The 63,180-nt window shown below is 49.7% G+C and overlaps 1 protein-coding gene across 2 annotated transcripts; it reads right to left on the bottom strand.

The window, feature by feature from the left end:
* Window positions 1-6,184: 6,184 nt before the first annotated feature.
* CGN (cingulin) lies at window positions 6,185-59,395 on the bottom strand. Of its 2 annotated transcripts, none has more exons than XM_033174530.1 (21): window positions 59,304-59,395; window positions 39,245-40,471; window positions 35,486-35,586; window positions 34,916-34,985; window positions 32,418-32,516; window positions 31,434-31,585; window positions 29,726-29,867; window positions 27,865-28,077; window positions 26,635-26,783; window positions 24,668-24,809; window positions 22,553-22,765; window positions 20,403-20,609; window positions 18,772-19,029; window positions 15,795-15,965; window positions 14,954-15,115; window positions 13,317-13,406; window positions 12,531-12,614; window positions 9,701-9,819; window positions 8,496-8,604; window positions 6,883-7,046; window positions 6,185-6,498 (listed from the first exon to the last, which is right to left on the bottom strand). In XM_033174530.1, exons 2-21 carry the CDS (start codon window positions 40,439-40,441, stop codon window positions 6,357-6,359), a joined length of 3,984 nt encoding a protein of 1,327 aa, XP_033030421.1. In that variant the 5' UTR covers window positions 40,442-40,471; window positions 59,304-59,395; the 3' UTR covers window positions 6,185-6,356. The 2 variants fall into 2 exon arrangements, with proteins under 2 accessions (XP_033030421.1, XP_033030422.1); XM_033174531.1 differs by lacking the exon at window positions 59,304-59,395 and adding an exon at window positions 43,554-43,600.
* Window positions 59,396-63,180: the final 3,785 nt, after the last annotated feature.

The raw sequence follows: 63,180 nt of genomic DNA, 5'->3' as shown, positions 1-63,180 counted from the left end.
AGCCTAGTTCTCCAGCAAACTCCCTTCACTCTTTTGAGTTACGCAACAAATCTCTGGGCCATTTCCCCAGCAAAATGCGATATGACCGATCTGCGGCAGGTTGCAGAACCGCTCTGCGTGGGCCTGGGGTCAAGTGACATGTCGCAAATATTGGGACTTCCTGGTGGCCCACCCAGGTGAGTTATAGCGCCTATGACAAGGGTGCAGAAGTTTGCCTCCCGAGGTGGGCGGGGCCAGAGACAAAAGTGGGAGGGGCAATGGATGAGAGGCTTAACTTTGTACAACTGCTAGGCAAAAGCTAGAGGTTTTAACACACACATGCACCAGGGTGAGTCTGGGGGCCGATGCAAAGAACCAGAGGACCACATATGGAGAAATCCAGTCGCTTCAGAGCTAAGGGACAGCGCCAGGCCTGGAGAACCATGCTCTTGGGGATTTATGCTGGGCACCAGTGCGGTTATTGTCATTTTAGGTGCCCAGCAATGGAGAACATTCTTCCCCTCTGGGTTTTGGGGCGAGGTACAACTCAGTGTCAATAACTCCCTCCCTTCTGTTTTCAGTGCTGTCGCTGAATTGAATTGAACTCCTTGAAGTAAAGGTGGGATCACAGAGTCATTGCAGAGTTGGGAGAGATGCCTGTCTGCAAAGACAAGGAATAGTTATAACATTGGACTCCGGTTCCTATATTCCGTAGGCACCATGGCCAATAGTTAGGGAGGACAGCAGCTCATGTCCAACCTCTGCAAGCAGCACAGCTTCTCCGCTCACAACCCTATGTTTTAAATCAGGGGTCAGCAAACTTTTTCAGCAGGGGGCAAGTCCACTGTCCCTCAGACCTCGGGGGGGGGGGCCTGGACTATATTTTTTGGGGAAAAGAACGAATTCTTATGCCCCACAAATAACCCAGAGATGCATTTTAAATAAAAGGACACATTCTACTCATGCAAAAACACACCGATTCCCGGACCGTCCGTGGGCTGGATTTAGAAGGCGATTGGGCCAGATCCGGCCCCCGGGCATTAGTTTGCCTACCCATGTTTTAAATGATCCTGGTACCAGTTTTATCTGTGAGATCACCTTGCCCCATGCATGCCCACTCAACCTCTCTGATCTTTGGAACTCCCTGCCTGTTGACGTTTGGCCTTTCCCGTATTCTTTTCAGCATGGACTGAAGGCAGTTTTGGTTTAAGCAAACCTATCCAGACAAGTAGATGTTGATATTTTAAAATCTTTTTTTAAAAAAACTTATCTTTAAATGTTTTAATTTAAACCATTATAATCAAGCATTTTAATGATTAAAGGATAGATCCACCCAAGGCCTTTACCAATTCGGGGGTGGGAGAGGGGTGGTGGTCAGAAAGTCCAATTCGTATAGGACTTTAGCGGGGGGGGGGGGGGGTTGGAAAAAAATCAATGTACAAGGTTGTGGTGTGGGGTTTTTTTGTTCTTTATTAAAGGAAAATAAATCTGGAGGGAAATCAAAAATTACAAATAATAAAAACCAACCCAGATCATATATTATAGCAGCCATTTAAAACTGTACAAATCCACTGTGCTGGGGACGAGGGAACCCTCGTTACGAAACAATCCTCTTGTGATCAGGTTTTTCTCCCTCCCCCAAATATGCACGCTTCTAAATTATTGCATTACTGTTTAAAAAAGAACGAGAGAGAGAGAGAGAGAGAGAGAAAGAATTACAGCTCCAAAGGTCTAGGTATAAAAACCTCACCCTCAAGTTTTGCCCCAGGGAAACTGAAGGGGGCAGGCTGGGGGGGGGGCATCCAAAACAAGGTAGCGTTTTCAAGACACCCAGTTTTGAGAACCAGGTTCCGACAAAATGCCGTCCGTCTTGCCCCGACGGCCGCAGCAGTGCCTGCTGCCAAAAGCTTCATTTCTAAACGAACGAGACGGATTGTGTTTTCATGTACCCAGAAGGGCGCAGAAGAACCGGGAGGTTTATATTGTTCTTGCGGCTTGAGGCCTGAAGATGCAACGGCCTTCCGAGACCCCTGCTCCTTTTTGGCTCTCCGTAAATCTGAGCTGGGTGGTCAGCGGCCTGCGGGCCCCTTCACAAGAGGTCTGAATCACTTCATGCAATCTTCAAGAGAGAGGGAGAGGTAAAGCGGGAAACCCATCTGAGCCCTGAAGCTGGATAAAAGGAATTAAAACAATGCAAAGGAGTCCCCCCCCCCCACAATCTCGGCCAAATGACACTTCAATGATCTGCCACAACTTTGGCCCACCAGATGTTCCTGAACTCCTGAACACCAGATGTTCCTGAATTGTACTTCAGCAAACATGTGGAGGGGCAAACCGTCTCCACACCCGATCTGCAATGTAATGGCTAAATCTGACAACACGGGAGGCCGGTTTCAAGGCTGTGCATTGCTCCAACTTGCCAGCAGACATTGCAGATCAACTCATTCCGCCAAATTCCCGGCGACCTCCGCATCCTGAAGCCATGTTGAGGGTTGTGGAGAACAAGCAAGACGTTATCCTCACCCCGATTTGTCGTGACTGTAGCTCAAAGACACGGACGGTGGCGTCAACAAAATATAAACGGGAGCTCTCCTGAGAGAAAGATTTGCAGAAACATTGGTTCGAAGACATTTGCATGAGAACACTTCCAAAACAAAAAAAACCCCACCAGCTGGGAGTGGAATCTGTAGCTCGGAAACGTGTCATAAGTCAAACACGATGTGGAAAGCATGGGCACAACGGCTCCGTGGCCTCTTCCTCCAAGACCCATCAGCTGCACCGACTGCCATGAATACCGCCGGATCAGGCCGAGCTTGTCAAACCCGTCAATGTTCTGGCAAAGTTGATGTCTTGCTGCATTTGAGGGCAGGTGGAGGGAGGAGTGAACAGGGGAAAAAATACAGGGAAGCCAGCAGCCGAGGTATTGGTTGAACAGTAGAGGGGGAAAGGGGAAGCATCTTCCACAGATAAGATGGTCGCTCTGCTTTTGATGCTCGCTGCAATGCAGCTGAGTTCCTTGAGGACTAGATGCCTTGTGTGTTTTCGGCAACACACCCAAGTAAAACCTCTTGGACGTTTCTGCAACCACTGAAGCAAAGAAGCTAAGATCTCCCCCCTCTGACCCACGGTGTATTTGGAAGACTTGCGCTGGCAGAAAGGATGAGCCTCCAGAGACTGCCAAAATAGTTGTGGACAAGGCGTTGCCAGCCAGGGGGGGTGGAAACGATCTTGCCTCGTTTTTTTCTTTCTGCCGAAGGTGTAATTTCCCTTCCCCACCAAATGCACAGCCATTTCAGTGCAAAACAGTTGTAGCCAGCCAGGAACCAACACTTTAAAGTCGCGTTGAAATTCCCGTTTTAGCGCCATTGTGACAATGACCGCGCGGCGCCTGCTTTTGAGAGGGGGGAGCCACACGGCAAGCGAAGATGGGACCTCGAGGCCGGCACATGTGTATGCAGAAGTATAAAAGGCAGAGGTGCGCATCATGCCTTTGATGGTGCGATGCCAAGCACGGCACACCCAGTCGGTTCCCGCGTGAAACAAGTACATTAAGAGTGTTCCCTTCTCCTGGGACACATCCATGATAAGGCACTTGGTGCAAGGCCTGGAGAGGTTAAATTGGGGCACCTGGCGTAGGGAATCCTTTTGGCCCAGCAGACCAGCTCCGACACGGGGGCGGGGCAATGCTCCTGTCAATTCACCTGATGTCATGGCTTTGACAGGTGGGCAGTCACACCCACCCATCAAAGCTCCTTGTGCAGTGCTTCCCAGGCGCCTGACCGAGTTCGGGGAGCGCAAAGCCCTTTGTGATATCTAAACTTGGCCTTTCTCGAGCGCAGGTCTGGCAAAAGCGCTTTCTGCAGGAAGCGGCTGCGCAGTCCCATCCCCCCCCCCCGCCACACCTGATGTCACAGGTGGTTGTGGTTTGGGGGCGGAAACAGCCTCGGAGGCTAAACTGAGATCCACGCCAGGCCACATCTACATCAGGCCTGCGGGTCGGAGGTTCCCCACCCCCTGTGTTAAAGGGACAGGGTGGAAAAAGCAGCCCTTACTAAGGTTTGATAATGCAGCCATATTCTGCTGAGCGACACAGTTGCATCCTCCGACGCCCAGTCTTGTGCGAAGCAGAGGTTTCCCAAGGAGAAGTCCACAAAACCTCAGATTGTCATGGAGGAGTTCTTCCATGGAGCCCGGTGCTCATGTTCCTCCTTCGACACGCCCCAACTGAAGACATGGCACAGCAATTGGCCCGGGAAGAAACGGGCAGAGGGGTGTGCGTTTTGCGAAAAACGCCAACAGTCGTACGCGAAGGATCGTGTGCGGTGCCTCCGACAGAGCCAGTGATTGCAGCGGGGGAAATATCAGATCCTCGGCTGTTTGGTAGTGTCTTAGGCAAGCGAGGGCCAAAAACGGCAATCAGAAAAAAAGAGCTATTGCTGTTTTTCCGTCTCCCAACAGAGGAAATTGTCAGCAAGGATCCAAGAAGAGTATCTTCAGAACTGGCCGTCCCGATAGGGTCGTGAGACCAGAGTCTGGCTTTGCTGTTGCTTTAGGAATCAGGAGCGAGAAACCCCACAGCCACGATGGGACACGGTTTATATACAAATAGGGAACGGGAATTCATGGTTTCTCCAGATCTTGCTGGACTCTTGACTTCCGTCATTTGGGGCAGATTGGAAGGTCCAGGAACATCTGGCTCCCCACCCCTCATTCAGAAGACCATGGAGATTTTTCCCTCTTTAAAATTTCCATGCTGGAGACGGCAGATTTCATGCACTCATCAGCAGCCAAGAAGGTCGCCTGACACGGCCACCATCCAGCAGGAAATTCTGGCAGGGTCAGTCCTGGCCGATGGCAGCTGGAGTCCAACAACGTCATTCAGAGGTTCACCATCCCTGGAAGGTGGCGGGTTCCTCACGCTTAGTCTTGGCCTCGTTCCCAACGCAGAACCCAAAACTCCTTGAAGAGGAAGCCAAGGAATGGTGCCTCGCTGATGGAAACTGGGAATGCGGTTCCCTCCAGATGTTATTGGCCTACAACTCCCATCAGCCCCAGCTGGGATGGCCAAGGGTCAGAGGTGACAAAGAGCTGCCTGAAGGATGCCAAGTTGGCTACCATCGCTTGATGGCCCCAGCCACATCCTTTGACATTTTGGGAACGGTTCAGAGCAGAGTCTCAGTTCTGCGAAATGGACTGCTCTGGTGGCAGCTGGTTACCCGGGATGGTGGTAACACAAGCTGGTTCTAATTTATGCTGCTCCAGTCAGCAACAAGTCCTACTGACCTCGTGCTGAGGTCTCTTTTCAGGCTGGGGAGTTTCCACTCAGCGTCTCACCATCCTCGTTCCAATGGCTGCTTGCCCAATGGCTGCGTCAAGGCCGTCGCTCGTGTTGCCGTCCCTGGGCCATCCCAGGCAAATCCAAAACGCCCCGGTCCGGAGAACGACGCTTCCCATTGCCGAAAGATTCATCTTCACTTCCTGGGCGAGAGGGGCCGTTTCAGGTGACGCATTTAGGAGAGGGTTGTCCGAGGACGTAGACGGGAAATTCCGGAAAGGGGAGGAGGGCAGGTGTCCAAAGACGAAGCGGGGATCGGCTTCAAGGGTCTCGGTGTCGAGAAAAATCTATGAGCCGAGACAGCTGCCCAGCGGGAAAAGTCACAAATCATGTCTTCGCATCCCAAGCGCCCGTTCTTGAAAACTCACCGGGAAGGACAAGGGCACAGGGATCAGTATCAGTAGTTAAGGCCACCTGAGGATCTATTTGCTGCAGACCCATATACATGTACCGGAAAGGGGGGCGGCCGCTCCAGGTCCCCCCCCCCAAGACACATTCCACTATCTCCCCAGATCCCTCCATGAAACATTATTGCACATACAGATTTGGAACACATGCAAAATTGACATACATACACAGGCCCTATATATATATGTGTGTGTGTGTGTGTGTCTATATATATATATCTATGTACACATACATATGCACAAAATTAAAATTTTGGTTTAGAAAAAAACAAACAAAAAACTGGAAGATTCTATTTCTTAATCATTCACCAGTTGCCCTGAGAACCAGATCAAGGGGGATTTTAAAAAGAGAGAGAAAGAGAAAGTTCTAACTGTCTTCATTTCCGTTTTATGACCGGCCTCTCGCTGCCCCATAAGCAAGCAAAAAGAAAAAGGGAAAAAAGAATAAACATAAAAATATATCCTTCACTTCGATGAAGAGGTCTGTTTCCATCTTCAGGCACGCAACATTTCAGGGAGGAGAGAGAGGGGAGTCTTCCGGTTGCTTCGCCAGAGACCGGCAAACGCGAGGACGGCACTTCGGACGGGTTTCCAGGCGTTCCGACGGGATCCGCAAACGGGTCGGCCGGAAGATGCTAGCAGGAGCTTGTCTGGAGGTTCCCTTCCGTCAGAAGCGAGGCGATGGAGGACGGGCCGTAGGCACTGTCAAACTCCTCATCGGAGCTCAGGTGGTCGTCCTTCAGGGACGACTCGGCTGTGGACCGGGCTGCCTTGCGCCTAGTTGAGAAGGGAGAGAAAAGTCAGGGGGGCAGATTTCCATTCTCTTAGGGACAGCAAGGTGCGTAGGGTATTATTATTATTATTTAAATGAGAACATCAGAAGAGCCACGCAGCTTGGTGGGGCCAAAGGGGACGCCTCAGGGCCCAACAGCCTGTTTTCATAGTGGCCATGTGCCCCTAATAACCTGGGAATTGAGATAGACTGCCTCTGGGGCTGGAGGTTCCATAAATACATCAGAAGAGCCATGGAGCTGGGTCAGGCCAAAGGGGGTCTATCTAGTCCACCATCCTGTTCTCTCAGCAGCCAACTGGACGCCCCAAAGAGAAGCCCCCGAGCAAGACCCATTTCTTCGGGACCCACAAAGGGTCCGCCCTCCTTACCAGAGGTCCTTCTCCAGGGACTTGACGCGGCTCTGGAGCTGCTCATTGGTCTCATGTTGCTCCTCCAGCTCCCGCAGGGCCTTCTTGCGTGCAGCTTCCAGCCGCTCGATCTCCTCTTCTGCCTCGTCCACTTGCCTCTTCAACGCCTTCACCCGCAGGCTTAGCTATGGGAGGGAGGAAGGAAGGAAGGAAGGCCTGCTCAGTTTGACTCAGGAGTTTCAGTAGGGAGATCTGGGATGCCCCGGCAACTGAAGGGCCCAGCGAAGACCTCACAAATACATGCTGGCTTCTAAACCCCCCGTAAGGGGTGGAATCATTATACAGCAGGGTCTTTCCCCTTTAAACTTTCCAGTGCAGCAGAACCTGCCCTTTGGAACTCCCTGCCAATGGACACCAGGGAGGCAGCCTTTGCTGAACTCTTTTTTAAAAAAGTATTATTATTACCGGTATTATTATTATTATTTCCGCTGAACTCTTTTCAGCATCCCCTTGGAACATTTTTGTTTAAGTTTTGAAACTTAGTTTGTGATTATATTATCAGTAGTGAATATGTTTAAAAATTTGTTGTAAAACCTAATAAAAACAATTTTTTAAAAAGGGCAAGCCTATCTAGACATGGAGAAGCTGCGTGTGTTTTATCTCTTCCTTAGCTAGAGTTGATTTCAGTAATATTTTTAACACCTGCTTTTAATAGCATTTCAAATCAACGATTCTGGCGTTTCGTATTAGGCTGTTGTAAATACAACCCGGAAGGAAAAAGATAGTTGCAGGAGATGCCAGGAAATGAAGCTGGGACTATCTGTGTGCAAAGCTCTATACCCCACAAGCCTGGGCCCCCCTGTAAATGTAAAAGTAAGGGTCTAGTCCTCAAGGTTCTGGTTTTAAACAGAGGAAGATGCCCCAAACAGAGCCAGGCTCTCAGGTCCACCTGCCTCCATACTGTCAACAGAGGCTGGTTGTGGCGGTCAAAGATCTCAGAGAGGGACATCTTTTTACAGTCCTGCCTGCAGGTGCCATTGGGGGTCTTCTGAGCCCTCCTAGAATCATAGAATCCTAGAGTTGGAAGAGACCCCAAGGGCCATCCAGTCCAACCCCCTGCCAAGCAGGAAACACCATCAAAGCATTCCTGACAGATGGCTGTCAAGCCTCCGCTTAAAGACCTCCAAAGAAGGAGACTCCACCACACTCCTTGGCAGCAAATTCCACTGTCCAACAGCTCTTACTGTCAGGAAGTTCTTCCTAATGTTTAGGTGGAATCTTCTTTCTTTCTTGTAGTTTGAATCCATTGCCCCGTGTCCGCTTCTCTGGAGCAGCAGAAAACAACCTTTCTCCCTCCGCTATATGACATCCTTTGATAGATTTGAACATGGCTATCATATCACCCCTTAACCTTCTCTTCTCCAGGCTAAACATACCCAGCTCCCTAAGCCGTTCCTCATAAGGCATCGTTTCCAGGCCTTTGACCATTTTGGTTGCCCTCCTCTGGACACCTTCCAGCTTGTCAGTATCCTTCTTGAACTGGGGTGCCCAGAACTGGACACAGTATTCCAGGTGAGGTCTGACCAGATTAGCGGAATACAGTGGTACTCCTGCCCACCCCACCCCCAGCTCACCTGGTCCTTCTGGTCGTTGACATGCTGCCTCTCGTCATCAATCTGGATGGTCAGCTCCTTGACTTTCCGCTCCAGCTTGCGGTTCGAGGACACCAAGACGCTCTTCTCCCTGCGGCGACAGGGAGGAAACAGGGGGGAGCTGACTTCTGCAGAGTCAGATCACTGAGCTTGGCATCACCTGCGCTGACCGGCAGGGGACATTTCCAGCAAAACATGGGGGTTCGGGTGATCGAACTGGGGGTCTTCCGCAAGCAAGGTAGGTGCTGTGTCGCTTGTCCGAGGCACAGGTGGGGGGGACACCTTTGGTGCTCGGGGTATCGCTGAACTACAACTCCCATCAGTCTGCCTTTGACAGATACTTGCCAGGCCAGTTTTGGAGAGGGGTAGCCAAGACGTTTTATCTATTCGTAAGATCTGAAGGATTTGCAAGTGGAAAGAACTATTGGGAATGAGACAATATGGCTTGGGGTTCTCTCTCTGTACTTAAAGGAAGTGTATTCTGTGAACTGCCCTCTTTTCATGATTACATAATAAACTAATAATAATACATAAACAAATTTTAACTATCATCATCATCATCTCAGGGAATATTTCCTAATTTTTGGTGAAGAATTGGGTTTCCTGTGAATTGTGTGTGCACCTTAAAATGTGAATTGTGTGTGCACCTTAAATTTTTTAGAACAACCCCCAGCAAGCGCAGTCAATTTAGCGCCACCAGGCCCATGCTGGGGAACGCTCTTCCAGCAGAGATGCGACAGGCACCCTCTTGCTTTTGGCTTCCAGGCATTTCTTCAAGAATCTTTCATGTCGATGCTTCGGATTTCCTTGAGTAGCCAGCCACGTGGTTTCGTTCTGTATTGCTTTTAAAGGTTTTACACATTGATGTACACCGCGCCCATATGTTTTGTGAGAGGGTGGAACAAAAATACTTCCCTAAATAAATTTCAAAGACCCCACCGTATATGTTTACTGCGCTTCGATCCCACCGTTTTCTCCAAGGAGTTCGAGGCGGCATTCACCATTCTTCCTACAATCTCCGCATTTAATCTCCACAACAACAACCCTGTGAGGTAGGTCGGGACGAGAGGGACAGCGACTGGTCCAAGGCCACACCCGGAGAGCTTCATCGCCGAGTAGGGTATTTGAACCCCCGTTTCCCCCATGGCACTCTGACCGCTATCCCACACTGCCTCTCCACGACTTACCTCTCTTCAGCCTGGAGTTTGTCCTGAAGCTCTTGAATGCGCGATTCCAGCTGGGAGACGTTGGCGCTGGGCTTCTGGAGGACTTCGCTGCTCGCGAGGCGGCTCTTCAAGTCTTTGTTCTGGAAAGAGAGATTTGTTGTTGTTTTTTTATTAAGAATTTATAAGATTTTCCAATTAAAAAAACCAATTAAAACCAATACAATACAATACATGGTTAAACACTCCAGACTCCCCCCTCTCCCACCGAGGGGAGCAACAAATACAAAAGCCCCCTCTCACAGAGGTAGCAAAAATCATTTTACATTTAACCACATATTTTCCAAATCATAGCGTGGGACTGACCCTCTTCCTAAGCCAGTTAATTAAATTCCAATCATTACTTCTTACAATGACTTCCTCATCCCCCTCCTTACTGATTTCCAAATTATCACATAATTCCAGATTTTTTTTATCTTTAACTCTAATTTAAAATCCATCTCATCATTTTTTCTATTTAACATTTCTCTACCTCCGCCTCCAAATACTTCTATATTCTCTGATTATCTTAAACAAAATTTTCATATTACTCATACTCTTCCCTCCCTTATGGTCCCAGAATTTATCTTTCAAAGCATTGTCCATAATCGCAGTATCCATATCCAATTGTCATAACCATAATAAGATACAATTTCATTTTAAATTCAAATATTTTACCCTATACCCTCCCTTTGTTCTGGAAAGAGAGATTCGGAAGCGGGGAGATTTAGAGAGGAAATGACCAGCGGCCCGGGACAAGTTCCTGGAAGGGGCTTCTGCGGCTAGGATTCCCACCTTTGCACTGACAAAATACTCTTAGTCTACAATATCCTTTCTGAGATGAGGGGACCAGCCTTTCAGAAGGTCTTTATGTACATGGGGAATGTAGAGAGAGAGAGAGAGGTAGAAAAGGAACGGAGAGCACAGTGCTCTGATCTGCATTGGATCAACAGTTTCATTCAAAGCCTCTTGCAGGTGGCTTCTGGCTGAGTCAGCAATTTGGGGTTATGAGCAACAAGATGGAGAGCAAAAAAACACACACAAACACACACACACACACACACAAACCGGCCGCACAGGGTTATGTAACGTCCCGGGCCAGGCAGGCTGAACAAAATTCCCCTCCCCGCTTCAGAAAGCAGGAATGTTGATTAGCAGAGTTACATAACAGTAATAATTGTTTTTCCCCTCGCTTTGCAGCGCAGCCAAGCTGGGTGATGGTGGGAGGCCCCGTTTAGCTTCTTTTCTTTATTGAAGAGAGAGAGAGAGCGTGCAAAGCCTCAGGAGGAATGCAAAAAAAAAGCTCCCGCTCTCTCTCATCCGTGTTCAAACATGTTTTGCGCCACAGATCCCAAACAGTAGCACAGGCAGGGAAGGGCAGCCCGGAGAGACCTCTGCGAAGTCTCCAGGTCCAAACCCGCTTCCAAACTACTTCGAACAGAGCCTGACCCCCCCTTCCACCGTCCGAATGCCAGTTGGGGGGGGGCAATCTGAAACCACTCTGGGAATTTCAGCTCTGTGGGGGGGAATAGGGAGAGAGGGTTCTCCTAGCAGCTCTCAGCACCCCTAGCAAACCGCAGCTGCCAATTTTATTTCATTTCTGAATTCCAATCTTTAAGTATTAAATCCCTCCAGCACGAAAGAACAAAAAACAAAATATATCACCTCGCATACGAAGAATTTTTTTACATAGAAAATAAAATTCCTCCATAAATTGTGACTTCCCCCACCCTCAGTATGGGCCCATCATTACCTTGTTGACTGCATATTTGCATATTTTATCGTTAATTGTTCATATTCGTGGTAGAATATATCACTGCAGAAGTTACTCAAAACATGTCAAAGGTTTTATCTGAGAACCATGTTCTTTTAAATATAATTTGAACAAATCCCGTTCTTTATTAAACTCTCGGTTTGTTTGATTCCTAATTTCCCCCGTCATCTTTGCCAGTTCTACATACTCACAACAACTTTGCCTTGCCATTGCAATTTAGTTAGAATTTTATCTCCCTTCCACCATCTGGCGCTGCCAAAATTATTTGAAATGGGGGGCAAAGTGCTCTATTTCTGGCGTGAACCTGGGACTCGGAAGGATTAGAAACAGACACAACAATAGCCGGAATATCGTCTTAGGGTGAGACATGGGCTGGAGAAAAAGACGCCGGACTTTAAAATCAAAATCAATCAATAAACTAGCCCCAAATCACCACCATTATAAGTTTCTGGGGGTCTTAATAGTAATAGACAGAAGTCTAGAGTCCAGATCAAGGGAAGTCATAGTCCCACTCTATTCTGCCTGGGTCAGACCACACCTGGAGTACAGCGTCCAGTTCTGGGCGCCACAATTTAAGAAGGATGTCGACAAGCTGGAAGATGATCAAGGGTCTGGAAACCAAGCCTGATGAGGAACGGTTGAAGGAGCTGGGTATGTTTAAGCTTGGAAAAGAGGAGACTGAGAGGAGAGCCACCTTCAGATATCTCAAGGGCTGTCCCATGGAGGAGGGAACGAGCTCGTTTTCTCCTGCTCCGGAGGGGAGGACTCGAACCCATAGCTTCAAGTTACAAGAAGGGAGATTCCATCTAAAGACCAGGAAGAGCCGTTTGGCAGTGGAAGGGACCCCTTCAGAAAGTTGTGGACTCTCCATCCTTTGGGTGGTGGGGGACCAGAATCAGCCAGTTATTATCCGTGTAACTTTAAAATCACATGCGGTGGCAGGAGGGAGGGAGGAAAGCAGGAGGAGCCCAGCAGCCTCAGATCGCTGAGTCGGCAAAGAGGAGATCCAGACCTGACCGAACACGCCGGCCGCAGCCTCACCTGCCTTTCCAGCGAGATCTTATCGCACTCCAGGTCCTGCCGCACGGAGCGCTCTTGAAGGAGTTCGGCGCGAAGCTGGTCAATCTGGAGGGAGACAGAGAAAGGAGACCCGGGGGGGGGGTCAGCTCTGGCTGCGTCAGACTATCCCAATCCAGTACTCTGATGCAGCCTGCAACCAGCTGTGCCCATCTCAGTCCAGCCACCAGGTGAACTAGATGCCATGAGGAGAAGGGCAGCCCTCTCCTCTGGGACACCATGGGCAGGTCGTAAGGATATCAGGCCTCCCGAGTCCAGCATCCTGTTCTCACAGTGACCATAAATGTTCCAAAGAATCTAGTAATGTAGATAGACTGCCTCCAGCCCTGGAGGTTCCATGATGTAGTCAAAAGAGCCCTGCTGCTGGATCAGGCCAAGGTGTGTGTTTGTGGGGGGGGGGGGTTCCCATCTAGCCCAGAACCCTGTTCTCCCAAATGCCCCAACGGGAAACTCCCCGCAAGCAGAGCTGAAGTGCAGCAAGATTCTCCCTGCTAGCGATTCCCAAAGAATTCTGGGAGTTGTAGTCTGTGCTGCCGAGAGTTGCTGAGAGACCCTGAATTCCCTCGCAGGGTTACAGTTCCCAGAGCCCTCATCTCAGGGAACTCTGGGAAGTGTAGTTCCATGAGGGTATGCTCTAACAACTCTCGGCACCCTTGGCAAACTACACTTCCCAGAATTCCTTGGGGTTTAAAGTGGCGCAGCCTGCGTTTTGCAAGCAGCCAAGATGTCGACAGTCGCCGGCTCCCCCACCTGGTCTCTCGTGCGGTTGATCCTCTCCGTCAAGAGTTCCACCGTGTTCCTCTCCTCGTCCAGCTCCACTTCGAGACGTTTCGATTTGTCCTGAAAAGCCATTTTACGCGTTTAATCAAACGTTATCTCCTATCCCGCCCGTGAGTGCAGGTGTCATTCAGGCAATAACACAAAGGCCGCGCATTGAGCTGTTCTCCCCCTCCCCATTTCATCCTCACAACAACCCTGTGAGGAAGGGCTCAGGGATGGCGACTGGCCCATCGAGCTTCCTGGCTGCGGACAGGGATTCGAACCCTGGTCTCCCAGGTCACAGTTTTACAACCCTAACCACCTCTAGCCAGTGGGGTGCAGTGGCAAGAGTGTGGGGCTACAAACTGGGAGACCAGGGTTCGAATCCTCACTCGGCCACAAAGCTCTCGCCGGGTGACCTTGGGCCAAGCTGCAGCCGCTCAGCCTGGCCTACCTCGCAGGGCTGCTGGGAAGAGAACATCAGCAGAGCAGAGGGAAGAACTCTACAAGCCACCTTGAGCTCCCTGGAAGGGAAACGCAGGCCAAACACACAAATAATAAAATTTTGGGGAGGAGGAAAAAAACCAAAACCATCAGACCACTTGGTTTAATTTCTGCACGTTTAAACTTGGGAAATAGGTTTTTGCTGTGGTTGTTTTACAAAAAAAAACAAAAAAAAACTTCTGTTTCAGTGTATCTGAAGAAGTGTGCATGCATACGAAAGCTCATACCAAGAACAAACACAGTTGGTCTCTAAGGTGCTACTGGAAAGAATTTTCTATTTTGTTTCAAAAAAAAAAAAAAGAGAAGAAAGCTTCATGTGGAAAAATGCAATGTTTGTGAACGTGTTGCAGCAGGAGGAGCCGGGAAACACACCTGAGCTGCGTTGCTATTTTTAAGCACATGCAAAAATTATCAGCTTTTACAAAAATTGCTCTGTACTGGGGGCGGGGTGCTTGTAGCAGAGACAGACGAACCCAAAACCGCTGTATTGTGGGTGGGGGACGGGGATGGAGACTTTTTGAAAAGCAGCGCTGCTGCCTCCTGCTGTTGGCTAGGAGGTGTTGCATGCATGAGGGGAACCCTCCCTCAGTTTGCGGATCAGTTTGTCCCACCTAAAAGGTAAAGGTAAAGGGACCCCTGACCATCGTGTCCGACTCTGGGGTTGCGGCGCTCATCTCGCTCTATAGGCCGAGGGAGCCGGCGTTTGTCCACAGACAGCTTCCGGGTCATGTGGCCAGCATGACAAAACCGCTTCTGGTGAACCAGAGCAGCGCACGGAAACGTCGTTTACCTTCCCGCTGGAGCGGTACCTATTTATCTACTTGCACTTTGACGTGCTTTCGAACTGCTAGGTGGGCAGGAGCTGTGACCGAGCAACGGGAGCTCACCCCGTGGCAGGTATTCGAACTGCCGACCTTCTGATCGGCAAGCCCTAGGCTCTGTGGTTTAACCCACAGCACCCTTGCCAAACTACAGCTCCCAGAATACTTTGGGGGAAGCCAAAGGCTGTTTACGAAGAGGCATTGAACCGCTTTAAATGTGTGCTGGAGCCCCGGGTCCGGAGGTCTGCTGGGATTCTCAATTCAGGAAAGAGGAAGACCAGGGAGTGGGGTGGAAACGCGAACCTCCAGGGCCTTGACTTGCCGGGATCGATCGTCTTGCGACCTCCGCTTGGACTCCATCTCCTGCTCCAAGTTGTGGAGGCGCTGGGCCAGCAGTTCCTTGTCCAGGACGGCGTTCTCACGCTCGGCCTGGGCGTCCTGTAGGGCCTGCTTGAGACGCATCACCTGGAAGGGAGGGAAACGGAAGAGGGTTTGCAAGGGAGTAGACCAGTGATTCGAACCCAGGCTCTGCCTCCAACCTGGGACTTTTCTCCTTTTAGGAAACCCCCGTGACCCTCGGTTGTTGCTGGACTACATCTCCCATCATCCTCGGCTGCTGGCTGGGGCTGCTGGGAGCTGAAGTCCACACTTGCCCTACGGCCACACCCACTCTCCCGCCGGAGGCAGCCTCGGCGGAAGCCCACAAGGAGGGAACGACAGAGGCAGCCCTCCTCTTTTGGTGCGCTCCCCTAGCGTCAGAGATAGACTGCCCCTGCACAGGGAGGTTCTGTCCCCGTCTATCGGGAGTGGAGAAGCATGCTGGATCAGGGCAAGAGGCCCATCCAGCGCCCATTGGGAAAGGTGGGGCGGAAGGCGCGGGGACCAAAGAGTAGGCGGAGCCAGTGGCAACGAAAGGCGGAGCCAGCTCACTCTAGTTCCTCCCCATGCTTTTCCTTCCTGCTGAGTCCCATGGAGACCAAAGAGGAGGAATCAGGCAGCCAGGGACAGCTCACCTGGCCGAGATGACTGGCCCCACTCACCCCAGTGTCCACTGCTACCCCTGGGGTCTCGCAGCCCCCTGCTCATTCCATAGCCCCTTCCTTGCATAGCTTCCTCGCTTCTGATTTATGCCTCCCCGCCATACCTCGTCCTGCAACCGCCCCAGGTTGTACTGCATCTTCTCCACCTCGGTGTTCCTCTCTTTGGCCTGCTTCTGGGAGTCCGTGATCTCCTTGCGGGACTTCTCCTTGTATTCCTCCAGCTGAGTCTGCAGCTTGGACAGGGCGCTGTGGGATTCTTGAGCCATATGATCCAGCTGGAGGAGAGGAGAGGGACGCCAGGTTAAACCTGTTTTCATCGAGACCAGTGAAGTCACCCTCCTGGCTCCCAGGACCAGGAAGATGGTTAACTCCCTTCCCAATTTCCCCCCGTCTCCAAGAAGTGGGAGGATGGCTGGCTCCCTCAATTGTCTCCTATTTCATAAGACCAGAGCAGGGATGGGAAACCTCGGTATTTTGCATTTTTAATATATGTATATATACAGCTGTGGAAGAGCCATAGCTCAGTGTTAGAGCGTCCAAGGTCCTCTCTAACACACACACGAAATACAGGGTCCCTGGGCATCTCTGCACAGCCTGCCCAAGATGTTGTGTCTCACTCTCAGGACCAGCGAAGGCCAAGGAATCATCCGCTGGCTGCTCCTGTGTCGGGATAACCAGCTTCTGGTATAACCAGTAATCCTGGAGAGCCTGCTCCTACTGGTTATGATGGGTCCGCTGGTTATGAAGTTTTCCTGAAGGTTGTTGCAAAGGTTTTAAGAGGATAGGATAGGCAGCAAGAAGTATAGCAGAAGGTGTGGCCGAAGGCAGGAAAGAGGTCAGATAAAAAATAAGAGACTAGACTGCAGTCTACTGCTGAGTTGCGCTCTCCCAACTACTCTCTGTGTGTGTTCTCTCTGGACTTGTCTTGCGTTCTTTCTCTTTCGTTTTCTCTCGCACGCTCTCACCGCTAACAGAGAGCAGGGGCCATTTATTAACAAACTGAACAGCATCATCACATTAACATTAACCAATCAGAGCATTGCAATAGTCAGTGCTTCCGGGCGGGAAACATGTCTTTGACCGTTACTAGGAGGCTTCCTGGCGCTCTTTCTAGCAGGCGCGGAGGGATCCAGGCAGCAGTCACCAGCCGGATCCTTTTTCCTCCGTGCAGCAGCGCGGAAGGTTTTGTGAAGCGGCAAAAGCGCGGGAAATCCCAAAACGTATTCCCACACTCCTGTCATCGCCTCGCCTCCCTCCACCCTTGCGGACCCTGCCACAATCCTGCTGCTCTGTTAAAAGCCCCGCCAGATCACCCGTGTCAGCTCCTTAAACCTCAGCAGAAAATGGGAACTGGCGGCAAGGGCCTAATGATCTGGCTGCCATCTCATGGCCGGCGGGGAGCAAACGCCATCTCCCTCCGCAGTGCTGCAGAGGTGCGGTGGCCGAATTTGCAGCAGAGAGCAGCCCCCTCTCTGCAGGACCCATAGACGGAGCTGAATTCAGTCCACATAGAGCCCTAATGGGAGGCAAGGCAAGGAAGAGGCACCCCGATGAATTGGTTTTGCAGGCCTGAGGCCTAGGTGAGGGTGTTGATAGAGGAGTCCCAAGTATTCCATGTATAAAATTATAAAAGCAATCAAATCAAGGACACCAGGAGGGCAGGCATCTTTAACCCCACTGGGGGGACAACCCACTTAGAAGTAATCTGAGCACAGAGCCTTCTCAAAATAGGACAGGAGCCAAATCAAGAGCACAGTCGTTGGTTGGTGAGGTCACGGCTGCTAGCCAGTTGGGGCCTTCCAGGTTGGTGCTGCCATTTGCTTCAATGGGGCCTTCAAAGGAGAATTTCAAAGAGAATGGGGTTTACTCTTTAAACCAGTGTTTTCCGCATATGACCATGAGGACTGGTACCTTATCTTCCTCTTAGGGAAGGGACCCTAACTCAACCCTGGAGATCTGCTGCCAGACAGTGCTGAAAATATTTAACCGGGTGGGCTAATGGTTTTGAGAATGAGAATTAAGGCAGCTTTCAGCAGGTCCTCTACAAAAGCAAAGAAGGGCAGCAGAACTTAAGAAGAGCCGATGTCCCATCGGGTCCAGCCTCCTGTCCTCACAGTAGCCAACCAGGTGCCCCCAAGGGAAACCCACAAGAGGGATTTGAGCACGGGGGCAACACTCGCCTCCTGCGGATTCCAGCAACTGGGATTCACAAGCATTGCTGCTTCCATCCGTGGAGGCAGAGCAAAGCCATCGTGGCCAAGAGCCATGGGTCGCCCTCTCCCGCTCCGTGGATGTCTCTCATCCTCTTTTAAAGCTGCCTACAGGTGAAATTCGAAAAATTAGAATATCGTGGAAAGGTTCATTTCTTTCAGTAATTCAACTTAAAAGGTGAAACTAATATATGAGATAGACTCGTGACATGCAAAGCGAGATGTGTCAAGCCTTCATTTCTTATAATTGTGATGATTACGGCGTACAGCTGATGAGAACCCCAAATTCACAATCTCAACTTTGTGGTTTTCAAAGCCATAATCATCACAATTATAACAAGAAAAGGCTTGACATATCTCGCTTTGCATGTCATGAGTCTATCTCATATATTTAACTCCAGTAGCTAATGCAAACAATTGCTTACATAAATGGACTTTGTATCTGTATCTGAAGAAGTGTGCATGCACACGAAAGCTCATACCAAGAACAAACTCAGTTGGTCTCTAAGGTGCTACTGGAAAGAATTTCCTATTTTGTTTCCTATTTTGTTTCGACTATGGCAGACCAACACGGCTACCCACCTGTAACTGGGACTTTTCCATGATATTCTAATTTTTCGAGTTTCACCTGTAGGTTAGTGGCCACCACTGCCTCCTGCAGGAGGGAGTCCAAAACTACAAGCTGTGCGATGTCGTCCTTCCTTTCAGCAGTCCCAAATCTTCCAACATTCGGCTTCCCTGAATGCCCGTGAGTTCTAGTGTTAGGAGGGAGAAAACCTTCGCTCTACCCATTTCCTCCATGCCATGAATAATTATTATAGATGTTTGCTGATTAATTAGCAGTGGCCGGCCAGCCCCGGGGGGCACCCACCTCCTTCGTCAGCTTCCCGATGCTCTTGTCCAGCAAGCGCTTCTCCTCCTCCAGCTCGCTCTTGGCCCGCTTGAGCTGCTCCTTCTGCGCCAGCTCCTCGTGGAAAGAGGCGCTCAGGTCCTGGTGTTCCCGGGAGAGCCGGTTGAGGCTCCTCTGGGCGTCTTCCAGGCGGCTCTCCAGAGACCGCTTCACCAGAAGCAGCTCCTGTTCCTGGTCCGTGGCGTCCCCCAGAGACTCCTCCATCTGCTTGCGGTCGGACTGGGAAAGGAGGGTGGGGTGGTGTGGGGGGTGGAACAACAGCGCAAGAGCTCACGTCAAAAAAGGTAGACGGCAGTAGTACATAGCGCCAGAGATCTGCGGCTGCTCCTTCAAGTCCCTATTACTTAAGGATGCGGGCACTTCGGATCGGCCCCCGTCCACCTACGGCCTTTCTCAACCTTGGGTTCTCGGATGTTGTTGGGACTACCACTCCTATCATCCTTGATTCCTGCTAGCTATGGATGATGGGAGTTGTAGTCCAGCAACACCTGAGAACCCAAAGTTGAGAAAGGCTGTCTTAAGAGGCCCTCTAGACTGCCCTTAATCTATATATATATAAATGTTCCCATTGCGTGTACGCCGGAAACCTATGTTCTCCATAACCGCTGCACCAAACAGCATCAATTTAGGATAAAGCGTAACTTGACCATCAAGGAAGGATCTGGCATAATAAAAATTAAAAAAAACCATACCTGTCATACCTAAAATAAAGGATAAAGGGGGGGGGGAAGTGGCGCTCCTATTATACCTCACCAGCAAAAGGAATGAAGACTCCAACAGCATCCAATAGAAAGGCGGATTGCCTGCTGACGTCATCAGAGCCCGCAGTAGGCCTCCATAAGGTGCCCAGTGCCCTCACTTAAAATGGCCGCTGCACACTCACAGGTGTTATAAATTTCCCAAGCGCCCTCACCTAAAATGGCCGCCGCAGCTTCGCATGTTCAACACACACAGTCCCAAGTGATCAATACAACCGACCAATGTGTTCTTTTATGTAAAATGCATCTCTGGGTTATTTGTGGGGCATAGGAATTCGTTCATTCACATGGTCTGAGGGACAGTGGACCGGCCCACGGCTGAAAAAGGTTGCTGACCCCTGCTCTAAAGGGACAGGGAAGAACAAAAACAGGAGCTTCCAGAATACTTTTGGGGCCAGCTAGTTAATAATAAAAAGTCACCCTTGATAGGTCACGTTAGTCAGAGCATGGTGCTGATAATGTCAGGGCTGCAAGTTCAAATCTCCCTTTGGGACAGCGGCATTGCAAGGGGCCGGACTAGATGGGCAGCTTTCGGCAAAATATAAAAGCACAATAAAACACCAAACATTAAGAACTTCCGTATACAGGGTTGCCTTCAGATGTCTTGCAGAAGTCCTATACTGTCATTGTTTATCTGCTTGACGTCTGATGGGCTCCTCACCGGGGCTAAACGAACCGGCCACTAAGGGTTCAGTGATGGAAAACTTGAGTTTTAGTCTGGCTTAAGATATAGTTCACCGCCACGGTGTGAAAACAAAGAGGCTTGCGAGAAACTGCCCCAACCTCTCCCTTGTTATACCCGCCCCCCCCCCCCCCCCCGAAAAAGAAAGGTACCTCCAGTTTGGCAATCTTCTCCTTCAGCCTGGCCTCTGTCCCCTGCCAGTTGTCTGCAAAGTGCCTGTACTCCTTGAGCTGCGTCTCCAGGCCAAGGATCTTCCGCCGCAGGTCGTCGTTCTCCTCCTGCGTCTCCCTCAGGGTGGACTCCACGGCCTTCTTCATCTGCTCCGTTGCCTCCTTCTCACCTTCCAATGAGGACTTTACCTGATGGTGGTGGGGTGGAGGAAAGAGACAAATAGGTTAATATTTTTTTAAAAAAAAGAGTTAGGCATTTAAGTTTTTTTATTTATACTTTTCAAATTTATACATTTCATTAATTTTACAATCTGTTTAACATTTCAAAATTTGACTTCTTTCCCCCCCTTTCTGTGGTTCCTTAAATTTATTTTTTCTTATCTTCTGCATATCCAAATTCATTTAATTTACTCATTTAATTATCTACTGTAAATAGATACTCTTATAAAACTGCAGGTTATCACAATAATCCTGCTAATGTTTTTATCTGTTTACAATTTATCTGTAAATATTCAATAAACCATTTCCATTTTTTTTATAAAGTTTGTTATATTGATTTCTTATTCTTCCGGTAAGTTTCGCCATTTCTGTATATTCCATAAGTTTTTGTATCCATTCCTCCTTTACTGGGACCATTTTGCAGTGAGTAGCATTCTTGCTGCTGTAGTAGCATACATAAATAAATTTCTATACAATTTAGGTAGTTCTGTCCCTATAATTCCCAAAAGGAAAGCTTCTGATTTTTTTTTTTAATAAATGTTATTTTGAACATCCTTTTCAATTCATTATAGATCATTTCCCAGTAAGCTTTCATGCCTAAATCTTTTTTTAAAAATAAAATAAAAATGCTTCCAATCTGCTAGTTCTCATGGAGGCAGAGCTAACCTAAAAACCAGGCAAGATTTTTGCCTCCCTGTGATTTACAGCAGGACCGGGATATTTGTCCACTGTTGGGAACAGGACTCTGGATGAGATGGACTTTGGCCTGACCTGGCCACAGGCCTCTTCTGTTGTAGAACCTCCAGGTACAGAGGCAGTCTACCTAGATTTGTAGGTTCCCAGGGGCATTTGGCCACCGTGCGAACAGGATTCTGGACTAGGCGGGCCTTTGGTGTGATCCAGTGGGCCGACTGTTCTTACGCTTTCAATGCCAACTGAGCAAGCTCATGGGGGAAAAAGTGGGTGGGAGGACAGGAACATTTGCCTACATGTTTGCATGGTTAACATGACTTCCCATGGCGAAGGGTTTCCATTCCCTCTGCCCCTACACCGTTCAGGAAATCGGGCGAGGGGGCAGGAAGAGAGATGGGACATTATGATGGGCTGTCCCCACCCCCCCCAAAAAAAGCTGCTAGAAGAGGCAAGTAGCCAAGCTCTCTCTCTCCCTTGGTGTGGAATGTTCTACCATGCACACAGCAGCAGAACAGAGGTGGTACAGCCCCCCACTTGGCAGAAAGGACTGTACCGCTTTGGACCGCCCACAAATTTAGATGTCCTTATGTGACGGGAGCTGGGACCAGATGCCCAGGATGGATGCTCCACCCCATGCCTAAGGGCCAACTTTAACAGGGGGTGGGGTCAGACTCGTGTCAGTCACCTGACATCACCGTGGGAACTCTGGGCAGGGAGCCGATTGCCAAGACACACACACACTGCTGGGAGATTCATTCCCCATGTGTAGTCATGGGTTTATTGTCTGTCACATGACGGTGTTTTCATTCCACAGAGTGGGAAGTGACGGAAGACAGGATGTTTGTCTTACTGTGTTCCCTGAAGCAGGACTTTTGTCCTTTGTCCTTTCTCTTTGCTGTCTGATGCTAGAGAGAGAGGGAGCCATGTTGAAGAGCTCCGTGTGTGTTTATATGTAAATAAACTAGATTAGCCTACATGCTGAGTTGCTGTGGTCTGTCACGCAAGCTGGGCAAACTCTGCGGACCCAGTAAGTGTGCGGATGTCCTCCCACATCAGTCACTGTGATGGTTCGGGCTGGAGGAAGCTCCCGAACAATCGTCCAGGAAGGAGGGAACATGCCAGTTGGGCATGTGTCTCTGCCAGGGTCCTACTTGTGAGTAGGCCGTTTCCTGACACACACACACACACACCCCGGCAAAAAAAACACCAGGGACCCTTGCCTTGAAGGCCTCTTCATAATCCTTCTGGAGCTGCTGGACGTTGTGCTGGAACTGCTGCTTCAGCTCAGCCACTTCCTGGTCGTGGCCGCCCACTTCGTCCTCCAGAGCCTCTTTCAAGGCCAGCAGCTCCCTCTCCCGCTGGCGGAGGAGGTCGTCCTGGGCCTGCTTGGACAGCGTCAAGTCTCTCAGCTGATCCCGGACCTCACGCAGCTCCTGCCGGGACGAGGGGGAAAAGGAGGGAATTAGAAAGCCGCGCACACAGAGACAGATCCACAGAGCCTGGTGGAAGCAGAGCAGGCACCCATCCATCGTGGAAGGAAAGAGTTCTCGAGCTACAAGAGATCGGTGTGACCATTAAATAAATAAATAAATAAATAAAATAATGCTTTTATCATTTATATCCAGTCACTCTGGGTGGCTTCCAACACAGATGAAAACATAATAAAACATTGAACATTAAGAACTTCCCAATACACAAAAGCACGGCATAATTTTACTTCTTATACCTATGTTGAAGCACACAGTAGGTGCCATGGGGGCCAACTTGAATAAAATATTAGGGGGGCCCAAGGTAGGCCCCACCCTGAGTAATTGATCACACACACACCCATTTGAATAGGAATCCCACCAACTTTGCGGGGGAATGGTCCCCTCAAATATTTTATGGGGGGAGTGAAGGGACCTCAGTTCCTAGGAGTTGGCTCCTAAGCTCAGTTCCAACAGCACATGCAAATATCTGGCTCATATACAGAACCTTTATTCTCAATAATGACAGAGCTCACAGGTGGATAACACTTTTATTCTTCTACGTCTTTATCGGTTTCCGAAAGGAACCTTTGCATGAGTTCGTACTTGATTATCCCCTTGGAGCTGCGCTGCGTCTTTGTACTTTCGTCCCTCCAAGACGTGACATGTTATGCTTTACATTTTTTTATTCTCCGCGTTCCTTCTTTCTGTTACGCTTGTGCTCTTTGCTTTGTCAACAAATCAATAAAATCAACTTGCATTTTATTCTTACTACTCAGTATCTGTGTGTCCCTATTTAAATCAGCCATTAGCACAGGACCATGAGGACTGGAATCTTGCTGCAATATTTAAGGAAAGGTGCAATGATACCACGGAAGGTCTCAGGTTCCATCCCTGGCAGGGAGCCCACAACCCTCATAGCAAACAGGTTTACTAAAAACTAGTGAACCCATTTTTGGGGGGCTGGCCTGCCAGCCAGACTCGGTTCCCCACAGAAGCATAACGATACAAGACTGGGGTTGACAGAACATAGCCTCCAACATTTCTCCGATGAAAATAGGGACATCCCATTGCATAATGATAATTTTACTATTTATACCCTGCATGCCTTATTGGGTTGCCCCAGCCACTCCGGGCAGCTTCCAGAATATATAAAAAACAGCAAACATTAAAAAAATGTTCCCTATACAGGATCGCCTTCAGACGGCTCGGGGGTTGGATAACTCTGTACCCTCCAAAGAAAATAGGATGCGGGTGGCGCTGTGGTCTAAACCACAGAGCCTAGGGCGTGCCGATCAGAAGGTTGGCGGTTCGAATCCCCGCGACGAGGTGAGCTCCCGATGTTCGGTCCCTGCTTCTGCACGTCAAAGTGCAAGTAGATAAATAGGTACCGCTCTGGCGGGAAGGTAAATGGCGTTTCCATGCGCTTAGTCATGCTGGCAACTTGACCCGGAAGCTGTCTGCGGACAAACGCCGGCTCCCTCGGCCAGTAAAGCGAGATGAGCACACAACCCCAGAGTCGTCTGCGACTGGACCTAACGGTCAGGGGTCCCTTTACCTTTAAGGAAAAGTGGGACATTCCGGGATCAAATCAGAAACTGGGACGGCTTCCCTAAATCAGGGACATCCCAGGAACATAGGGACACTTGGAGGATCTGGCAGCATATGCAGGATAGGGGCAGGTCAACACTCCCCAAACAACCCTCTTGCAGCCGCTAGAGTGAAACAAAAAGCTTCTGTGATTAGCCCCGCCTCCTGTCTGCCCCTGGCCCCGCCCAGGTTCCAGAACCTTTGAACATTTCCACCTAAGCCCACCCACACCCCTGCAAGCCAGAGTCTGCCCTAGGAACCCCCGTGAACCCAGCACACCTTCCTGAGGGCGCTGGCCTCTCCGGAATCGCCAGCGCCGTTCCGGGCCTGATCCGCTTCCTGCCGCACGACCGCGAAACGCTCCCTCAGCTCCTTCAGCTCCTCCTCAAAGTCCTCGCGTTCCACCTTCACCTGCATCAGCCTGGAGGCGGTCAAAGGAAGGAGAGCCAGAAACAGGAGCCATTTAATTGCAATTTGCTGAATTCGCACCAGCCCTTCCACTAAAGGCAAGGTGAGTGAAACACCGAAAAGCTTCTAGGACAGGTGTTCCTATGGGGGGCAGTGAGATCACCTAGGACAGTGGTTGTCAGAGGGGGCGGTGCGCCACACTGCTGCGGCAGGTGATGACAGCAAGTGTGGCAGGGACAGCCAAGGGTGGTATCAAAATATTTGGGGTTTTTTATTTGCGGAATATGGATAGATATTCAAAAGCATTGGCTATTCTCCTAGAGTTCTCCCCGGCATATTGTTGTGAACAGGGATTTTCTTTTTTTTAATTCTTTTTTTTATTATAAAAAGCTTTATTTTATTATTCGTCAATACAACTATTAATACATTCGCATATTACAAACAAAACAAACTAACATTCACTCATTATTACATTCACTCATTATTACAAACAAAATAAACTAACATTCAATCATTTACAGAAAAACAACAACAACAACAAAAACAACAAATAAAGAACAGAAACGGAGGGGGGGGGGAAACGTGACCAGTCTTCCCTTGCATCCTTACATCTGTTTTCCCCACCACCTTTCAACACCCCTCTCACCCTGTGCTTGACTTCCAGTCAACTCAGCTGCAGTTCATTTCCACTTATCCTTTTTCTTTCAACACAGTGAACAGGGATTTTCAACTTGTGAGAAATACCAAAGGTCAGAAATGACAAAGCCTTCTTTGTGTTGATGAAGAGATGAGAGTTTCTCTGTCTCAAATTAGACCTCATGCAAATGAGATTACCCGGCCAAAGCAAGCTCACACCTCTCATTGCAATACATACTTCAGGTACAAAAGTCACAGGCTCCTTTGCACAGTGGGTGCTTGGGTTGCAAACGCGATCCGTGCGGGAGGCGCGTTCGCAACCCGCGCTGCTGTGTCTGCGCACGCACGTGACGCAATTCGGCGCTTCTGCACATGCGCAAAACACGATTTAGTGCTTCTGTGCATGCATGAGTGCCAAAACCTGGAAGTAACCCGTTCCGGTACTTCCGGGTTCAGCACATTCATATCCTGAAAACAGGCAACCTGCAGCGAGCACAACCTGAGGTATGACTGTAATTAAATTTTGGGAATAATTAATGCTCTTAAGGAGCCGCATTGTTTTATACTTTCTGCATGCGCCATGACCATATTTTAAAGTCACTGCATTCTATGTCATAAATCAAACACTGCTAGGAGTTGTTACACTTTTTGTTTTCCAACGTGTTTCTTATCAATTAAAAAAAAACACACACACACCAGTTTGGCACCAGCAAATTTTTGTTCTGAAAGTGTGGTCCAGAGGAGAAAGCTTGAGAACCACTGACTTAGGGGGAGGCTAAGAAGGAAGGAGCGGCAGTGGGGGTTGACTTTGGAAAGCAGGGGCCCCTGGATCAAATTCACCTGTTTGGTTGAATTAAACTAAGTTGTTTTAATTGGATTTTGTATCCCATTAATTCTTTTGAATGTTATCTTCCTTAGTGGGTCATGGGAAGCCCTACTCAGAAGAATCCGTTTTTGTGTGATAGGGTGTGATAGGGTAGGGGGCATTGCGGATGAGTTTATGAAACCAAGGGGGCAGTGGGACGCCCCAAAAAAAGTTTGGAAAGCGCTGTCTTGGCTGCCCCTCGCTACAGAAGCCTAAAAGGCTGAGAAAAAACACAGGACACACCAGCGACCCACATGCTGCCCTGCGCATAAAAATAAATTGGCTCAATTTTTAAAGGTTTGGGGAGGAATCGGGGGGGGGGGGGACGACGACTCACTCCTGCTTGGTGCTTCGCAGTTCGTCTTTGTTCTTCTGGAACATCTCCTTCCAGTGGGAGGCCTCCTCGCCGCTCTCCTGAAGCTCCCTCTGCAGATTCCTCACCACGGCGTTGATCTTCTGCCTCTCCGACTCCAGGCTGGCCTGATCCTGGCAAGAGACGAGGAGAGGCAAAGCTACGATTTCCCCCACGTGCCAAAGCGGGCTGGTGCTTGAACCTTGCGGCAATGGGGCGGCGTTGTCTAGCACGCCCGAAGGTGGCAGTCTGGCTTGGGCGGCGCATGCTTGCGCTATGCACAGCTCTGGACTCCAAACAGATGGAGAAGTGGCCCTTGGAGGTCAGGAAGCATGCGCAGGGAGGGCGGGGGGAGGCCTGCGGTTACTCTGCCAAATGGCAGGACTGGCTCTTATCTGTCAAACTTTCCCTTTTTTAAAGGGAAATTCCCTTATTCCGAATAGGATTCCCCGCAAGAAAAGGGAAAAGTTGACAGATATGGACTGGCCCTGTTTGCAAGTGGCGACTGGTGTCCGGAAGATGATTCTGGGGCATATAGGATGCTTGCTGTCTCATTCTGCCTAATGGCAGGGCCGGCCCCCAGATGAGATCTAATGTCTCTAAGTGGTGAACAGGGTCAGGGCGATTATTCTTGGGCATAAAGGATGTTTTGTCACCTCCCTCTGCCTAACGGTAGGACCGGTCCCCGGACAAGATGTCAAGTTTGTCAGTGGTGGCCTGGATCAGCACAATGGTCTCTGGGCTATAAAGGATGGTCGCCACCGGCAGGACCTGCTGTGCCGAGTGTTTCTAACACAGAATCTGCCTTATCTCCAACTCTGACCAAATGGCTCTGACTGGCAGCCGCTCTGCAGGGTTGCTGATGGGATGCGGAGAGTTCATGTAAAAGCAGAGATGAGGGTCTAAGTCTTGCCACCAAGACTTATGGGTGAGGGCCCATAACCTGCCCGATATCGCTGCACACAGAAAACTAGCATGTCAGGGAGCGGACAGGCCGCTTCTCCCTGATGTGCTAGATTTCTAAGTGCAAGGTGTTCCGTTCTCATTCACCGAAAGAAAGCCAGCCATCTACGTGGGCCTCCCATCTGCAACTGGAGACGGCAAAGCTCAACAGCAGGTAGGAGCACATGCTCCCCTTGCCTGCATTTCGCAGAGAGCTAGTTAGGCTGCGATTCTTGGAGCCCAAGCATTGGAAGTGCACTAAGCCAGGCTCACCTGCGACACGTCCTCCATGTTGCGCCGGAGCTGCTCCATGTCATGCTGGTACTCCTGCCGCACCCGGTCCAGCTCCCGGTCGTGGCTGGCCACCTCCTCCTTCAGGGCCCCCTTCAGGGCCGTCAGCTCCCTCTCCCTCTGGCGCAGGTGATCCTCCAGCTTCTGCCGGGCCCTCAGAACCTCCTCCAGCTCCTCTCTGGTCTCCAGCAGCTCCTGGGGGAAGAGGGCAGAACTGGCTCTCACCCCATTGGCTCAGCTTTGCCAGGCCAGCTCCATCGGGCACCTTCTGGCACTGAATTGGGCCAGCGTTTAGAGCTCGAGTTTTTCCTCTTCCCTCCACGTCCCTTTTTCCTCGTGTGCTGTGGTTGTTGAGTGGTTGGTTTTTGTTTAAAAAAGATTATAAGTTTGACGGCAGGGACCGTCAAACATAAGCCACTCTGCTAGCCATATGCTCTAAATAAGCAAATAAATAATTTGCAAGACAAAGCCTGTGTCCAGTTGGGAGTTTTTCTTAGAAAAGGGGTGGGCAACTTCAGGCAGAGATAACCTAGCTGGCCCTCAGGGATCTCCCCAGGCCACACCCCATTTCATCCTCACAACCAACTCTGTGAAGTAGGTAAGGGCAAAATACAACGACTGATCCAAGATCACGCCTAAGCAAGCTTCGTGGCTGAGCAGGGATTTGAACTCTAGTCTCCCAGGCCTGGGGGAACCTTTTGCCCTCCAGATGCTGACCAACTACAACTCCCATTAGCCGCTGCAACACCTGGAAGGCCCAGGGGCGTAGCAAGGGGGCGGGCCGCCCCGGGTTCCATAATGGAGGGGGTGACAAATTATCAAGGAACAATTTTTTTGGGAGAAAAAAAATTATTATTTTATTTGAAATTTTTTTATTTGAAATTTTTTTTTAAATGCCTGCTCCGAAGGTCTTATCTTACTATTCTAGGGATTATATAGCTATATATGAAATTTCATGCATATCGGAATAAGGAATCCTATTCGGGAATAAGCTGTTCACTTGGCTGTTTTCCTATGTCATGAAGGCTGAAATTTCAGTTCAGAGAACACTTACTGTTCCCAACCCTAACCCTGTGGAAAGCCATCTAATTAGACTTTAATTTGATTTTGAGATGTTTTTAGGAGGTAATTTAATTATTGTTTGATTTAATGCCAATGTTATCTATCTGATGTTAGCCACCCTGAGCCCAACTTTGGCCGGGGAGGGCGGGATATAAATAAAAGTTCTTTATTATTATTACTTGTTATTATTCCTTTGTAAGAAAATATGAAATGACGTAAAACCATTTTTGCGGGGGGGGGGGGGAATCAATGGGGAGGTTGACAATAAATTTTCTGCACCGGGTACCACCTGACCTTCCCATGCCTCGGGGGGGGGGGGGGACAAAAAAAAAATCGCCACCGGGTAACAATTTACCTTGCTACGCCCCTGGGAAGGCCAAAGATTCCCCCACACCTGGCCCTTGTCCAACACTCTTAACCACAAAAGTGGTTTTGCATGTCTTCCTATAGACATAAAATTGTAAGGCTGTCGTCATGCAGTAAGAGCTGTTCGATCGTGGAATGGACGTGGTGATCTCTCCTATGCTGGAAGTTTTAAATCCAAAATTGGGGGGAGGGGCACCTGTCAGGAATTACTGAGCTGCGATTCCTGCGTTGCAGGGGGTTAGACTAATAATAATAATAATTTATTATTTGTACCCCGCCCATCTGGCTGGGTCTCCCCAGTCACTCTGGGCGGCTTCCACCAAACAACTAGATGAGCCCCAGGGTCCCTTACACCCCTACAGCTCTGTGATTCTATTACGCTGGCACGTTGCGGAGCTACGCAGAGGCCACTTACTTTCAGCAAAGCATCCCTGTCCGGAGAATCTCCCATCGGCTCCCGGATCCGGTCCAACTCCTCCTGCATCTCCATCAGCTGGTCTTCCAAGTCGGCCAGCTTGGCTTCTGTCTCTTCCTTGATTGTTTTCACGTCCTTCAGCCTTAAGAATCAGGAAGGAGAAAAGAGAAGGGGGGTGGGAGTTCATGTTAACCGTGCCGAGTAGGGCTAGAGGCGTCAGTAACTATCGGACTTTGAATAGCCGGCATTACTTGATCAAGTTCAGTTTTGTCGAATCAATTACGCCGAACAGTTTCTATCGGATCGCAATCCATTGCTAGTTTTGAACTTTAAAAAAAAAAAATATTCATTTTGAAAGAAAAACAAAACAAAACACAAAAAGACATAAAAAATAAAATAAAAGGAGATTATTCTTATAATAACATAACTTTTTCTTTACATCAGTAAGTGACTTCCCCTAGTCAACCCCCCCTTTCTGAATTTCAGTTCCCTAATCTTCTTTGGCAGTTTCTAACAAATTACCACCTTAACCAAAATTTCTTTCAAAAACAGTTTAAAATTAACCTAATTCCTGGGTGAATTCCGAAAACCTATAATTAATTCCCTAAGCTTTAAAAAAAAATTACATTATTCCCCCCCCCCCCAATATTTAAATTTCTTCTGATCTTCTTCCACCGTCTCTTCTTCCTGGTCGTGGAGTCTCCCTGTCAGCTTGGCGAGTTCCATAAAGTCCAACATCTTCATTTGCCATTCATCAAATAATTGGTAAATCTTGGCTCTTCCAATTCTTAGCTAATAGTAGCCTCACAGCAGTTGTGGCATACAAAAAGAATGTAATGTCCTTTTTTGGGGATTTCCTCCCCCACTATTCCCAGTAAAAAGGCTTCTGGATTTTTATATAAAAGTGTCTCTTAACACTTTTTTCATCTCATTATAAATCCTTTCCCAGATGTCTTTTACTTTGGGGCACGTCCACCACATGTGGCAAAAAGTTCCTTCTTTTCCTTTACATTTCCAACATTTATTATCCGACATTGCTAGTTTTGAACTTGATTGTGTTGTTATTATCATCTTCCTTAGTGGGACATGCAAGCCGCTAGTCTGAATAATGTTTTTTGTAGGGTTGGGGACCACTGGAGCGGAGGATTAAATCAAAGTCCTTCTGCTGTGTCCTTGCCTACGAAGTTTATTCACCCCGTGAGCTATATAGAGACTGCAATACAAGCATCACCGAGACCGCAAGTGACACAGGCTGCACGGAGGCAACGGTAGCACAGCTGAGATTCAGCCACAACCAACTCTTCTCCCCCTCCCCCAACCCTCTGGATCCAGAAACGGCCGATCTGGACACTGCGGCTGTAGGCTCAAATCCATCCCTCTTTCTCCCAGGTGCTATGGTGATGCATTTTTACCCTTTCCTCCTGGGCGCCACCTGGTGGTGGGCGGGGCCAGAGGCAAAAGTGGGAGGGGCAACACATGCAAATTTTTACCTCTGTGCAGCAGCCCTGCCTCCCTCTTTCCACCACCCCCTCCAGGGTATTATGTACAGTACGGTATATCTTATTTTGCTGTAAGATGCTTGGAGACCTTCAGGTGACAAGCCCCCCCCACCTGAAGGAGGGCAGGAAGCAGGTACTACCTGGGGCTCTTGAGATCTGGAGGCAAGGCTTCCCCCCCCAAAAAAAAACCTCCCCTGATTTGCACTTACTCTTGGACACTGCCCTGGAGTTCCTGGCTCTTCTTCTCAAAGGCCACCCGCAGCCGGTGGCACTCCTCTTCAGACTCCTCCAGCTGGACCTCCAGGTCGTGGGGGGCGCCGTTCCTGTGGCCGTTTTGCAACAGCTCCAACCTCTGACGAAGCTGCGTTTGGGGGTGGGGGGTTGGAAGAAAGAAAGAAAATAATTAGGCCCAGAATGCAGCCATCTACAGTTTTTTTCCAGATGTTCTGGCATTACCCAGAAGCCTCTGCTTCCCACAGCTTGGATGGGAAAGCGTGACAAATATGGCGGCCGCAGACCCACTGACTGGGGAGCAGTGGGGAGGAAAGAGCAGAGACCCCAGGCACCTAACCCCAATATTGCCTACACTGACTGGCAGCAGCTCTCCGGTGTTTCAGGCAGGGGACACTCCCAGGCCTTCCTGGAGGTGTTGAGGATTGAACCTGGGACCTTCTGCACGCCAAGCGACCTACATGGCCGCGTTTTAAATATATGTGTTAAGTTTCTAGTCCTTGGGGTTTTAAGGAGACGGCTGTACTAAATGGGAACAGAGAAAGCTGCCCTGTACTGAGTCTGCCCCTTGGCCCATGTAGCTCAGGGCTGTCCGACACTGGCTGTCAGAAGCAAGGGACGCTCCTAGCGCTGCCTGGAGGCACCTGGGACGTTCTACATGCAAAGCAGATGCTCTGCCCCTGGAGATGCAGCACCTCTCTCCCTAAAGATAAGAGCAAGACTCCGGTCCTCGCGGTTCTGAATCGAGGGCTGGTTTTAAACAGGGAAGAGGAGACACACCCAGCCCCTTCTCCAGGTGACTTGAACCTGGGATCTCCTGCATGCATGCAAGTCTGGAAGGAGGAGAACATGGCCCCATCTGTTCTGTTCCTTGTTTGTTTTGAGTAGGACGGTGTCCCCGGGGAAAAGACAATACAGGCGAGGTTCCTGTTCCAACGAAAGGGGAAGAGGTGCCAACACACCTTCGTCTCCTCGTCCAACTTCCGCTGCAGCTCCTCCAACTTCTGAGTCAGTCCGCCGGCCGGGGGGAGGGAGGCTGTCGACTGCGCCGTAGGGGCAGCCTTCCCAGAAAAGAAAAGAGGGGAGGGGGAAGAAGAAGAAGAAGAGTTTGGATTTGATATCCCGCTTTATCACTACCCGAAGGAGTCTCAAAGCGGCTCACATTCTCCTTTTCCCTTCCTCCCCCACAACAAACACTCTGTGAGGGGCTGAGAGACTTCAGAGAAGTGTGACTAGCCCAAGGTCACCCAGCAGCTGCATGTGGAGGAGCGGAGACGCGAACCCGGTTCCCCAGATTACGAGTCTACCACTCTTAACCACTACACCACACTGGGAAGCAAAGGGCATCAGATGGGGAGACGCTGGAGAAACGGAATACGGTCGGCGCCTTGGAATTCTGGGGGGGGGGGAAGCACCACCGTCGCAAAAAAACCCATAACCCGGGCGTCTGCAATGACTCCCCACCCCGCAAAGCTCTCCGCTTTGAAATGGAAAGCTTGGGCAAGCAGCCTTCTTGCACCCGAGGCCCTTTCCACATCCCTTCAACCGGAGAGTCATCTGTTCATGGACTCCCTCCGCCCTCAAGCAGCCGGTCCTCATGAGGTGTCAGTTTCAATAGACAGAGAAAGAGATGCCTGTCGAGAAACAGGGCTGGAGGCAGGAGGCGGGAGAGGGAGCAAGATTTGCCGGGAGAGCTCTTTAAAAAAAGAATAAAAATGAAAAAGGAATAAAAGAAAGATGTTTGGGTTCATGTTTGAAAAAGTGCTAACATGCCCCCCCACCCCCACCCCGAGAAGATGCATAGCAGGGATTCTCCACTATCGGAAGCTGAGCAGAGATCAAAGGCTTTGAAAGGGTTCCATCCAAACTCTTGCTGACACAGGGATCGTTTTTTCCTCTGCAAGATATTCACTGCAAAAAGAAAAACCCCTTTGCCCCGCGGAGCAGAGGACAGGCAGGCGAGTGTTAATCTGTCCCTTTTCCACATTTCGGGGCAGGCGAGAGTTAATCTGTCCCTTTTCCACATTTCGGGGCAGGCGAGAGTTAATCTGTCCCTTTTCCACATTTCGGGGCAGGCGAGAGTTAATCTGTCCCTTTTCCACATTTCGGGGGTCTCGTGGGGAAAGGGGAGTCTGGTTTTGGTTGGATAGGGCAATGGGAAAGTTTCCCCCCTCATATCAGAAGGACAATCCTCTTTCTTTGTGGAGAAAATACATGCAAGTTCATTAAAATAATAATAATAATCTTCCCAGTAAAGAGAGCAATTGTCGTTCCAGGGCTGGTACAACCAGTGCCTTTTCCCCCCTAAAAGAAATGTCATGGGGTACTCTCATTTTCCTACTCATATTGAAATACTGCCCCTCAATGAGGCCAAAGTTACAATTCGTAAAGTGTTTAGGGGGTATGCGTACCCCTGCGTCCCCCCCAGAAAAAAAAGCACTGGGTACAACTCTAGACAACCCACAAGATGAAGTCTTATTGAGGCTGGGGGGACTGGGGTCCTGAGTTCGGGTCCTGCCTCTAAAAAGAAAGTAGGGTTCCAGCCCTCAAAATTCCAAATAAAAGACAGGTTTAAAGAGGAGAGGAAGCTAGCTTAACACAAGCCACTGGGCCCATCTAGCTCAGCATTGCCAACACTGACTGGCAGCAGGGTTTCAGGCAGGGGGGACATTCCCAGTCTAGCTGGGGATACCAGGGATCGGATCTGGGAGGTTTTGTATAACAGAGTGGGGACTCTAGCACCGAGCTCATGGTTTGCACACAGGACCCAGGTTCGATTCCTGGCGTCTCCAGTTAGTAGAACCAGCTAGCAGCCAATAGCAGAGAATGCCTTTCTCAGCCCGAGACCCTAGCGGTGTTGCTGCCCATCAGAGCCTAGCAGACAATATTAGTCTCAAGGGATGATGCTTCTCGCTTGGTGGAAGGCAGTTCCAAATGGAAACTCTGGGAAAATCCGGCTTTCAGGTTTCCCACAGGTATCTGGCTGGCCACTGTGAGAACAGGATGCTAGCTAGATGGGCCATTGGCCTGATCCAGCAAGCTGGGCTCTCCTTATGTTCTTTGTATAGTGTGCATTGGGATTAATGCAGAGCTTAGTTATTCCTTTCTTAAAAGGCAGGCTGCCTCACGCCCAGGCCTATCCTTTCCCTTAATCCCCTCGTGACCTCCTTTGCACGGTCTCCCAAGAACACAGTAAACAAATCTCCACAATCAAACAAACCGTAGCCATCTCGGGCTCTGGAGAATCCGAGGGCAAGTTCCTAGTCCTCATTGTTCTGGAGAGAAGCCCGGGAATATTGGCATCCAGGCAGAACGGATGTGGGTTCCGCGGTCCGTCCTTGTCCCCCCACCCCCACCCCGAACTGGGACGCATCAGCCAGAAAGAGGGCAGGGATCACGCCACGGAGGAAATGATTTTGTCTCACAGATGTGACATGGATGTTTCTCGCCAGGTACTTACGGATAGCGCTTGGACCTTCTCGAAGACGAGGTTGGTCTTTCTCTTCACCGCAGCGTCGCTTTCTGTGTTTCTGAAAGTGCAAAAAAATAATAATAATAATCCTAAAAATCAAATCAACCAGCTCAGCTTAGAATGAAAATCGCCAGCATGTCAGATCCTGTTAATGTATTCCAAATAGGATCCAGCAGAGCCCTGTGTGTGTGTGTGTGTGTGTGTGTGTGTGTGCTCCTAAAATGTAATCCAAACATTTAAAAAAATTACAGGGTTATAATATGACACACACTGGCAAGATGCAAATAAATAAGTCATCTGTGCATCGTATTATATTTTAATTTGCTCCTGTGAAATTTCTTTTAAAATAGCAATAATAGTAATTCTTTTTTATTTTTTTTAAAGAATTAAACCCCCATTTGCAAAGAACGGGCCGACGAATGGGTATAATGACTAAATGGAGCTTCCAGATTCAGGGGCAATCTACCAGACGCAGTTGCCTCCATGCCCCTCCCCGTGAACTTCCCACAAACATCCGATTGGTCACAGCCCCTCCTATGCTCCTGCCCCAACGCTTACCCATCCTTCAGAATACTGTAGATGAGCTCCTTGGTGTGGTCACTGCTTCCGGGCTGAGATACCTCTTGTTGGTCCTTCAGGAGGTCTGGGGTGGACTTCAGCTGGAAGAAAACCCCCAAAGATTAAACCCCAGCATTTTTTGAGAGGGAGGGAAGCAGTGTTTTCAAAAGGCTGCTGCCAGTCAGAGTAGACAATACAGGGCTAGACTGGGGCATAGGAAACAGCCTTGGTCCATCTGGATCAGTGCTGACCACGCTGATGGGCAGCGGCTCCCAAGAGTTTCAGGCAGTGGACATTGTTCGAGCTGCCAGGAGATGCCAAAGATTGAACCCAGGACCTTATACACAGGTGTTCACCAATATGCAGGTGATACCTCTCGTTTAAATTGGAAGCAGGGAAGGCGGTGAATGTCCTGTGTGAGTGTCTGGAGGCGGTTGGAGGATGGATGGCGGCTAACAGATTGAGGTTGAATCCTGACAAGACAGAAGTACTGTTTTGGGGGGACGGGGCAGGCAGGTGTGGGGGACTCCCTGGTCCTGAATGGGGTAACTGTGCCCCTGAAGGACCAGGTGCGCAGCCTGGGAGTCATTTTGGACGCACTCCTGTCCACGGAGGCGCAGGTCAATTCTGTGTCCAGGGTGGCTGTCTACCAGCTCCATCTGGTACGCAGGCTGAGACCCTCCCTGCCTACAGACCGTCTCGCCAGAGTGGCGCATGCTCTGGTTATCTCCTGCTTGGACTACTGCAATGCGCTCTATGTGGGGCTACCTTTCAAGGTGACTCGGAAACTACAACTAATCCAGAATGTGGCTGCCAGACTTGGTGACTGGGAGGGGCTGCCGAGACCATATATCACCGGTCCTGAAAGACCTACATTGGCTCCCAGTACATTTCTGAGCACAATTAGAAGTGTTGGTGCTAACAAACAAACAACAAAAAAAACAAATCTATAATATACAGCCCTCAGCGGCCTCGGCCTTGTATACCTGAAGATCCTGCTCTGAGGGTCTTCTGGTGGTTCCCCCACGGCAAGAAGCGAAGTTACAGGGAACCAGGCAGAGGGCCTTCTCAGTAGTGGCACCCACCCTGTGGAACGCCCTCCCATCAGATGTCAAGGAGATACCGTATTTTTCGCTCCATAGAACGCACCGGACCATAGGGCGCACCTCATTTTTAGAGGAGGAAACAAGGAAAAAAAAATATTTTTTCTGGTTTTCCTCCTCTAAAAGCCCTTTTTGTGCTTTTTTTTTTTTTTGAGGATCAGCTAAAAGTTTTGCAGCTTTTTTGCAAAGGGAAAAGCCCTGGCTTTTTTGAGGATCAGCTAAAAGTTTTGCAGCTTTTTTTGCAAAGGGAAAAGCCCTGGGTTTTTTTTCCCCGAGGATCAGCTAGGTTTTGCAGCTTTTTTTGCAAAGGGGGAAAAGCAAAGCTCCTTTTGCAAAGGGGGAAAAGCAAAGAGGAAAAGCCCCATTTTTATGAGGTTTAACTCACATTTCTGAAAAATCTTAAGGAAAGGGAGCCATTTCTACAGTTTCCAGACAGATAATCTAATCAGCCAGTCACATGTCCTGGGGAAACAAACAACCTCCCTCTGCAGCACATTCAACAACGGAGGGTGGGGCTGAAAGGGAGCCGGGACTCTTATCTCTCTCCCGATCTCTTGCTGATCAGCTGCTGAGCGGGGTCCTTCCAACACCCCCTTTTCCCTTTGTAAAATAAAAAGCATGATCCTCTTTTGGCCCCTGGGCAATTCAGCTCCAGGGACCACCATTCGCTCCATAAGACGCACAGGTATTTCCCCTTACTTTTTAGGAGGGAAAAAGTGTGTCTTATGGAGCGAAAAATACGGTAAATGTACTGCTTTCAGAAGACATCTGAAGGCAGTCCTGTATAGGGAAGTTTTTGATGTTTGATGTTTCACAGTGTTTTATAGAATCAGAGAACTGTAGAATTGGAAGGGGGCCCCCCAAGGATCACCCAGTCCAACCCCCTGCAATGCAGGAATCTCCGTTAAAGTGGCCATTACAGATGGGCATCTAACCTCTGTTTGAGGTTTGCATTTGCTGGGAGCAAACTCCCATTATCCTTAGCTAGCAGGACCAGTGGCCAGGGAGGATGGGACTTGTAGGCCAATTAACATTTCTTGGTGATTGCTGATCTTATGCTACTTGAAGTACCTGTTAGACCATTCATATGGCATGTATTCATTACAATTATAATGGATTTTATTTTACATCATCGCCAGTTGACGAAGAATTACTGTGGAAACAGTTTGTCATCCGGAAAAACTGTACTACGTTTTTGGGTCATCCATTACCAAACGGGTACAGGATTGTGACTCTTGAAAGACTGTTGTTTGCCTCCTTCAATACCGATGGACTATATTGTCTAATTTTGTTTGTGCAACAGTGATAAGACTTTTATTTTCTGTGATTCTATTACATATTCTCTGTTTAAGAATGGCTACAGTCGGGGCTTCAGTTGTTGCATGATTGCAGGATTGGGACTGAGGCTTGTTTGCCTCAGTGATACTGATGGATTACCTTCTCTAATTTTGTTCATACAATATTGATGTATTTTATTACTTGTAGCTCCACCATATATTCTCTGTTTAAGAATTGTGAAATAATACAGGTTATATATATTTTGTTAGAACATTATTAGCCCCGTGTTGCCTGACTATTGCTTAAAGTTTGTCTGTTTTTGCAGCACAGGGGATTTCCTTTGTTACAGGTCTATGCTGATGGGCAGGTGTTTCTGGCACGAGCCCCTCCTGGCACTACCTAGAGATAGATGCCACTAGGGTCTGAACCGGAGACCTTCTGCGTGCATGGCAGCTGTTCTGCCACTAGGGTCTGAACCGGAGACCTTCTGCGTGCACGGCAGCTGTTCTGCCACTAGGGTCTGAACCGGAGACCTTCTGCGTGCACGGCAGCTGTTCTGCCACTAGGGTCTGAACCGGAGACCTTCTGCATGCACGGCAGCTGTTCTGCCACTAGGGTCTGAACCGGAGACCTTCTGCATGCACGGCAGCTGTTCTGCCACTAGGGTCTGAACCGGAGACCTTCTGCGTGCACGGCAGCTGTTCTGCCACTAGGGTCTGAACCGGAGACCTTCTGCGTGCACGGCAGCTGTTCTGCCACTAGGGTCTGAACTGGAGACCTTCTGCATGCACGGCAGCTGTTCTGCCACTAGGGTCTGAACCAGAGACCTTCTGCATGCACGGCAGCTGTTCTGCCACTAGGGTCTGAACCGGAGACCTTCTGCATGCACGGCAGCTGTTCTGCCACTAGGGTCTGAACCGGAGACCTTCTGCGTGCACGGCAGCTGTTCTGCCACTAGGGTCTGAACCGGAGACCTTCTGCATGCACGGCAGCTGTTCTGCCACTAGGGTCTGAACCGGAGACCTTCTGCGTGCACGGCAGCTGTTCTGCCACTAGGGTCTGAACCGGAGACCTTCTGCATGCACGGCAGCTGTTCTGCCACTAGGGTCTGAACCGGAGACCTTCTGCGTGCACGGCAGCTGTTCTGCCACTAGGGTCTGAACCGGAGACCTTCTGCATGCACGGCAGCTGTTCTGCCACGGAGGTGCATCTCACTGATAACAAGCACGGCAACCTTCTCAAGACAAGCGTGCTGAACTGGCCGCTTTCCTGACGGGCCCCCCTGGTCTCCGTCTCTAAAGACGCTGGGCCCCGTAGGCTGCCATCAGGAGAAATTGGCACAGACAGCCCCGCAAAAACACAAGGAAAAAAGTATCACCTGCAGGTCTGGCTGCGATTTCCTCGCCTGCTTCTCCAAGGCTGGCTCCTCCAGGCTCTTGTTGACCCATTCCCGGGTCAGCTGCGATTTGTCCAGCCCGTTCTCCTTCCCCGCCCGCCCAGAGGCCCTGCTGAGGCTCCTGCTTCCCGGGGGCTCGGGGTCAGTCGCCGAGCCCCCTGCCCCTCCTCCGGAGCCCGCCTGGCGCTCCCTGGCACTCAGCTCCCGGCCGTCGGCCGTGTCATAGTAAGGCACCCTCCCGTCGAGGCTCTGAGAGCGCTTCCGCTCGTCCAGAGAGACCCGGCTCCTCCGGGACGGCCGCCCCCGCTGCTGCGCCTTCGAGTCAAACTTGTGGATCAGAGAGTCCACCGAGGACAGAGGCTTGGTGTCGATGTCGCCGGCGCCGGGCGGAGCGGCGGGCTCAGGAGAGTTCGCCACCGCCGGCTTGCGGACGGGTCTCAAGCCTGAGAGGCTGCCTCCAGAATCCTCCCTGGGGCTGGGCTGCCGGCGACCAGCCAGGTTCATCATGCTGGTGCTCCTCGCGGCACCCCGCGGAGGCGGGGGCCGGGAGGTGTCCGGGGGGCCGGCCCCAGGGGCGCTGGGCTCGGGAGGCTCACCCGGCTCCGGGTCGAGCAAGGAGCCGTGCGACTGAGTCCGCCGCAGCTGCTCCCCGAAGGATTTTTTGTGCGGCAGTGTCCGGTAGCCGCCACCGCGGTGCTGCGGGGCGGGCCCCCCCTCCAAGCTGCCTGCTTTCGGGGTGCGCCTCGGGCCGGGCTCCTCGTCCGAGGTGCTGTAGCGGGAGCTGTGCCGGGACTGCCTGGCCCCGTACGGGTTCTCCGGCAGGTCGGAGTCGGAGCTGAAGGATCCCGAAGCATCTTTGGAGGAAGAACCTGCCCCAGGGGAAGCGGGGAAGGAGTCCTCCCGCTGGGGGCTGCGGGCGGGGGCCCCGTACTTGCTCTCGCCTTTGATCTGCACCCCGAAGGAGTCTCCCCCTTTCTCGCCGCTGTTGAGGACCACGAAGGGCTGCCCGTCGATGCCCTGCACCCGCACCGCCACCCCATAGGAGCCCGGCTTGGAGGGCTTGGGGCGGATCTTCTGCGACTTGCTGGGCTCCTTCAAGTCGTTGATGAAGCGGATCTGGACCCCGTAGTCCATGGGGCCCGGCTTCTCGGCTAGGGTGCCGTTCACGTGGTGGTCCATCCTCTGCGGGTCTGGGGCCTTGAAAGGATCCTGCCAAAGGGGGGAGAGAACACAGGCTCAGAATCGTGGATTATAGACCTGGAAGGGACCCTGCGAGTCATCTAGACTGACCCCTCTGCAATGCTGGAATAATGCAGGACTTGCTTTTACCTATCGCAACGGCCTGATCCTGCAGGCTTCTTCTTCTTGTGCTAGCCAACACCTGTGAACCCCTATATCTTAGGCTCATGTTATATATGTGTATGTGCAAATACAAATATCTATATCCTAAAGGCATCACATCCTCTTCTAAGGAAGCCGAACCCTGGGAGAGCTCAGATGAGCAGGGTTGGGCCAGTCACCAACCTCTTAGCCTAGCCTACCTCACAGGGTTGTCGTGAGGACGAAATGGGGTTTGGACGAGAACCACACACAGCACCTTGAGATCCTTGGAAAGGTGTAATGTAAACATAACAGATAAATGAACGAATGAATAGCAAACAATATAAATGCATAATACATTGTAATGATGTGGTTGGGGAGATTTCTCAGGAGGCTGAGCGTTGGGGCCAATCCTGCAAAAATCCTAGCTCTGGATATAACCCACACCTTCACCTCAACAGGATTTTTTTAAATAAGTTTTTAAATATTGCATTATTAATTTCTGTAACCTGCCCTGAGATCTTTTATGGTGAACAGCAGGAAATAAATCGGAAATAATGTAAATTCTTACAACAACCCTGCAAGGTAGGACGGTATTGCCCTCTTATTGTGGATTAGAGGTTGGGTGGGGAGGGAGAGTTCACAGTAGAGGTGAAATTTGAACCCGGGGGGGGCAGGGAGGGTGAGAGAGAGAAGACTTCCTGGTTTTTGAGGTTATTTCCTCAGCTAATATCCTCCTGCGCTTGAGCTCCTGCTCTCAAGATTTTTATGAACCTGCCGTCCTTGCACTGACTCTGAACACAACTCCACCGAGCTCAGTATTGCCCACACTGACTGGCAGCAGCTCTTCAGGGGCTTCAGGCTGGCTGGCAGCCTCTCCCAGCCCCACTGGGGACTGAATGCTCTACCCCTGAGCCTCAAAATAAAAGATCCCCGTCTTCATGGTTCTGAGCCAAAGGCTGGATTTAATCAGGAGCAGAGGCAGACAGGATCCCCCTGGACCAGCAGTCTCCGCCCAGGCTGGCAGCAGCTCTCCGGGGTTTCAGGCAGGGGACAGTCTCAGCTCTACCTGGAAATGTCAGAGATTGAACCTGGGACCTTCTTGCTGCTGGCCAGAGATTTAAAATCCTGCATTAATTCAGGGATTAGCCCCACTCTCAGCGACCAGCAGCAAAGCTGCACTTTCACCTCCACACAACACGCCCCGGCTGGCAACTCCCTTTTACGACGGTGGAGCGAGCAGGAGAAAATAAATACCTAAATATGCAAAGCGCTCTTTTCGGGTCAAGGCAGAGTGCAGGTTGCAAGCGTTTCAGGCGGAAAAACACACCCGGCTGCCGTCAGGACTGCAAGGAGACCGAGAACGTGGGTGGACAACACCTGCGGAACTTGGGGACCGGGGTGCGAATCCCAGTACAGAGACTACCTGCAAGGACTCAGTCGTCTATGTCTGTAAAATGGGTGGGAAGTGTGGTGGATTGCTGGTGGAGGCCAGACCACACACACACACGCCCTGTGAGATTCTTGAAATAAAAACGTAAGAAGATCCTGAATAGGATCAGGCCCTTAAGAAACTAGAAATCTGGATAGACTGCTGCTGGATTTGGAGGCTCCGTAAGAATGTCAGAAGAGCCTGGTTGCTGGATCAGGCCAAAGGGGCCCCGTTTAGGATAGCATCCTGTTCTTGCAGTGGCCAACCAGACGTTCCAATGAGATCCCTGCCAGAATGACCTCACCGTCAGGAAATGCATAAACAACCCAGGATTTTTATTTACACATTCAGAGGGTGTCATCCCAGAGTGTTTTTTTTTTTGCAAAGACAGCATTGCTCCACCTATCCGGCCAAATAATTGCAGGTTGTTGTCCGATTTACACTTGGCAGACCTGCCTGTTGCGGGTACACCCATCTGCCTTGGTAAAAGCACCGGGCGTCTCAAGGTGGGGGGGGGGGAATCCATGCCTCTAAATCAGCCTAAGTTTCTAGTCCTCAACAGCATTTGAGCAGCTTGCCTCACACCCAGGAACAGCTCAAGCCGTTTGGGGGCAAGCCAGGCGCCCTGGGAGCGCATGCGCGCGGGGGAACGTCGCTCAGCAGCAGAACACATGCTCTGAAGTAAGGAGGTCCGTCGTTCCACCTCTGCCATGCCCAGCAGCGTTCGAAATTAGCCAGGCGCCAGGCGCATTTGGCCACCGACAAATTCACGGAGGGTCACAAGGCTATCGATGGCTTCTCGCCATGGTGGCTATGGTTTGCATCCATGGACAGAGGCAACAATGCCTCTGAATGCCGGTTGCTGAAAACCGCAGGAAAGGAGAGAGGGCTCTTAGGCTCAGTTCCGGGTTGGGGGCCTCCCTTCGGGGCATCTGGTGGCCCCCGTGAAAGCAAGACGCTGCACGAGATTGGGTCTCCTTTGGCCTGACCCGGCAGGTCTCTTCTGAGAGACGGAGAAACTGTCTAACACACAGCTCACAGCTTGAGGAAATCCCAACCTTCCCGGAGGAAACTTCCTGCCTCGCACTCTTAGCTTCCCCGGCCGGCATGCTCCCTTTTTTGCTCAGCCAAACGAAGCCATTGCTTTTAAACGAGAAATGGATTTCAAAGGGCGCTGGAGCCTCTTTTCCAGCCTGCAAGGGGGGAGAGGGCTTGCGAGGTTTATCAGGGAAGCCTGGAACAAGCGGGCAATTGTTTTCGCGGACACCGAGAGTCTCACTGCCACCGCTGAGAAACTGGCTCCTTTCAACTCCATCAGAGCATCGCGCGATCGGGGAGCATCAATTAAAAAGGGGGGGGAGCGACAATAACACAGTGTCAGCGGGAAATGGACCGGCAGAACCTTGCGAGCAGAGAGGCTGGGGGAGCGGTGGAAAGGGGTACCATCGCGTGCTGCAGGGCTGCCAGCTGCCGCTTTTAGGCTGCTGAGCCGAATGGGAAGTCGGAAAAGAAAATGTTCTGCTCCCCCAACCCACCCACCTTGCTTTCTGCAGCCCGCCAGATTACTGCTGCATACTCACTGCGACTGGAGCCCGCAAGAGCAATCCGAAAAGAGGAGTGGGGTTAAAAGTGCATCCAGAAAGGGACAGGCGTGTGGGGAACAGAAAGAAACAAATAGAAAAAAAGTTTGACGCAGCTAAAGAGGCAGCCAGCGTCCTCCGTGGCCGAACGCCGTGGGAACCTGGCCGGCCCGCAGACCCGCTCGCGTCCGGGTGGCGGCGAGCCCTGACATTTTGAGAGCAGTGCAATGCGGTGGCAGTTTAGCGGCGCTGGAGGCGGCACGTGGCGGGGTGGCTGGGCTGCATCGTGGCATCGGTTCCACGGCAGGCGGGCAGCGGGAAGGGGGAAAGCCAAACGGCCCCGCTGGCCCCCGCCCCCCGCCGGCCAGTTCCTTCCTTGCCGCAGGCTCCGCAGACCAGGCAAGCTTCCCGGCCGGCTGTGGGGAGGAGAGCGGCTGGCTGGCTGGCTGGCTGGGGGAGAGCAATGTCCTTGAGCCAACGGTCAGCCGAAACACTTATCTCTCGCCTGCTTTCTCCCCTCCACTGTCCTGCCTGCTCCCGGACGCAGGCTTCCAAAGGGAGCCAGGAAAACAAGCACAAAGGGGTCCTCTTCCTCCTCCAGGCAGGGGCAAAGGGCATCAGAAGCAGCCGGGGCAAGATTTAGGTGCTCCGGGTGGTGGAAGGCAGGCGAGCGAATGGGGCTGGATGCAGAATTTGCAACATCAGCTGGAAGGTGTGTGTTTGTGTGCATGTGGTTTGATCACAGATCAGGAAAGGAGGAGGAGGAGGAGGAGGAGGAGGAGGAGGGGTTTGAGGGTGGGGGGGAAAGGAGGAGGAGGTGTGGAAAATGAGATTTGGGGATTCAGGTCTTTGAGAGACAAGATTTGCCGTCCCATGCGGAACAGCCTCTGCTGCAGAGAGAGACGACGGTTGTCAGACATGATAAAGATGCTGCTTGCGTGCTAAACCAGAGGAGGCAGAGTGGTTAAGAGTGTCAGGATGGGACCTGGCTGGGAGAGACCAGGGTTCAAATCCTCACTCTGGCATGAAGATCACTGGCGGGGGTTGACCTTGCTGCCTCGGTCGGCCTGGCCTACCTCACAGGGTTGTTGTGGGGATCAATTGAGGAGGGGGCAGGATAGTACCGTGCGTCCCACCTTCAGCTCCTTGGAGAATAAAGGTGGGCTAAAAATTGAATAAATTAACCTGAATGCAGCAAAGCGAGCCAGGTACCTTATTTATTTATTTATTAATTATTCACTGCCTTTCGGCCAAAGCAGTTTATACACTTTTTAAAGGACTAAAACAGATTATGTAACATGTCCCTCAAAATGGGACGGGGGAGGCATTTCAGTTTAGGGGATAGGGATGAAAAGAAAATTAAGGGGTGAGGGAATGCAAGTCTATAAAAATAGAAAAACAGGAAAGGGTAAATAAAGTTTTTGTCTCTTCAACGAGAATTACAGGTCCCCCGAGGCACACAAAAAAAAACACACACACAAAGAAGAATCCTATCTGTGGAACTCTCCGTGGCAAGGTCCACTGGCTTACATTTGAAAAAACAAAAAGGGGGAAAGGGATTAATCAAAACCGCAAAGGAGATTAATGTGAGGGTGAAATGGAACTTCCAGGTCCAGAGGCAGTCTACACCCAAATATTGGGAGGAAAAAGCAACGGCGGACTGTTCCCATCATGCTCTGCTTACAGGCTGTGTGGGAGGCATCTGATTGGCTACTGCAAGAAGCATGGTGCGCAGGAATAGCTTAAATTCTTGTTTTAGATTTGGGGTGGGAACTCTGTGGACATCTGGACTCCAGTTCCCATCAGCTGGGGTGGCAAGAACACAAGAGGCGGCTGCTGGATCAGGCCAAAGGCCCATCTAGTCCCCGTATCCTTCTCTTCTTCGCAGAGGCCAACCAACCAGAGGGAAACCTGTGAGCAGGATTTACGGAGGGCAAGGCAGGGGAGGAGCAAACTTCCAAAGCAGCTCTCAGGATCTGAGCTGAAATAATAATTAATAATAATAATAATAATAAATCCCACATCTCTTTGGCTCAAGCACACACCTTTCCGATCAGCTTTTGAAAAGAAGGAACAGCAGGGGCGGAGATCTGACACGGAGGAGGCCTTTCCTTTCCTGCAAACGCAGCCGACGTGGCCACGGACTCAGCACCAACAGGGTTTGGAACACAGCAAGCAATCCAAGCAGAACGCGGATGCCAGTTTCTGTCCAACAATCGCTGGGCAGGCGCCAGTTCTGTATCAGCGGAGGGAGGGGGGAGGAGGAAGTGAGTCAGGTGCCCGTCGGAGAGGCTGGCATTCACTCCCTGGGGGTCCCATGAACCTCCACCCACCCACCTGGTCAAGTGACCACCGTGGTTTCGGAATCGCTGGGAAAGCCAGAGCCCCGGAACGGAAGGCCTCTCTCTCTGACCCTCCCCAGCTACAGACTCATGACTTCAGCTCCGCATGATTTACTTGTTTTTAATGAGAGTCCTTTGGGCTTTTCAGGAAACTAGGAATCTGCTTTGTGCCCAGGCAGGACGACTTCCCAGGCCTAACTTGCGACAGACTGAACCCGCTGGGACCTTCTGCACGCAAAGCGGATGTCCCGCCACGGGGCTACGGCCCTTCTCAGACAGGAATAAAGCGAGACTCCAGTCCTCGCGGTTGCGGACAAAAATGGCTGGTTTAAACGGCCTTACAAGCAGTCAAGCCGTGGCTTCGTCAAGCTCAGCACTGCTTGCCCTGACTGGAAGTGGCCCTCCAGGCTCTGACAGGTGCTTTCGCCAGCCTCACCTGGATATCGAACCTGGAGATCTGCCACTGAACCGCTGTCCTTCCACTGAATAGAATCAAGATCCTAGTCCTCATGGTTCTGACTTAAACCAGAACATAGAAAGCTGGCTTATCAGACTATCACTGCATCTAGCTCAGTATTGTCTACACAGACTGGCAGCAGCTCTCCAGGGTTTCAGGCAGGGGACTATTCCCAGCCCTTCCTGCAGATGCCACTGGGGATGCAACCTGCAACTTCCGCTCTAACCACTAGGCAACGACCCTTTCCTAAATCTGCACAAAGCCCGGAGTACATACTCAGGATTTCCTCCCGCCTAATCGGCACCCAGCGATCCCAAGCACACAGATTTTCAAAAAGAGGGTAAGCAAATCCTCTTGCGATTGGGGCCAACCCCCATCTTGCTTTCTATCTGGTTTGTTTCTTGTTGATTTTGTACAGCAAATTGAAAACCAAGATGGATAATTGCTGGAGATGTGGAGCATCTCCATGTACTTTTTTTTGGGGGGGGGGGAGACTCCTATTTCCAAAATTAGGAGCCCATGTGCCAATGGAGCCTAAGATATTCCTGCTTGGATATTTAAACAGAGAGAGATCAAGAGGTGGAAACCAATTTGATTACTTCAGCAAAAATTATAAATTGCAAAAATACACACACCTCTGATTACTTATGAGTGCACTTAATCTGGAGCACAGTGAAAATGGTCAAATTAACTTATCACAGGAGACTCCTGTGGAAGCAAATAAAACCAACCACATTTATGGAAAAACAGGTCGCTGTTATGTGTTGGCTCAGCCGGTATAATGACACGTGATGTTCTCAGTTTATTGCAAAGTTTTTTTTGTTGGAAATTGAGTCACTGTATTGCAGAAGTACTGCAAACTTCAGAAATATCAATGATTTTGTAAATTAAAAACAGGTTCACAAACAACAAGTTCCATTGAAATACCCACACACACAAGCAAAGAGAATCAAAGCACAGAATAGGAAACATATTCCCTGGAAGTCCACCTCCCTGAATCGAACAACCATGGAATTCTATTGTCCAAAGAGACCTCAAAATGCCATCTAGCCCAGCCCCTTGCAAATGCCAGGGACTCCCTACGGCACCATGCAAAGAGAGCGAAGCCTCGTGAAATCTTTGCACAAAATCGCAGAGCGTCGGCTGCCACCAGAAATTCCCCGGAGCTCAGAGCCTAGGAAACCAGCCCCCTCCTGGGGAAGAAATATATACAGATGCCCGACCAATCCCATAATCTACAGCTCATTATATCAATCCTCTCTAGATCATTAGCGCAACAAGATTTGCGCGGAGGAGCATAACCTCTACAGCCGAGTTCACGTTACGCGGAGTACGATTCTTAAATGTGATGCAGTAGATGAACCCATTTTTCTCGAGTGGGGAGGGAAAAATTTGCTGGGGGTGGGGTGTTGAGTGGGAAAGGCTTACAAATTCCCCCTTCCCAATGCGCTGTAGAAACATATTGGAAAATCAGTCGTTTTCAATGAATCTCTTAAAAACTACATGGACAAATCTCCCGACAGACACAGAATGAATCTAGAAAATAGAGGAATATATAGTAAAATTTGCATAGAGAAAAAAAGTGGAAACCTAAATAAATAAAAATTAAATGTGTATAGACTACCAAAATGTAAAATACCACAATGAGAATAGTTGGAAGTCAAACACTTGCGTGCATTCACGTTGGGTATGTATACAGGTAATGCATGTATTGTGCATATTGTATATATTGTCTATTCTTAAGATTAATAAAATCTTAAATATTTCTTTAAAAAAAAAAAGGAAAAATCAGTCATAAGGATTTAAGACGAGAGGCCTGCAGATCCAGCCAACGAAAGAATAGAGGGAGCGGTGACACGACAGTCATCTTCAAACATCTGCAGATGGAGCAAGCTTGTTTTCCGAGTTGGCAGGACAGGAACTGATGGTTTCAAATGGCAAGAAACGAGATTTTGACTTAGAACCAAGAACTTGAGCTGTTGAGACAGTGGAACGAACTCCCTTGGGAGGTGGCGGACTCTCCTTCCTTGAAGGTTTTTAAGCAGAGGTTGGATGGCCATCTGTCAGGGATGCTTTAGTTGAGATTACCGCATTGCAGCGGGTTGGACTAGATGACCCTCGGGGTCCCTTCCAGCTCCACAATCTATGATTCTACAAAAAAAGCCTGTCTGGTACAGCTCCCCACATAGGCCATTCGGGAAACCATGAGCAGGGCAGCAAGGCAACGTACAGCCCTCCTCTGGCTCCCTGCAATCTGGTGTTCTGAGGTATGTTGCTACTGAACATGGAGGCTCCACTGAGCCATCACTACTAAAAGCCGCTGGGCCCACGTGACACACACACTAAACACAATTATTTCTTATGACAAGGACAATTGTTACTTAATGCGCTCACCCGCAGGCCCCTAAGATTTGAGCAATCTTTACTGGGGACCGGGCCTTTATTTTTTATTTTATTACTGCATTTATATCCTGCCTGTTCCCCCACATCACCACAAAAGCAGTTCAAGGCAGCACACCCACTTCTCACCGTCCTCCGTTTTATCTCCACAACAACCCTGCGAGGCAGGTTAGGCCGAGATATAATGAGCGGTGTGTCCAAATGGGATTTGAAGCTTGGCCTCCTCCCAGGTCCAAGTCCACCACACTCACTCACACACACACACACACACACTCTATATATATATATAATTTTTTATTGGTTTTTACACATATTTTCCAGCATATCATTCATTTAAACATAATTTCAAAATCTTTCGCTATCACAGCTTCCTTCAACCACAACTGATGGTTTTCTAAAATCCTTTCTAATTATGCATTTTGTTACTGCAGTTATTGCTATAAATTCAAATCTTGATACCTATTCTTAATTCTTTTCACAATAATTTATATATTACTCCTTACAAAACTCCTTTTGACCCTACAAGCGATGTCAATCGGTTACAGTCGCTTTCCAAATACGTCGAAAGCTTCTTCCAGTCCTTTAGGAAAGTCTGGTCCTGCTGGTTCCAAATTTAGAATAGAATAGATCTTTTTTCTTGTCATTGTCCCCTTGCGGGAAACAACGAATTCCCCCCGTTAATCTCGCCATCTCAGCTTAGTTCATCAATTTCTCTTGCCACTCCCAAGTCCAGCTCTCTTAACGACTACCGCACACCAGCTCTCTCCACAGGCTCTGCCCCGTGGAACTCCCTGCCACAGGCTCCGGCAACAATCGTTCCAGCCTTCCCCCAAACTCTGTTATCCAGACGGGCTTCTTGCAGCGTGTGTGTTTTCTGTTTGCTGGCGTTTTGGCTGCAGGTGCTTGGAGAGGGCCGATTCGGAGAGCTACCTGAAACCGCCACACCTCGGTCTTGCATCATCGATCCGTCCTTGCAGGTGCAGCAGCAGGAGGAATGGAATTCCAGAGGCATGAGAGCAGCCCTTCACCTGTTGCGCAAGGACTCGCCGTCCCGGGTAAATAGCAGCGATCGGGGCAGCAGGGACGTCCTTGCCACACAGGAAGGGGGAGGAGGGCCTGCCTGCAAGTCGCTCTCGCTTTCTGCAGGCAGACACGGCTCCTGCGCCACAGCGCGGGATCAGGATCTGAAGATTCAGGGCAGAGAGAGGAAAGTAATTCAGCACAGAGCACGTTTAACCTGCGGAACTACCTTCCACTGCAGGCAGCGGCAGCCATTTCCCAGCAGAAGCGTTTAGGAAAGGAGCAGGGGACCCCAGACCTCTCTAACTTGACTCAGGCGCCAACACAACTACCCTCCTCAAGCCGTGCACCGCAGGTCCCTCAGGTAATTTTACCTGGCTGGAACCTGTCCCTTGAACTAGGAGACCGCCTAGCACTTGCCCAAGATGGGGACGGGGGCAAGTTCACATCATACCTTTATTAATCAATCAATTTATTTATTGCATTAGCCCTATGGCCATAGCACATAGTAAAAGACCAGGCAGCAGCCTGGCACGATTATGCAGAGAATACAACAGTTAAAACAATTGGAAGTAAAATCGAACAGGTTGAAACAAATAAAATAAAAATAAAAAGCACTAGCAGGCGTGACGACAGTCTCCATGTTGGGAATATACATAAGACTAAAGCTAAGGAAAGTTGGCCAAAAAGGTGGTCCTGAGTTTCAGGGCCTGTAATGTATAGATGGCCACTCCACGTGAAACCAAGGGGTTGGCATCCACCAGTAGATATTTCATGCGGTCATCGTCCCTGGCGATAGTCGGCGGGATTAGAGAGAGAAGCCTGGATCTTATTGAGGCATGTAGTGGGCAGTAGAGGAAGAAGTGAATAAAGTCCTCTATCTTTCCATTGTTGCATGGGCAGAGTCGAAGATCCAGAGGGGTATTGGAAAATACACCCTGTAGGAATGCTGCGGGGATGGCATGGAATCGAGCCAGTGTAAAGGCCCTTCTCAGATCGTATAAATCATACCTTTAAAGCACATTTAAAGCACATGGGTTCCCCCAGTGTATCCTGGGATCTGTAGTTTCTCCCCTCGCAGGGCTACAGTTCAGAGCATCTTTGTACAACAGCGCAGCAACCTTGCGATGTTGCCTGAAGTCATTCGATTTCGGTTTTGCCTCTTCACACGATTCTATGGGGAAGGGAGCCACGGGCTTCGAATCTGTGTTGGGTGTGCTTCCGATGTCTGGATGTGCCCTGGATCCTCAGCGGCTCACTGAACTCGGGCATTTTGGGGGAATCCCAAACCAAGAGCCCCACCTACACTGCCCTTCGGCCTGAAAAAAAAAGCTCCCTGCCGTGGCTTAGGAGGATGGATGTGCTGGGCGTGCATTTCTCGTTTTATCATTCCGCAGGCAAGGAAAGCAAAAAAGAACGAAACCCCGAGCGTTGTTAATCATAAGCCACGCTCCCCAAAGAGAAACAATGCAGAGAAATTGCTTCCTGCTTTTTTCGGATGCCCCTGAAGCGTTCCGCAGAGTGTGCGCCATCAAAGCATTTAAAAAAAAAAAAATCACCCCTTCCCTGCCCGCTCCAAAATATCCCAGCCTGACAATTAAGAGTGTTTTCCAAAGGTGAGGTTTTCAATGGGGGAAAAGAGGTGAGCTTTGACCCCCAGGAAGAGGGCGTTCAAAACCCCAGCTGAGCCACAGCTTCCTGGTCTGGGACCAGCTGCTAACATGGCCAAAGACCAGCGCCATTCAGGTTGGTGAAGGGAGTTGCTTTATCATCACAACAACAACCTTGTGGGGTAGGCTGCAGGTACTTGATTTCAAATTTGCGGCTGGGGGAGGTTTGTGGGCGAAAATGGAAGAGCGAGAAATTCTGTAGTTAAGTTTCAGTGTTATTAAATTTATTTAAAGCCTCTTTCCATTAAAAAAACAACAACACTCAGGGCTCCTTGCAACAGGTGAGAATATGCAAATATTAAAATAAAAAAGTATACTGTAATGTAACCACCAACAGTTATTTTTTTTATAAAAAAAAACCACCCACCATTTTGTGGTCACACACTGTTCCAACTTGGAGACAAGGAACTAACAGCAGCCAAGTTGTGTTTTTTTAAAACCACATACAGAGGACTTTTTAAATACTTTCTTCCAACAGAAACCTGAACCTGGTGGGGGGGGGAGCAAAAAACCAGCCTAACAGGTTGGAGTGGGATAAGGGAAAGGGGGTGAAATGAGTTTGGGAAGAAAATAAATTCAGCTTCTTTGCCAAAACATTGGGACTGTGAAGCCAGTATAAAAGGGGATTTTATCCACCAGGATCTCGAGAACCAGGCAGCCAATCCCGAGGTTGCGATCCTGAGCTTGCCTGGGAGCAAGTCCCATTGAACTCAGTGGGGCTTGCTTCCGAGTAGATATGGACAGGACTGCGTTGTCAGGGAGTGAAGAACATTACAAATCTGGCTGTGGTTATGACAGAACTGACGAAATGTGCTATCTGGAAAGGGAGGTGTGCTCTGAATATTTTCCTTGTGTACACGCTTACATGATGATGCAGCCAAACCCCGCTCAAGAGGTTTCATTTCAAGGAAAGTAGCAGGAAAATCTAGCAACTGTGAGCACACTTTGCATTTTTATTTTTAGTGCAGTAATCCCCAACACCTTCCCCAGAGGTGAAATAAGGACAGCATTTTTATTATCAGAGACAGAGATATGCAAGTCTCTTGGTGCCACCGCCTTCCGATCTGTGAAATGGGTATATTTTAAACCAGGGGATGTTTGTGGAGGTGGACTTTTGGGACAGGAACAAGGTTTCTCAAATGATGCATCTGTGACAAGTTCAACGCAAGACCAGCAGGCGACCTCAATTCGATCACCTCTTCCGCTTCTTGACAGGTGGCTAAACTTTTAAGCCGGTGACACCCTGAAAGTATGACACTCGGACACCACCCTTAACCAGAAGTACCAGACCCGTCACTCAAGGTTGCAGGCCAACAGTGGAATTATTCAGATTTTTGACAACTCGCAAAGGACTCAGGTTATCATCACCCGCCGTGAAAATTACGGCTTGGGAGTATCGCCTTCAACGCAGAAGCTCAGGCAGGCAAAGAGTTGGAACATTAAAATTTTAAAGGCATCGCATTACAAGAAGGGAGGTGCAGGGTTCAGCTCATGCCAGGGCTCAAGCCTGACACCAAAGAGATTAACAAAATAAACCCCCCAAGATAGATGCATGTTGGGGCTCTTGTCTTTAGCAAGCAATTTCGGAGACCCCCCCAGGAGGGATGTAATCTCGCGTAATGATGAGACATATTCTGTACGATGTGTACAGGGGGGGGAATTATAGATGCTACATACTGGGACGCAGGTAGCAGCTGCCTTTTACGGAGTCAGAAAAGAAGGTCCATCTAGCTCAGTATTGCCTACACTGACTGGCAGCAGCTCTCCAGGGTTTCAGGCAGGGAATCTTTTCCAGCCCTTCGAGGGTATGCCAGGGATTGAACTATCTGCCAATCTATGTGTGTGTGTCTATACACACACCATAGGCAAGGGACGTGGGACGCGGGTGGCGCTGTGGTCTAAACCACAGAGCCTAGGGCTTGCCAAACAGAAGGTCGGCGGTTCGAATCCCCGCAATGACGGGGTGAGCTCCCGTTGCTCGGTCCCTGCTCCTGCCAACCTAGCAGTTCAAAAGCACGCGAAAGTGCAAGTAGATAAATAGGTACCGCTCTGGCGGGAAGGTAAACTGCGTTTCCGTGCGCTGCTCTGGTTCGCCAGAAGCGGCTTAGTCTTGCTGGCCCCATGACCCGGAAGCTGTACGCCGGATCCCTCGGCCAGTAAAGCGAGATGAGTGCTGCAACCCCAGAGTCGGACACGACTGGACCTAATGGTCAAGGGTCCCTTTACCTTTAGGCATGAGGCACAACATTCATACTAAGCTTTCATTTATGGTCATTTGTACCCTTGTTAAAAGGAGTGTGTGCCGATTGTATGACTCATACAAGATGCCCAAGGCGGTGGTATAGAGACACTTTGAACAGAACAGCCCTGTCCCATGTTATCTAGCAAACCAGTGATGTGTCAGGACATTAATATAAAAGATTCCATCAGGATTTTAGGATTCTGGATCCGGAGGGAGCTGTTTCTTTAACACCACAAAGCCTAGAAACTTGACCTCACTAGCCACATTGGTTCATTTTATATATTTTTAGAAACCCTTCCTCTCAGCAGGGCAAGAATTGATATCGATCGCCCTTCATTTGCCCTCTCGGCCGTTGACCTTTGACAGCAGCTCCTGCTGAAGCCGAAATCCCCAGGGGGCTGGCCCTTGTGGATTTATGTATTTTATTCAAAAAAAAGGGGGGGGAAAGGTCAGCGGTTTAGCTAGATCTAAGTCGACCCCCGCCCCCGCTTACTTTATCCAAACAGGATTTGACAGCGGGCAAATTCTTTGCAGAAATAGCCAATTAAGCAATGAGGTCTCCCAAATGGATGCAAGAAACCGCAACCCCCAGCAGCTTAAAAGAAGCAGCCCCAGACACTGGGATATTGTTCTCCATTCATGGGGTAAACTAGAGTTTCAGCCTTTACTCTAGTTTCAATCAGATGAAGGGGGGGGGGGAGACATACACCCTGAAGGTGTAAGAGGAAACCGCAAACTGAATACCAGGAGAGAGAGGATGGTGGTCGAAATTCCTACAAGCACATACAAATCGGAGAAAAGACAAATTTTGCAGTCACTTTGGAACTAAGGCTGCAAAATCCTAACCCTACTTACCTGGAAGTAAGCCTTGCTGAATTCAGTAGGTCTTATGCAGTGCTTTTTGCCTAGAAAGAAAAATTGCCAGTACTCTGTACTCTTGAGTAGCCCCAGAAAAAAGCACCAGACTTACGCCTGAGTTGATAAGGTTCTGAAAGTTAACCTATTCCCCCCAACTCCGGTCCTAATACAGTGGAACCTAGGCTCCCAAATGCCTTGGGAGCCGAATTTTCCGGCTCCCGAATGAATGAAAACCAGAAGTATAGTAATTGTTTTGGTTTTCGAACGTTCTTTGGAAGTCGAACGCCCGGCACGGCTTCTGATTGGCTGCAGGGAGCCAATCAGAAGCTGCGCTTTGGTTCCCAAACTGTTTCGGGAATCGAACAGACTCCCTCAACGGATTGAGTGCAGAAACCAAGGTTCCACTGTATAGAGTTCACAAAAGCAGCTGCCTTTTTCAATACAAAGATGTATCACACCGAGGAGGTCATTCTAAATTTTAATCATAAGAAGGGACAGTGTTACGGGGGAAATTGTCGATTTCAACGCAAGTGTGCAGTTCACACACTGTGTGTGTGTGTGTGAGAGAGAGAGAGCTTAACCCTTTGCATCCTTCCTTACTCAGAAGTAAGACCCAATAATGTTGACTGCATGTGCGCCTAGGATAGCAGTTTTAGGCTGAAATCTTATTTCACTGTAACTTTCCTAAACTGTTCCAAATCAAAAGACGGGTTTTTTGTTTTTTGCAAATTTGGGAGTGGGACAAGTCGGGGGGGGGGGGAGAGATGACCACAGCAGGATTTAGCAACAGAGGGGCTTCATGGTGAGGAGGGTTGTTTCTAGTTAGAAAAGGCTTGCGGGGGGGGGGGAGTAGAGAGAGAAAATGACTCCCATCAATCAGCAATGATTTGCTCTATATATCAGGGAACCAGAGGCCTGCCATTTGTACCAGAACCAGTGCTACAAATGGCTGGAGTGTTGGACTATGACCTGGGAGACCAGGGTTTGAATCCCCACGCAGCCACTGGGTGCCCTTGGGCCAGTCACCATCTCTTAGCCTAACCCGCCAAACAGGGTTGTTGTTGAGGATGAAATGGGGAGAAGGAGCACCTTGAGTTCCTTGGGAAAAGGTGGCGTATGAATGTAATAACAATATATCAGGCACGTCCAACAGGTAGATCACTGGACGTTTGTGGTAGATCACTGGTAGATTACTGGCTCCCCCCAAAGAAGCTCAACAAATTTGTCTCCCCTAAGATAAGCTCAACATTTTTGCCCTGAACCCCTAAATAACTGGGCTTTCCTCCTCCAAAAAAAATACCTCAACAAATTTGACCTGAACCCCCCAAAACAGGAGGTAGATCACTGCCAGTTTTTAACTCTGTGAGTAGATCGCAGTCTCTTGGGAGTTGGCCACACCTGCAATATATAATGTTGTTGGATTCCAAATCTCCAGCACAGCCAAATGGCCAGGAATGATGGGAATTGTAGTTCAGCAAACGCCTTGAGGGCATCGGGTTCCCTATCCTTTCAGAGAGAGAGAGAGAGAGAGAGAGAACAAATCTTTGCTGCGTTGCTGATAGGCTGGGGTCACTTCCTTTCTCCACCCCAACCTCAAGAGATTTATAATAGGATTCCTTCACATTCCAAAAGGTCACTAGTCAAAGGGCTCTTTTAATCCCTTCCTCCCCAGGGCAAAGGAGCAACACCAGCTTTGCCTTTAACTGTGGGGTTGTGTGTGTGTGTGTGTTTTTAAACCTCTGCTGCTTCTTGGATAGGAAGAAAGTTCCAGTTACAGGTAGGTAGCCATGTTGGTCTGCCATAGTCAAAACAAAATAACATAAAAAAATCCTTCCAGTAGCACCTTAGAGATCAACTAAGTTTGTTCTTGGTATGAGCTTCCTGAAGAAGTGTGCATACACACGAAAGCTCATACCAAGAACAAACTTAGCTGGTCTCTAAGGTGCTACTGGAAGGATTATTATTTTTTTGACTATGGCAGACCAACACGGCTACCTACCTGTTTCTAGCATCTAGCCCAGGCATCCTCAACCTCAGCCCTCCAGATGTTTTGAGACTACAATTCCCATCATCCCTGATCACTGGTCCTGCTAGCTGGGGATCATGGGAATTGGCCAAAAACATCTGGAGGGCCAAGGTTGGGGAAGCTTGATCTAGTTTTACAGTATTCATTTTGCACCTCCTACCTTATAGCAATTACCAACACCAATGTGATTCTAAAAAGGCAATCCTTTACACGCTTGGGAACATTAACAGGAGGCTGGCTTTGTTATTTATTGAAGAGCAAGCTTGGAGCAGGGAAGAGAGAGAGACAATCAAAGCACCCTTTGCATCCAAAAGAATGCAATGACCAGAGAGCTAATAGAGGACGATTTTATCCAGAGTTGGTGGTTTTTGGAGCCATCAGTCACCAATCGCATCAAAATAAACCATCCCCAAAACTGCTGCAAAGTTTGAAGCCTTAGCTAACACAAACAGATCCTCTTCCAGGATCAAAGTCCCTTTTTGGCTGAATATACACTACCAGCTTTAAAAAAAACAGCTAGGTTATTCTTTTTCCTCAATTTGGATCAAAGCTGCATCAGAATGCAGTATTTCAAAAGGAACAACAAGCTAAGATACGGCTTTTTGGCTGACATCTTGTGTACACCAACCTTGGTCAGGAGGGCAGCCTCAGAGAGCGGCTTTCACTCATGAGGTTTGTGGCTCACAGTGCAATCCTGATTTACACCAGAGAAAACCCACTAGTGGGTTCCTCCCACGGTATTCTGAAGGTGCATCTAACTTAAAACCTTCTGCAGCCCTTCTGGTTTAGTTTATAGCTAGACAGAAGAAAACGCCACCTCCTTTTCCTGCTATCCTGCACCAACCCACCAGGCAAACATCAGGGCTACGTTGACGCAAGATGTGATGGAATAACATGGTGCAAGTCCCTAAGAATGTAAAGGAACACTTCCAATCCCTATTCCCACTTTACACAGAAGGAAACCGAGCAAAGATTTCAAAGTTCCCAGGCACCAGAACCAGGCATCAACATTTAGGCTCCTGGAATTTCTGCCAGCTCTTGCTAGTCAACCCCACAAAGAGGCCAGTCCACACCGTTCAGAAAGCAGCATGCCCACAAAGCACTCCTCCCCAGAGTTATCTCAGTTGGTGTTTTAAAGGGAAAAGGACACAGGGCTTGCTGATCAGAAGGTCAGCGGTTCGAATCCCCGTGACGGGGTGAGCTCCCATTGCTCGGTCCCAGCTCCTGCCCACCTAACAATTCGAAAGCACGTCAAAGTGCAAGTAGATAAATAGGTACCGCTCCGGCGGGAAGGTAAACGGTGTTTCCGTGCGCTGCTCTGGTTCGCCAGAAGCGGCTTAGTCATGGCAGCCACATGACCCGGAAGCTGTACACCGACTCCCTCAGCCAGAAACGCGAGATGAGCGCCGCAACCCCAGAGTCAGATACGACTGGACCAAATGGTCAGGGGTCCCTTTACCTTACTTTACTATGGGAAAATATAGCCAGAATGGAAGAAAGAGGAAGCACAGCCGCGCCCTGGGACAGCAATCTTGGAAGGGGGGGAGGATTTGAGACAGGGGGGAGCAAAATCCCAGGTGTGGGGTGTAGCTGTAGAAGGAATTCAGTGTGCACAGGGCAGAAAATCAGGATTGCAATTGTGTTGTGCGTGTGTTCAGGTATGTGTGTGTGAGAGAAAGTGCCAGGCTGTGACAGATTAGGAATAGCTGGAATCGTGACCATAAACACACTCACTCTCTCTCTCTTTTATCTCTGTGTGTGTACACACAGGAAGTATTTATCACAAATGGTGTACCACACCCCTAGATGGTGGGGGTGGGTGTATAAAACCAGAAACAGCACCGAGAGGATTGTATTCAATGTTAGTCCCACTCTAGAAATTAACAGGCTGGACTAACAGCGCCAGATTTAGGGCAACACGGGTGGTTCCCCTGCACAGGGCACTGAGCCGAGGGGGCACAAAACAATAATACATCAAAAAGGAATTATTGTGAAAATAATAAATATTCAGAGGCGGGCATCAAATTTGTCCTTGTTTCAGGCACCATCTTACCAAAGTCCACCCCTGTGACTAATGCAAGTCCATTAATTCTAATGGGTCAAATTAGAATTTAGTTGGACGCAACCCAGAAATCCAATGCACGTTTGGGTGAAAAGGGGGTCCTGGCTCTGAAAAAGTTGAAGACGAGTAAAAACCGGGAAAAAACTTGTGCCAGGAGAGAGGGAGACTGCCTGGATTTCTTTCCAAGGAAACGTAGTAACTCTTTAAAAGGCGGCGGGGAGGGGTGACACCGATAGTAGCTGGAAGCAGGGAGGCTTATAACGATTAATAACGGCATGCACAAACTCCCCCGGGACTGAAAGGAGATATAGTAGCGGAGGGTCTGAGGAAGGGCACAAATGAGAAGGCGGGGGTACAGCACCCTAACCGCCACCCCCAACTCCATAGGCAGCAAATAAAAGCAGCCGCTGGGCGTGGGGAAGAGACCCAAAACCACAAGGGGGCGCCCGTCCTCGCTTGGGGACAGTGAACAGGGGAAGGGTAGAAACTGGGGTGGGGGGGCGATACCCATAAAAGGCAACGGGGTGGGGCGCACGGCTGGGACCGCTGCTTTCAAAAGGAGGGTCGGAAGGGAAGGAGAGAGCATTATTCACAAACAAAAAAAGGGAGGGGGGTTTCAACCCGCTACTCACCCTCTTGGTTCCTCCTCAGCCGCCCCCACCTGCCCCGCTCGCGCTCGCCTCTCACACCTTCTGCGCCTCTGCCCGGGCGGGCTCAACCTGTTACCTGAGCCAAGCGCCGGGGCCACGCCCACCCCGCTTCCCATTGGCTCTGCCGCTCTGGGAGGCCCGGCCCCTTCGCTCGCCCGCTCCCTCCCTCCCCGGGAGACCACGCCCTCTCCTTCTCCAGTCCCCCGCCCCGCCCCGCCCCGCTCTCTTCTCTCTCCCCTTCCACGGGCTTGGTGGGCGCGGCGTAAGCGTCTACACGTCATCAGGCGGGAATGGAGCGGGGTGCACGGCGAAGGGGAGGGAGAATAAAAAAATGGCTGCCGAGTTTCGGGCGAGGGGGCGGGGCTTTAGGACGAGCCCTTAGCAACCGGGCAGTGAGGCTGCCTCGTCGTTAGCAACCAGGCCAGGCCTTGGCCTTTCAGGAGAAATGGCGCTTTTATTTATATTTTTATTTGTTATTTTAAAAGAGCTTCTGTTTTGGCTCAGTCTAGAAAGCATCTTTTTAAAAACTGAAAATAAAGATAGCTGCGTTGTGTGTCCCATTTATATATATATATATATATATATATATATATATATATATATATATATATATATATATATTATATATATATGTGTGTGTGTGTGTGTGTGTATATATACGTGTGTGTGTGTGTATATATATGAACACATATATATGTATACATATATGTATATAATATACATGCATGTATATGTATATATATATGATCCATTTTAAAAACGCAGGCCATTTTTTATTTTAAAAAAGTCAAAATTTTGAGGCTTAATAAAGGTCTTCAGTGTAACACAGAACCCTTTTGTCATTTTGCTACAACACCCTGTCAAAGCTACAGTGGGTGAAGGAGGAGAAAGCACTCTGGACATGCTCCATGGAACTCTTTTGTTTTGCATATTCCAAGGCTGGATCTTGGCCTTACAAACTGGCTTGGTAGCCAATACTGAGCCGCCATCTGGGTCAAAACTGAAGCTTTGCTGAATCCCCACAACTGGGAGATTGACGTTTGGTCAGCAGCAACTCTTGGCTGGATGACCAGCCTGTCAAAAACTGAAGGGTTGGTGGATAGAGAAGAACCCCACTCAGTTCCCTCATATACTGTACCGCTTACCTTGACTCTTGGTGACTATCCACGAGACACCAGAATGACATTTTGTCTTAATTAAGCCGGGTTTGATTTGGGGGACGCCAGTTCCTGACTGCCTGTTTTAAAATGGCTGCATCGGCGACTGCAGGAAAAGTTCTCGAGCCGAACTTCTTAAGTCTGGGCAAAGAGTATCTCAGGACAGCTGACACTGGCGAGGGAGACGCTTCCCCAAGAGGGATGAGGGCATTGAAGAAGAAGCCTTTTCCGCTCGAGATCAATGTATGAACTCTGCAACCCTCTTGCAAACAAACAGCCCTTCAGACATGGCCGTGGCTGACCCCTTTCGGATAGCATGTCGATTTGATTTTGGGTAGCGAGCCCAGAAGTTAAGAAAACATTGCTGTGAGCCACATCTGAGGGCGCCGAAGAGATCTGATTAGATCCTTGATGGGGAAAACCGAAGTTTAAAGAGACGTCTCCAGCTATGGCCGCCCAGGCAATTCTCCTCTCTAACGGCAACCAGATTTAAGATTTTTCTTGACACTTTCTGGCTGAACCAGTCATTAATTTTGGGTTTTTTCAGATATATATATGTGCAATGTTTATTATTCACTGCTCACAATTCATAATAAACAGCTCAGGGTAGCAAACATATGGTGCCAGTCTAGTTTGGCTTCACAACAGCCCTGCAAGAGAGGCTAAGCTGAGAGACAGCTATTTGCCCAGGGCTTTTCTCATTCGTTTAATAACGGAGTAGGGATTTGCAACCCGGGTTGAAGACTCTGTTTGCTATGCCACAGGCTCAGCAGTCTATCATCATTTTATTATTTGCTGTTAACCTTTTACAGTATTTTTGTTTTTCTAGACAAGTTCAAAGCAGCAACTGGCTGCATGTCCATTTCAGATTGCAGCAGGCTGTTCCGCTCTGCCTCGCGAAAGGGTTCTGTGTAGCTCAAAAGCTTTCATGCTCCCAAAGTACGACACAGACCTAAATTGGTCTAGTCAAGAGATATAACTTTCACCTCCTTTGTGTCTCCGATAATCTAAAGCCCTCAACTGTGGGCTACGTGAAGTGACAGCGGCACTATAAAGTAAGGGGTCTGCAGCCTCTCACTCTCTGCTCCGACGTCCCTGCCTACCAAACCAGTGACACCTAATTTTGCGCTGTTATGTGTCAGGTGCAGTTGGAGCAGTCCATTATTCCCGACTGAGGTGCAAGGCACCTTTAGCCACTGTCAGAGGAGAAAACTCCTGTTGCATCTCTGTGAGAGTCCCTGTTCTGAGCCCCTGCTCTGCTTCCTTCAAATAAGGAGTCATGCCCACAAATACGGGAGATGCTCTCTTTGACCGTGGGAAAGTTCTAAAATAAAATACGTGGAAGGTATGTGGGTAAAAGTGAAGTTGAGCTTCCAGCTCAGTCCAGAAACTAGTCTGCTGCAGGTAAGTTTGGGAAGAATCACCATGCTATCCTTTTTGGCCAACGCCGGTCACCATGGTCACTTGCCTGTCAACAAAGGAGGGAAAAAGAAGAACATAATGCTCAACAGCAGGGAACATTTGGATCACTCGATTTGGACCTGTCACTTTCTAAACCATTGGTGATGCTGACACAGCCGCGGAGAAGCTTTGCAGTCTGGCTTGAGCATTACCGCTCCTGACACCTGGATGCGGAGCTCACCTCACTGATTCTCCTTCCGGGCGGCAATGCAAGGACGGCACGCCACCTCTCACCTTGGGCTCCTGTCGGGGCCCGTCTCCTTCCCTTCCGCTGACCATGTTATCACCTGCCGCCACTGCCAAGCGTTCCCCCGAAGGGCCCCTTCCTCCACAGCAGGCGGCAGCGGAGAATGGCGGAAAAGAACAACCGGATTGACAGGGCCGAGGTGGGCAAAGAACAGGTACGACTCGATCTGGACCAGCCTGTGTTTTCACGGTGGCGGAGAAGGCTGGTCTGCTTTTCTGCCCTGGGCCTCACATACACACAACTCCCCGGGAGCCGGACGACTCGCTGCAGAATGACACATTCCTCTCCTTTGGCCCTAACTACTTCAATTTGCCAGACCCGTCGCCGGAGAGAACAAATTAAGGACAAGTGTTTATTGTCTGCTGCTGCGGTAGGGGAGCCTGTTCTCTCTCTCTGGAGCAGCAGTCGGGAAGTTTGAACCTGGCTCCCGTAACAGATGGAAGTAAGGAATGTGGTTCTTTGATCATTCCCAACGGTGGCTGCCCCAATTGCCCACAGCTGAAGAGTCTGCTTCATTCTGCATTCATGTGATCTGCAGTCATTGGTACTGCACAGTTTTAAAAGTAAGGCAGGATAAAAAAGGGGGCAGTATACTAAGAAATCTTAGCAACAGCATCATCATCCTAAGCAGTTTGCTGGGAATGCTTAAACCTTGGACGGTGCAGACTGCTCCCTATGTGGGGCTGACTGGCAAGAGTCAGAAGAAAATCCAGGAGTTTAAATGTCAATGTCTGATTTGGGGGGGGGGGGTCCTCAGGCCTTCTGTTTTCTTGTACACAAACCAAAGCAAATAGCAGGTCCGTTTCCTAATCAGGTGTTTCAAGAGCTCTGTAGATCAGATCAGATCAGAAGGATATAGCAACACTATTCTTCCACCCCTGGTGAAACCGGTCCAAAACTCCCTCAAGAGTGTGGACTGTGCTGCTTTTACAATCCAGTAGTTCAGCGAACTGCCGGCTCTTTCAAAACACCTGATAATTGTTGCAGTGGAGAA

Source organism: Lacerta agilis, chromosome 17 (assembly GCF_009819535.1).
Source record: "Lacerta agilis isolate rLacAgi1 chromosome 17, rLacAgi1.pri, whole genome shotgun sequence".
NCBI lineage: Eukaryota > Metazoa > Chordata > Lepidosauria > Squamata > Lacertidae > Lacerta > Lacerta agilis.
The sequence above is the reverse complement of the archived record's forward strand: the minus strand, read 5'-3'. Positions and strand labels throughout refer to the sequence as shown.

What these genes read in the sequence shown, in the direction of transcription:
- CGN (XM_033174530.1), bottom strand. Translation starts at nt 40,441, where the DNA reads ATGGACCACCACGTGAACGGCACCCTAGCCGAGAAGCCGGGCCCCATG. An exon ending in AGAAGATTGCCAAACTGGAG is followed by an intron (nt 19,030 to 20,402) that starts GTACCTTTCTTT and finishes CTCCTTTCCCAG; the next exon opens with TCCGACCGCAAGCAGATGGA. An exon ending in TCAACGACCAGAAGGACCAG is followed by an intron (nt 7,047 to 8,495) that starts GTGAGCTGGGGG and finishes TCCCTCCCATAG; the next exon opens with CTAAGCCTGCGGGTGAAGGC.